Consider the following 60,710-nt stretch of genomic DNA (forward strand, 5'->3'; position numbering starts at 1 on the left):
TTCTGGTCTCACTTTACTATTGCAAACTTGCCCTTTTCCCCCTTCATTTACTCTGAAATTTGTTCATAAAAGACAAACATTTACCCCATGAGCACTACTAAATAGAAGTTGAAAGCAGGGGATTTCTTTTTCTCTCAGTAAAGTAGAAGAGCCTTAAACTGTTCCAGATGCTGAATAGCTAAGAAATGTCAACTAAAACATCTGGGTATTCTGCGAGCTGCAGCTGTTTCCTCTGTAGACTACATAATGTGTTGTTTCTTCCCTTCAAATGGTTTAGACCAAGAGAAAGGCCACAAAGGAGTTAGCAATAGCACACTCCCGGGATAAAATCCAAATTGCAGTTGGGTTCTTGTGCTGGCCTCAGTGGTCTCCCATTAGGTCCATAGCAGAAGAGTCTCCAGACACCAGTTCATTTCCATTTTTAATATATATGTTCTTCTTACATTCAGAAGCTTGCTAAGATTCCCTAAAGTAGTTTCTGAAACTCTGTTTTGTATCCATCCCATACGCTCTCCGTGCAGCTAAACATACAGAACATCATTGCGGCTTTTTACACAGCTGATCAGAATTACCTACATGCTCACCAGATGTGTATATCAAAAATCTTGTATTAAATGAAAAATATCTGTGAACAGGAGCAGAACTACATGACAGATAGGGACGATCAATTGCATTTTCGTTCTTTGTCTTACTGCATACACAGAGCTGTTCCAAATATGCTGGACCCAACAAACAAAAAGCCAACGCCTAACATTTCTGGAGTTGCAAGGAACTTAAAGAACATGCCAAGAACAACATCACACCACTAATATTATTTTAACTTATCTCTGAAGATCCTTGTGAAAGCAACTGTTTCATAAACACCAAACAAATTTAAAAAGTATCTATAACATCACGGCATGACTTTGTTGGAAAGAATTCGAAAAACAAATTTTAGGTACCAAGCACTACATTTTCACTTTTCTCCTTGAAAGGAGGAAGTCTGGGCAGGGTAAAATATTTTTTACAGTAATGAAGTGATCTTTGCTGCAAGATGAGCATTCTCCAAAGCCAAACAGTTCCGGCTGGCTCTGTGCTGCACTATTGTATGAAAGCCCACCACACAAATGAAGCAGGGCTACTGATATCCTGCAATGTGAGATACAAAAATGAACTGTGCTGGTCCTTGGCCCTGCCACATGTATGAACTGTGAAATAAAATAGGAACATAGTTAAATTAAGTGCAAAGCATTTTTCTCTATAAACATAGTTTATATGCCTTTCTTTATCCCACCACCATCTAATATAATTTAAAACAGTATTCCATCTATGATGCTGGCAAACTTAAGTCTAATTGTGGCAGCTGTCGACCTCTTAAAATAAAAATCTCCAATTAGTTAATTCCAAATGCAGGATTTTAATATACTTCTAATTTCCAACCATTATCATAAGACTGTAGAAACAGTCATTCCCTTCAAATCATGCTTTGCCATCAGCGCTTATCTACAGTCAGAACTCTTCCAAGATCCTTCCATGACAGAGTGTACTGTCAGAACTGGTAACAACATCGTAAAAAAGTTTTTGAATACTTAATAAAAGGTTGCCATGCCTCTGAGCAGATTTAGAGAATAAGTCAACAGGCAAGCCTTGTGTAGGCCAGGTAAGATCTTAGTCTTGCTATAGTCAGGAGTAAACACAACAGTCAGTGCCATTACGCTGCTATAGGCTTTTCCATACTGCTACTAGCAGTAGTGCTGCAATGGAGAAAAAGGTTAAACACATAGGGATTCATGTTTTAGAGTTTTGTTTTTAAAGGCAGGTTGCAAAAAGAAAGCTTACTTCTACCAATCCAAACCCCATATTACAGAGAAGATAAAGTGACACTGGAGCTTTCTTTTAGTCTATTGTTTCTTCAGTTGTCCAGTGTTTATAGTTACTGGGTTTGGTGGTTGTGTGTTTTTTTTTTTTTTAGAAAGTGTGATGCAAACACCATCCAGCATCAGAACTTCTTTTGAAAAAGCAAATAAAATATATAAACCAAATTTTTTTTTGCTTTTTTTTTTTTTTTTTTTTTTTTTGCTATTATCTAGTGTCTGCTTTCCTTCAAAGATGAAACTTTGGTGAATTGACATCATTCTGACATACTCGTGTTCCTGTTGCCATGAGAACACAAAGCCAAATAAGTCAAATATTCATCATGCATTTGGGTCCTTCATTCTTGTGAAGCAGAAGAGGAGCAGACGGGCAATGAGCAATTCAACTGAGGCACAAATGCTCCCCAGAGCCATTAACAACACCTCTCTTCTAGCCAGAGATACCACCAAGAAACCCAACTGCAAACAGTAGTGCTGATGTAAAATTTGTGCTGGCATCTTTATAGCCTGGTAAAGATTCTGTCAGTCTTAAAAGCAATTACTTCCACCTGATGAGTATTTTTACAATTTAAACTAGCTAAACCAAAAGAAGTTTAAATTGTTGCATTGTCTAGCTTTAGGTTATTGGGGATCAGCGCGTTTGTTGTGTATGGATAACAGATGTGAATTTACATAACATCTGCTAAAAACATTCAACGTGTATGTTTTTTCTTTCCCATCTTTCTCTCTGACACTGCACATTCAGTACACCCTAAATCAATTTCTTGCGATGTCAACATTATCAGTCTGTGAAAACTTGAAGTTTATAGGTATATGTTCCTATGATAGTGTAAATGAATATATATACATTAAGCATGAAAAAACCCTATCAGGTCACCCAGTCACTCCACAAGTCAATCAGAACTGTAGGACACTAATGTGTCAATTCAAAAAAGATGAAAATGAGAGAAACAGTCTTTAAATGTATAAAGAAAATCAAAAATAAATAAATCCATGAAAGGGACAGGAGATTCTTAACAACTGCAAAATTACAAACACGCTACTATTTTGTATAATAAATACACAGAAGATCATTGGTGGATAAAACTCAGTGTTTGAGAATAAGGAGCCTGATGCTGTGGAACACTGAGTACCCTGAGGGAACGTGGGGTCTTGTAATGTAAAAACCAGAAGGAGATCTTCAGCAAAACAGGTTTTCATATTGCCAGTCTACCAAGCAAAGTGGTCAAAAATGTTTTTTAGGAAAGAGGAGTATTAAGAGATTTTCTTGTAAAGCATGCTTTTTCTGAGTGATGCACAGTATGTGAAATCCAACCAGCATTCCCATTCAACTATGGGAAGCAAAAGCAGCAGCAGGGCCCCTAGCAGACCTCACCCACCCTGAAACTCCTCAGGTGGGACCCCTGCCCTCGCTCCATGCATGCCCAGCCCAGGCCCCTGCGTGCTGCTGTGGCTGTGCCTGGCTCTGGTCCGTGCCCAGAGCCCTGGCGGCACCTCGGGGCCGCACCGCAGTCCTGGCCCCATCCGCTGCTGCTCTTGACAGGACTTCTTGGGTGGCCCCGGGACCCGGCTCGGCACCGTGCCCTGCCACCCTACGGCACAGCCAGGACATCCCCGGCCCGTGTCAGTCCCCGCGGAGCTGTCGGGGCTGCCCGGGCTGCGCTCACCGAGAGCCGGCCGCAGGCTGCTGCTCAGGCGGGGCGGGCAGCGACAGCACAGGCGGCTTCCGAGCGCTGGACCAGAGCTGCTGGAGACCGGGCACCCCTTTCGCTCACACCTGGTTTTTAAAGACCCCGAAGGGGACGGACACCCCGCGGGACGGCCGCCCTGCTTTGGAGAGCTCACTCCTCCGCGCCCCGCTAACTTTTGATGAACTTGGCGGGGGCGGGCGGGGGCGGGCCCGGGGCGGGGGCAGCGGCAGCGGCAGGGAGCGGGGCCGGGGCCGGGTTGGGGCCGGTGCTCGGCGGGCTGCGGGCGCGATGGAGCCGCCCGAGGGCTGGGACCCGTACGGGCGGCCGGCCCGGAGGACGCAGTGGCTGGTGAGCGCCCTGGCTTACCACTACGGGCTGGACCGCGGCGTGGAGAACGAGATCGTGGTGCTGGCCACCGGGCTGGACCAGTACCTGCAGGAGATCTTCCACCACCTGGACTGCGCCGGCGAGGGCCGCATCCCCGGCGAGGATTTCCGCACGCTGTGCCAGGTGCTGGGGCTGGGCGAGGAGGCGGCGGCCGACCCCGAGGAGCGGCTGGCGCTGCGGGAGGGGCTGGCGGCCGAGCTCACCTTCCGCCAGTTCCACGCCCGCCTCTGCGGCTACTTCAGCACCCGGGCGGGCAGCGCCCCGCGCCGCGCCGTGCCCCGCCTGCCGCTGGGCCGGGAGAGCGAGCACATCGAGACCCAGATCCGGCTGCGCAGCCCCCGCCGCCGCCGCCGGGACGCGACCGGGACCGGGGCCGGGGCCGGGGCCGGGGCCGGGCAGGGCTCTGCGGGGCGGCGGGGAGGCGGCGGGGGCTCGGCGGAGCGGCGGCCGGCGGCGCCCTGCTCGCGGGAGTGCTACGAGGAGATCGTGGCGCTGGAGCAGGCCGAGGACCGCATCGCCAAGCTGGAGGAGGAGAACGGCAGCCTGCGGGAGCTGGTGGAGGACATGCGGGCCGCCCTGCAGAGCAGCGACGCCCGCTGCCTGGCCCTGCAGGTGAGTGCCCGGGGCCGCCCCCCAGCCCCCAAAGCCCTCCGGGCCCGGAGGGAGCGGGGCGAGGAGCCCGGGGCAGAGCTGCGCTGCTCCTCTTTGGCGTTAACCCGTGAGCCAAGTTAAGAGCCAAGGTGGCTCTTAACGTTTCTCCGGGACTCCTCAAGCAGAAGTGCTGTGCTTCACTGCTGTGCCAGGGGCTGCTTCTGGTACAGGTGGTCAGGGCATTGATTCAATGCCTTGATTTAATTGATCAGATGGTAATAGCGTTTAACTGATATTATTCATTCAGTGCATGTGGGGAAGCACTGGAAACCATCCTGCTCAAGCTGCAAAAGCCTTACAAGGCTTCAGTGTAACACCACTAAGTGTGTCACGCTGCTTTTTGCTGCTGCACATCAGTCAGGCAGTTACGTAGCAATCACACGCTGCTGGGGTTTCTCTCCAAAGAACAAACTTGTGGATACTTACCCACACACACACAGCACAGGTGGTTACTCACTCTTACACGCTTCGGAGCTTTACCTCAGAAACACTGGCAGGCGGTGTGTTTCCTTCTGAGTGCAGCTGGTAGAGCCCAGGGCAGGAGCCAGGTCTGTCACGGGCTGACAGGCCGTCCCTGGCTCCTCGGCAGGGCCTCTCTAGTTGTGTGGCCTCTTTCTGCTGTATTGGCTTGGGTGAAACAAGAATATACTTAACTGCAGTTAAACCACTCTGGCATGAAATAGCATGGACCAGGCAAAACACTGAAGGCTGTTTCCCAGTTGTTCTGGTGCCTCTAGTCAGGTTGGCTTTAACATAACACAGCACCCATGGAAATTTGCTCCACGTGTGCCATTGCCACTTGGTGTTAGCTGTCTGTCTTTACAATGCCAGCATGGCAGGTAAACGATACTTTTACCAATTTCAACTGGGATCACCAGTCAAAGACCCCAGAAAGAATGAGAAGGGGACAGAGGTCAGGGCTCCAGAACACCACCAGCTGCTCTCTGTCCTCTTCTACTGAACACAACTTTAAAAAATGTAATCAGAGGTATTTTTCAGAATACTATTTGCCTTTTGAGAACAGACTAAGATAATGATGTTACAGCTATACAGAAACTTGTGCAAGTAACAAATTTTCCTTTTGAACAATTCAGAAAAGTAAATTTATAGATACATATTTAAAAAACTCTTTTCAAGAGGTTTCTTTGTCTCTGTATTTTGCAAAGGTAACCAGTATATTAATTGCTGTTCAACCATATGTAATTAATAACCATAACAACAACAACACAATCCAACCATTCAATCTTGATTAAAATGTCATTTGTTTTAAAATACATTAATTTGTCCCTGCTTTATGCTCCCGTTCAATATAGGTAGGACTGCGGAAAAGCCATGCTAACCATAAGGAAGAAGGGACCTGTTTTATAGGGAGTAAGAGACAGTTAACACAGGACAACTCCCAGACCAAGTGCCTTCAGAGTGTCCTGAAAGAAGTGGAACTCATCCGGAGCTCCAGGGATGGGCAAATTGAAGAAGCCATTAGGTTCAACCAAGAACTGGAACGAGAGCTGAAGAGCTCTCAGGAAGCATTAGTTAATCTGGAAGACTGCAACCGTAACCTGAAGAGGGAACAAGCAGAAATGAGGAAGAAGGTTGAAGAGGCCAGACACGCAGTCCTTAACAGTCTGGGCAAAGTGAAGGAGCTAGAAGTGAAGGCTAACGAAGTGCCACACTTGCAAATATACATTCAGCAGCTAGAATCAGAACTGCAGCACTACAGGTAAGTTTGAGTCTGCCAAGTAACAGCTACCAAATCACGGTATGTCACCACATTTTAGCTTGAAGATCACTGGTTATAGCTTAATGAGTGTTCCCAAATACATCTTCTAAAGTACAGGTAGAGGAAAATTAGGAGCTACTTATCAGTCGTGTTGATAGGGATCCCAACTGGAACCTGCATGTTCAGTAGACGGCAGGCTAAAATAAGGGAGAACAGACAGCTGAAGTCACTCCTCAAACATGGGTAATAGGACTCAACGTAGTAATACTTCAAGAAAATCTCAACAGAAATTGCTAACGGTCCTTCAGAATCTGTTTCCAAAACACTTACTTTTGACTTTAACTAACCATGATAAATTCAGTCTTTTCCCATTAGTTAAGTCACACATACAGAAACAGCTGCTGCCAGGCAGCTGATGCTCTGTTTCTTATTGAAGTTGTTCAATTTGTCATATGAATTGGAGAAAAATGCACAAGGCCAGCTTCTGCTCAGCTGGCTTAAACTCTGCTGTGACGTTATCACTTGTTTACTCATTAGAATATGGAATGCTCCAGAAGAAAAGTTAAAACACTTCCATTAAGCCATGCAATAATGTAGTGGAAGTCTCTAGCATAAACTGTATCATCCAACTAGAAACCACTTTTGTGCAAGCATAAATAAACGTTTCCAAGGTTAAGAAAGTTGGCCACAAATTTAATGATACACTGGTTTTGTTGCTTTTTATCTCAAACTTGAAGCCATTGATGGAGTGCTAGGTAGGCAATTCTGCCCCAGTTTTCAAATTGACCTGTGGAATGAAATGTTGTTTAGATTTTTACTGACCCAAAGTAAAGCTAATATTTATATTTTTTTCAACGGTACTAAAAGTAGTGTTTTAATACATTGTCTATTCTGATCTCCTTGTCTCTTCCTAAACTGATACTTCCTCTGTTTGCTTATAAGAAGAATTCGTAGTGAGTTATTTGTAGCATCATGGCTATTGTACTGTTTTATGAAGTGAGGAAATTCTAAAAATAATCATTTTATCCGGTGTCTTTCTATAAGCATTGTGTATGTTAATATCTGTGTGGTTGCAGAAGATAAAAGCATTTCTTTAAAAGTCTATAGGATTTTAAAAACACCATCGAGGCACGTAATGTCCCGGATGGCTGTCATTTACAGGGATATCTGGATGAATGACACTACTACCCATGCTTCTGAGATTGCACTATTTATCTAGTTTATCAAGTTCTCCTTGGCGTGAGCAGAAAAGGCTTAAGATGAGCTCTTGTCCTGCAGAATTGCTTTTCCAAAGTATGATGAAACATTAAAAATCACTTTTGAACTGGTAAAAATAAACTAATTGAAGACAACAAGAAATGCCAGCTGGGCCTTGCAGAGCAGGAACTTTTACAGGTCACACCAAAACAAATAGAGGGAGTTAAAAACTGGAAATTTTAGGGGTTTGTCTTTTTTTTTTTCTTCCACATGCAAGACCCTTTAATGGTTCTTGATTCCATATCAGTAGCCATAAAGCATTCCCATCTCCCTGTCTATGTAATATGGCTCCTGACTTAAACAGCTTAAGGACAGAGCCACCTAATAATGACTGTGACTTGCATTCCTGGGATCATATTCCCCAGTGCGTGGAATTCTCTAATAAGAGCAGTGCAGGGATGCCCATGCAAGCAGAGAACCAGGTAAATGAAGCAGTGCAGAGCTCTGAGTTACTGCGATGGAAGAGCTTACCACTAGCTTGGCTGTCTCCACCCTCTGTAGCCATTGGCATCAAAGCTTGTCCCACTCACTGTACTTGCTCACAGGTGCGCTACAAAAGGTAGAATACTTCTGCTCATACAGAATCACATTCTCCTGTTGTGCAGCAGTCCAAAACCCACAAGCATAAGTTCAGGTGAGGTGCAAGGAAGCACATGTTGAGGGTAAGACAATGAGTTGGCCAAAACATAGAGATGGAGAAACAGCTGCTACATCCTGCAGGTTTCTCAGACTGTCAATGGACAAGTGGATTTGTTGTAATTTTATTCAAGTTACTACTCCAATGAGCGGTTTCTCCATTTCTATGTGCCACAAAAAGTTTGTAAGCATAAGAGCAGGATATCTAGGTTCGGCAAGAATTAATGCTGCAAGGCAGCAGCACAGAGAAATGCATGGGGATTTGAGTACTGCAAAAAGCACGTAAGGTTGCAGATTTGTCTCCTGAGAATTCACCTTAATTGGCTTGGTGTGGCCACTATTTTACTCCAGGCAAAGCCTAATTTCTTTCAGAGAGGATCATGTGCAGGAGTGAGACTTCTCTATGACTTTTATGTGCTACTCCTCTTTATACTTTCATATTTCTAAAGTGAAGAATAAAGTAATTCCTCCTTCGGGTTCAGATTTTCAAAGATCTATAAACATCTAAATCCCACTTCTAGAGTGGGATCTTACACTAATTCACTATCAGTGAAGCCTGGAGCCCCATCAACCCTAAATTATAATGCCTAATTCAGGAAACAACTTCAATCCTGAAACACTTTCTTGAATAGATGCAAACTTTAAAGTACCACCAAGTGTTTAAATGTTTTTCTGAATGTTTTTCTGAACTGCCCTTTCTGCCTACAGATCCATATTGCTGTAAATTTAATGCAAAAACTTACTATGAATCTGTTTGGTAAAAATTTGCTAACCTGAGTGACAAACTTTTGATTTGTACAGTTGCCTGTATCACTGTTTAAAATGATCCTATCGTGTTACAAGGTTCCTAAGCCAACCTAGTAGACCAAAGACTTTTCTTGCCTTAAGTTGCACAATGTATTCTTACAACACTCCATGCACACCTCAGGTTTTAGTCCACTGTTTCCTCCACCACTAGAAATTTTTACTAGCTTTTATTTTTAAATGCCTATCAATTTAATGAGTCAGTTAAAACAATTTAAAGGTAAATTTTGAGAAAATTCCTTACTGAAAAGCATCAGTTAAATTCATTTCAGAGGAAAAAAAAAAAGTCATAAGAAATTGTATTCTTTATCATTTGGTATTATGTCAAAAATGTGTAATTCAGAAGGCCAGTACACAGGAAAGTTTACAAAGTTAGGTGGGCCTCATTTCTTAAGCAGTGCTGTTCAGAGTTACTCTCATTTTGTACTGGCACACTTGATTCCATCTTCCTAGGTATAGGACATTTCATTAGTTATTACTGACGCTCAGCTCTTTCGGTTTTGCACTGCTTTCCCGGTTTCTCACGATGATGCTGAGACTAACCTCCAAACACTCATTCCCTCTCAGCCTGATGTCAGCTGCACACCTGCAAGTTAAATGCATAAATGAAGGTACTGACTAGAGCCCAGGACAGACTAGTTACCTTCACCTGATATATCCTCTTAATCAGAGAGCAAATCATTAACAGGTATTCCCTAATTTTTTTCCCAGTAAACTTTGTTCCTCCTCAAGGTGACACCATCTGTGTATTCGAATATAGTTTTATGATTTATAGATATTATTTATAGGAGTGTCACATATAAAAATGTTACTACAATAAAACTGTCACATCTACTACTCCTAGTTATCCATTCAGCCGTTTTCCCTGTCAGAGAAGGAAATGAGATTGGTTTGACATGAATTGTTCTTGCCAAATATAAGTCGTCTCTGTTTTCTACACTACATTGTAGGTGGCTTAAAAATTGATCACTTAATAAAGTTTACAGATTTTTTTTTTCAGTTAATAGCGTTAGGGGGAATAATGGAATTTAACAACCTTTTTCTTTAATCCCAATGTAGCACATAAAAGGAGAGGTCATTTAGAATTGAAACGGACTTCATAATGGAGATGTTCACAGAGGTTTTATGTTGCTCTGCTAGACAGCAGGACAGTAATTACATAGGTCAGAGAAAGGGGTCATAAAATACCAAAAATGCTTCCCATACATATGGTCTGTCTCCCAAATTACTTAATTATCCATCAGCATTTATATGTGTTAATGAGCAGGAATCCTTTTTACTTGGAATGCAAAGTTGCTTGTTTTATTCCCTCATTCTCTTAGCATTATGAAAATGAAGGCCTCCAGCATTATCTCCCCCATCTATTTCTCTGACAGTCAGCAATGGTAGTTTTTCTGAATAGTTATGCTATATGTTATCCTACAACAGCAGTAGTTCAAATTTTCTTCTCTTCTAGGAGACAGTGTCCTGCTCTTTTCAATAACTTCTCTGATTATCATTACTCTCTAAAGTGTAGCAAGATGGAGCAAACAGATCCAAATCAATAATCCAAGAAAAGGGGAGGAATATGGAAATGTTCCTACCCGATACAGAATCGGCTCTGTTAAGTGAAGAACGAAAAGCTCTAGGAAAGAAACAGTATCCACAAAAGAAGGTATATGTAGAAGTATATACAGTAGGTTATTTCCAATCTGAATGATAATGCACGTCTTATATTTAGGCATTCTAGAACTGTTCTTTTATTTAAAAATTAGACATTAAATAAAGAAAAACTGGACAACTTTTTGCTTGAGTAGTGTCATCAATGTCAACTACTTGCTGATTGTAAAGTGAATTGCACTTTGGAAATTTATCAGATGGCACAAAAATTGAATGGAGCCTGTGTGTGTATATATGCTGGACTACACAAAAGACTGCATAGATCCACAAACAATATGTACATCCTTGGACAAGAGCAGTGACGGCCAGGGAACAATGACTGATGACAGTCAATAAGAACAGTGACAGGAAACTGAACTCAAGAAGTTCAGAGACATTAAATAAACTTTTTTTTTTTTTTTTTATAGCCCTCATCTGTAAGAACACTTTAACAGATAGCTTTAGATGAACTTGTCATCTCATTTTATTTTCTGATTTTGCTTATATCTAATATTCTACTCAAGACTGTGAGAAGTTATAGATTACATAGAAGTCTGCCAACAAATACAGAATTTCAGAAGTTTTTCAAGAAGTTAAAAGTATCAGGCTATTATGTGCTCATCATCTGAACCTTAGGCCACTTGCATATCCCCAGTCATAGAAAAATCATAAGCCGAACAACCAAATCAGATTACTACTCTTTTGAAATACTTTAAAGGAAAATCTTATAATAGAAGGTATTGCTTTATATGGTAGAAAGAACTGTACGGAGCAATTTAAATATTTTAACTTTACACTGAAGAAAATGTGTAGCACCTGGTTCTATGGAAGTATTTGTTTTATTTCAAACTCAGTGGTTTTTGTTTGTGGTTGTTTTTTTGTTTGTTTGTTTTTTGTTTGTTTGTTTGTTTGTTTTTAACAATAATATTTGCTTCCCATTGTAATAGCAAAACCTTTACTTCAAATCCATGCAAATTAATGCAAGTGCACTTATCCACACAGAACTTTGTCTGCTAATTCTGACAGTTGAAATGTAGCCAGTTTTCTGGCCTTTTTCAGTGCTGGGATCATAGTTACAGTACATTTGTCCTTGGAAAACTTTCCCTGGTTTCTCACTAGATCCTCCCTTTCATCTGGCTTGCCTTATTTGCTGTGTTTGGAGTAATTCATTGTGAGCACAATAGCAGTGGCACATCTGTGGCCACTGTGCATTCACTCGGGTGGACATGCTTTCGCCATGTCCGAGGCTTCTCTGTAGCTCTGAGGAGCTACATATGTTGAACTCGCTGGAGCTGTCACTTGGCAACCCCCATTGTACGTCCCTTCCTAGAGACTGAGATGGTAAAGTGTGCCACAAGCCTTGCTGTAGTCAACAGTAACAACAAGGTAGTCCCTGCCAAAGGAATTTGGTCAGAAAACCAATGCCTTCTACTGCCCAAACATCCTAGGTGATGTTACGTATTAGCCATCTTGGGTTATGCTAGCAAAAATCAGTGATTAATTTCATACACTAAGACAACTCCTTAAATAAAAATAACTACTTTCCCATACGTACACCTTTCAAATCATTTTGTGAAAATGCACTCCCTTCCAGAGGCAGCGTGCACCTCTCTGAACGCACTGTTACTGCGCTCCCTCTTACTGCAGCAATCAAAAATAAGGAGAAACGCACCTAGACCATGAATGGCTCGGCTGCACCCCTCTGGATTGCTGGGGTCAGCTCCTGTCCTGCACCTTTCTATGCCAAACAGTGGCAGTGTGTCACCTTCTGCCACGAAGGCTTCTGCCTGGTGGCTGTCTGGCCAGTGACAGGACGTCACTGCCCTGTGCTGCTGTCGTGCTTACAGCCCTTAGAGTTGACCTCGATACAGTCTGGCTCACAGACACTGACACTTCAGATCCCACTGCGTACAGAGACAGGCACAAAAAACTCGATGCATCAGGGTTATTCTGGGACTGGAGTTCTCAGCTTGACAAGACTGGAATTTATGCATCTTTCTTGACCTAAAAGCAAGCTTGCATCAGTGTATGAGAGCCATGTAATAAGAACAATTATATATTACCAATAAAAATACACATTGCAGCCTCCTGTCACAAAGTGCTGCAGCTCATGAACCTCACTGGGGAGCGAGGAGGACTGTGGCACCTGCATAGTCGCTCACCTTGACTCTCACATGCATCCTAAGCAAATCTGACAAGTTTTTAAGCTGCTTTTATGCAAAAAGCATCTGCAGGAAAGGAAACTGGCCCAAGCATTTCAGTTGTTCCCCATCTCCCTAAGTTCTGTGTGAGTGGGTTGCCCTGTGCTGTGCTTTGCTCATACACTAATGTGGCCAGACCTGCTGAACTCAGCGGGGGCGTTCCTTTGCTTATAGGACTAATGAGATCATAAGGAGGCAACACAGTTTTTATGGATTGAAATTCTACCAAACCTTCCTAAATGATGCTTTAAGGAGCCAGCAGTGTTTAAAAAATCAGATTTTTCTTCAGGTTCTTAATCCTCAGTTTTGTAAGATATCATAACGCTATATATTAAAGTAATATATAAATAAATATAAATATAAATAAATAAATAAATAAAGCTATATATTAAAGTGTTAAACCTGGGTCTGCTAAGTTCATCTCCCTGGACATCAAAATATTGAAACAAAAATACCAGGGTCTAGATCCTGAGAGGACCAGAGCATTGGCAAGTACTTCAGGCAGGCCCTTAAACACGTGTGTAGTATAAAGTATTCAACGGCTCCACTAAGCCCTTTCAGAGCCTAAACTGAAACAAACAAGCCAACCGTATCTCAAGTGGTTTTCGTGCATGTCAGTTCTGCCATCAACTCACATAAACTACTCTGAAAATCAAACCAGGCTGTTATCTATACTCAGAAACAAGCAGGGAGTTCTGCATTCCTTTACGCCTTTTACTCCACTGGAGGTAAAAAAAAAAATAATTCCTTCCCTTTTAATTTTCCTCACAAAACCTGAAAATTACTTCATGAAAATGAGGAGAGGAGGAATTCTACTAAACTAGTAAGAACCAATTGTTTACTCTTAGTTCCTCATCTCTCTGTCAGGATACACAGTAGGGTAGTTTGTAAATAGATGCTGATCACCCAAGTTTTCAAACAAATTAAATGGATTTGTTCAGCTAAAATAGTCTGTTCCTGAAATACAGAGGGATCTGCAGGGGAGGACGCATTATCTCTTGAATAGATCCCCAAAATGACAATGATGTGACAAGATATGAAGTAATCCCAGAACAGTTCAAGGGAGATTTGCACATTGTAGCTAAAAGTCCTTTTTAGTTTATGTGCCAGGAAAAATCATGGAATCATGAAACTGGAAATGCCAGAGGGAAAAGCCCACTTGAACCTCGCCTTTGATTCGTAAGGAGGACGTTCTGCTTCAGCAGCTTCTGTCAATGGCTGCTGGGGTTAGCCACCAGGGAATGAAATTACCCTAGCCTCTCCATAGGCTCACGTGCAACCATTCTGCTTCAATCATTAACTTAAGTTCTCAAAAATCACCTGTATGTAATGTAAATATTAAGTTATCTAGACACCCAGGGAAGTATCTAGAAAGCAAAACTAGTTGACTCCATGTCTTCATTGAGAACGTGCCATAACAAAAACCCACAGCCCAGCTAAGTTCTTAAACCCCATCCTTGGGATAGGAAAGGCAAAAGCAAAGGACCTGGAATACCACTGCGTTGCTTAGCACACTTCAGCGGTACTCGCATAGAGGTGGACACTCATTCTGTGTATAAGTCTGCCCAGACTCTAAGCACACTGGGGGGTGAGCTAACATGTCACTGATGTTAGGAAATACAATATAGGCAATTTCTATATTTTCAATGACAGAATACCATTATTTAGCACCACTGCAAATATTTACTGAGTGCCATGTTCTGTTTGCCTGTCTTCTCATCGTAGTCAGAACTTGTGTTGAATCACTGGCCATAGTTAGCCTATACCATTCTCTTCATTCTCTTGTACGTTTTTTCAACTTTATCAGCACCTTGTCTGCATATCATACAAAGCGATTAAAATCTAGACTGATATTTGCCTTTCTAGTGGCTGGCTGAGGGTCTTCTCTTTGCGATATTTGCCAGATTTACCAGGTATTCTGCATCTTAGCTGCTCAGAACTGTGGCCACTGAACAACCTAAAGAAAAGTGCTGCCCTCAAATTAGAAGAAAAAAAAAAAAAGCTAGAAGTGAATGTTCTGTGCTGTAATTAAAACTTTGACTAAGCAGTCTCTGCATCTAGTCTTAAAGTTTTACATTCTGAAATAACTCCTAACTGAAAAAACAGGAGAAAAAAAAAAAAAAAAAAAAAAAAAAAGGAAATTTCTAACTTGCATTTGAAGGGGAAGAGGGAAAGATGTGGATGAGGCTGATCAACTGGTCAAAGTATTTGATTCAGTCCATTATAGACAGAAAATATTTCCCCAGTTCCAGATGTGTAATTAGCTGCGTGCTCAACTCAGGCAACCTGGAAGGCGTGAGATAGATTAAGAACATAGCTTCCAATTTTATTCACAAAGATAATTCTGTATCTACGGGAAAAGGCACTTGAATACTTTTATATAGCCTTCCGTATTGCTCCTCCGAAAAGCTGAAAAATTTGATAAAAATGAATAGATACGTGCGTCCTTATAGGATCACAAAGTTTTGGATCAACTTCAAAGACATGAAAACTTAAAGCAAGGAGCAAAATTTGTTCATTATTGCAGGTATCCGCATGGCAGGATACTGACTGTATTCTGTCCACAAATGCCATTTCATTCAGTACCCTCACAGGAACATTATAAAAAAAATAGGTCAGAAAATAAATGTCAAATGTAAGCTTTGAGCATGACACATCTTTAGAAATATACTTCTGTAAAACAAGTAACTTCAGCCTTCATAGCATAGTCCTTAAATCTCCTTGAAAAAAAAAAAAACACAGCGTAAGGGCTGTGACTGGCTGTTGCAGTCCCTCCTTGTTTGTGGAAAAAAAGCCCTCCAAAGGGTGCCTGAGTTTCTAGTGCTAATTGCCGTCACATTACACACCATCCATTTCAAGAGAAGAGGTGCCAAGTGTTGGGAATCAGCTTACATCAGAAAGACCCCAAAGCTGTCAATAAATCCACAGAACAAAATCGGGCCCTGTGCTCTGCTTTGTGAGAAGTCTCTTCCCCGCATAGTGTTTCAGTGCAGGTCCACGATGTCACATTAATCATAACCCTAAAAAGCTGGTATGCACAGCACATCTGCTCCGCTTTTATTCTCCGTACTTGACCCCAGCACATGTCCTTGGCATTAGTTCACGTAACATCAAAGTATCTGGTACTGCGTATGGTGAGCTCAGCCAAGTCAAAAGCACAACTTGGTCAGGTTTAAGCTGGGCTGGGAATGCAGCATCTCCACGCTGCTGAAGCTCTAGGTCTAGAGCAGCACTCTGCTTCGCTGAAATTCAAACAATCAAGACAAAGCCAATGCTTATGAAAACCGCAGAACAGTAGGTTCTGTTATCCCTGTGTGTCAGCAAATATCCAAGGTGGGGTTTCCAGCAGGACACATGCAGCTGGGGGTACGTCCATACTTTGGGGCACAGCAGTGTGTTGACTCCCAGTGAGTCTTCTCTGGAGCAGAGGACAATGTGGCATCAGCACATCCAAACACCAGCTCTCTTGAATTAATTCAAGTGATTTTTACACCACAGAACATCGCAACACCCTTAAAACCATAAGTCTGATAGATGGTCTCTGCTGCAGAACCAAGGGGAAATGAGGGGGCTGTTTGCAGTGGTTTAATTTAGTGACAGATCTGGCATGCGTGAGGTAAACAGATGGACTGCTCTGACAGCAAGTGCTCCGAGTTAATTCAGACCCTGGTTGTGATGAGATTGGCTCTGCAGTAAGGGAAGTCTTCTGGCTGTGAAATATTGCCACCACTAGAGGAATATTCATGGGTGAATGCACTGGCTTTGAACAAAAGACCTTTCAGGGTAGCCAGAGTGTTGATATCTTTCAGAAAAGTTATGATTGATCTCCATACAACAGAGTTATCCTGGGGACATCAGTCTTGTACTTGCTACTTTTTGTCCCTTGTCAAAACAAGCAGTTTCTGCAGCATGGTGTCCTTCATAGTGGTTCTGCAGTATTTTCTCTTGTTCTCTCCCCTTTTGTTACCTCCTTGCTTTGCTCTGATTTTTTTTTCAGTTTCCAAGTGATGTTTTCAAATGCATAAAGTAGGAAACTTTAAAAAGTACATAAATGTAAAGCTTTTTAGATATACAGTATGCAGTACGTGAGTTATTCAATGGGCAACTATATGATGCTTTGGTTAGAAAGGTCCCTCATTTGATGTTCTGTAAGAGCAATCGTGGCTTCCAGCTATCTACCACAGAACCTGTGGGGCACTTCGTTAGTCAGTCATATAACATTAACACACAACAGAGAACCCTCCTAGCCCATCAGGAGCTCACAGCTCACAGCCTGGGAGCCCCACGCATGTCTCATTCAGTAGTTCTCTGCCTACCCCCTTGATCTCACCCCTCAAGGTTAAAGAAATAAAGCACTCAGCCTTCTCTAGTAATAAATAAGCTGAGGGACATGAGAGAGCTCCTGACTTCCCAGGTCCAGGTGCAAACACCAGTTACATTCCTGGTCCATAACACAGGCATGACTACAGAGGGTAAAATATTTCTTCCCTCTCTGTGCTTGTGCCAGAAACCTGGCAGGTCAGATGAAAACAGTCTGTGGCATGCTGGGGCTGATGCTCAGCAAGGTGCCTGAGAAAGCACAGGCACTTGAATGTGTCATGCTGATGTGCACCCGCTGCTTGCTCTAAATGTGGCTTCCAGAAGGGAGGAGGAACCATGTCTCACATTGCTTTTCAAGTTTTCTTCACTAGTTGTCAGAACAGGCAAGGAGTTCTGCTGCTCCGTCAACACTCAGGCATCTACACCAAATCTCAGCAGAGAGAATCTCTCCATCTCCCCTTTCTTCCTCAGCCCTAAAATCTGGCAGTGGCCAAGAACATCCTGTGCTACAACACCATACAAATGATAATAGAATAATAATAGAAAATCACAGCCTTGATCTCAACCTGAACGTCAGCAAAAGGGATGCAAAGCTGTCGCTTCAGTGCCTAAACATGGAGTATGGTGGTTCCCTAGTGTCTCTGGCAGACCCAAAGGCCAATCTGTGGAAAAAAAAACACAGTATATTTGAGAATACTTTGCTGTGCTCATGGCTCATGGCTGGAAGTTGTTTTCCTGTTCTCAGATGTCCCAGTGGTCTTAATGAGAAGAGTAATAATAGCGTGTTTTGTTTTCTGTTCTATTGGATTCTCATTCGATTTAAAACAGGTAGATCAAGGTAATGAGAATAATTACTTTTGTTTATGTTTAAGGTGTAAAATGCTGAATTATTAATTTAGTATATATAATAAGCACCAATGTCTAGAAGCTGTACAAAATAACTTTTATATCCATCAATATATGCCAAAGAACAAGTAAATTTCATAACTAAATTAAAAGAAATGCTAACTCAAAAAATACTTGCTGTCCACCCATTAAGGCTTGAAGTGCAAAAGCGCAGTCCTAGTCTTAACTGCATTATGTAGAATCCTTCTGCAGTTGCCTTCACAGATCAACAAAAACCGTGAAGCGAGTTGGCTAGCTCTGGACTGGGACAGAGCTGCTCCAGTTCAAACAACACAGAATCAGAATTAGAGCTTGCCAGTGGATTTTGGTTTTTATGGTCTAGGATCTGAATTCACATCAAATAATCATGATTTAAGATCTGAATCCTGAAAGCTTGGAGGCATTTAGGTGTGTACCCTCCATAAATCAGAGAAATGGTCAATCCCTAAGGCTTGGCACTTGTTGTGAAGTAATAAAAGTCATTTATATTTAAAATAGATTGTTGCAGTTCTCCAGCCTTATCAGTTAAGGCTGTGGTTTTGAAAACAGCATAGTCTTGCATCAAACAAGCATTTTCTTTTAGTTAAGATACAGGTTGCTTATAATCTACACTGTTATTAGTCATAATAAATTAATAATAATGACCTCTTATACCAAATGAAGTTCTTTTTAGGACAGAAGATTATTAATGCTGGAAAGGGAAATGATTATTTTTTCTGCTTCCAAGCAAAGTGCATCTGTGGCAGCCTCCCTTGGGCTACCTAAATCAATGGTGCTGTTTTAGGAGCAAGCGTGACGCACAATACAGAAGTCACTGGGAAGCAATTGCTGCTTTGCTGCTCCACGTACTCAATTTCAATTTGTAATTTCAATTTGTAATTTCAATTCTATTAATCTGCGTTTACCAGTCAGTACATACAGCAAACACAGAAAATAACCCTGAACACAGCAATGACTCCACAGCACACAGCAGAGCTCACAAAAGGCCCCCAGAACCCTCCAGTTTATCTAGTCAGTCCCTGAAGGCAGAGCTGAACTGACAATTTCTTTCCTTCGTGTGGCTCTGTAAAGAAAAGGCCATGGTGAGCAGGAGCGGAGGGAAGAAAGAGCAGTTTTGCTCATTACCGTGAAAAAGGAGCTGTCAAAGTGTCACCTTCTTTCATCCTTCCTCCCTCGCCAGCCTCTTTTTGACCCAGGGAATGGAAGCCTAAATCAAACAGTCAGGATGAATGATGGAACTGCACGGTCTGTACTAAACAAAAAGGGAGGCTGTTGAGGGTGGTAAAAAGGGGGCCCATCCGAAGGCAGCAGACAACACTCAGCTGTTTGTTTCCTCCATTTCATTATGACAGAGGCTGATGCTGAAACAGCCGTGGTGGGAAGCTAGGCCCCCTTCGTTCTGTATCCATAAACAGTGTCTGTAAGGTTCCCGCATGCATAAAATGAACTGTAAGGCATGGATATTTATTTTGTGGTCAAAGGGAACAGGATTAGTAGGAGGATCGGTGTAACAAAGACCTATTCTATCAGTCAGGCTTCAGAAAGGGTCAGAGTGCTGGTTTGCAATAAAATTTTAATACCGGCAATACAAATGGCTAATTTTACTGAGATTCTGCATTGCAGGGAGAATAGTGTCACGGCTCACAGCAGGCAAGATGAATGTGAACTGGGAGAGCGGCTGAAACACAGAAAGAATGCTAGGTACTGTATTGCTTTTAAAATCGAGTCTTTGAATTATCCATCAGTTCAACATGCAGATGGCCTAATTCACTGTCACAGCTTTATTATGTTGGTGAAGTTAAACCAAAGCTTCAGAATGTTTGTTTAGTGTTTTAACCAACCTCAAAATAAGCACGCCTTTCCAAAGACAAGAATCTTCACAGGACTCAGAGCACATGCTTCTTTGTTGTGCTACATAAATTACAGACATTTTCCATCACTTCATAAACAAAACTGTAAAAACAGGATCTGGCCCAGAATATAGTTACATGGTTTAGCCTGCATATCCTTAAAGAACGTTCTTCCCCACCTCTCAACCAAACAAATGCATACTGCATACATCACTAATATATGTAGTGAGTGATACGCATTATACATTTTTTATTTTAAAAATAGTAAAATGCATTAAAAGAAAGGGTGTCCTGTTATATGTTAACAAACATGATATCTCAAGATATTTGTCTCTTATTAAAAATGCTGCAGAAGATACCATAGTTCAGAGGCAAGTCTGAATTCATCTCTGGAATTGAAAGCAGTGAGGTTCCACCTCAGTAACTTGATTCATCTCTTCAATGAAAAGCACACTTCAGTCACAAAGCTTGGATTCAGATCAGAATATCCGCTGAGGGGGAGCTGGAAACAGAAGTTCTGTTTCTTCCCAATTCTAATCATGACTGGTAGTCTGCCTTGGTTTAGTTCTTGAAAACATTTTTTGCATAGTCTGTATTTTAGTTGGAAAGACATGCTGCTTTATATCACATGGTAAGGAAAGCTACAATAATGTGGTTATCATTTGATTTTTATAGAAAAGAGCAATGAAACAAATAAAAATGACTGAATTATTCATGATGTTAAAAAGAAGGACCAGCTGAAGACAAGTTGAATGATCTTAGGATATTGAGCGACTGGATGATAAAATGGCAGGTGACACTTGCCATGTTTATAAAAACTGAGGCACTTTAGGAAAAAAACAGTTCCAGCTTCACAGATACAGTGACGGACTCTGAGTTCATTATAACCATTCAGGAATATCTTTCACTCTAGGAGCGTATCAGTTCAGTTGCTGAGTTGCATTGAGGACAGCAAATACAATATTAAAATTTATTAGGAAAGGAATAGGGAACAAAAATATTACGCAAGCTCATAAAAACACCAGCAGACAGAATTATGACCCTTGCATCTAAAAAAGATGCACAGAAAAGGCAACAAGTACAAAAAAGGGCATGGAAACTATTTTGTCCAACTGCAAATTTCAGCCTGAAAAAGAAATAGCTGAGAAACGCGATGAAGGTCTGTAAAATTTTCATCAAGGAGGTGAGTAGGGGACAATTGTTCAGTCTCTCCCAGTGCCAGAACTATGGGCCGTCATATGAAAGCAGGAGGTAGATTCAAAGCAAACTACAAAAAAGTGGTTCTTGCCTGGCAGGTGAAGCAGGTGTGGAATTCCTTGACACTTAATTTGACGAAAGGTTGCATGGATTAAAATAGTAACTAAAATATTGATTTTTAAAATTCTTCACAAGTATTAAATAGAAAGATGACATCTCTACATGAGTCACCAAGCAAGTCCACACACATACTACAGCATAACAATGCAACAGAGTATGTGATTTTTAGGGGAAAACTATGTGGAAATATTCTCTTTGAACTTTTAATACACATAAAATGATAAAACATAGTTTGATTTTAAGGGTGTCTCTAACATCACCCTGTATTCATCTGGAGGAATTCCAGGTTATTGCTCTACAAATCATGCATACCTCACACATCTGCAATTTAAGAGGGCGTAATCTCTAAGCTTAGCCTCGACTCACCCTTCAGACCATAGTTTTGGAAGAATCATTGAAATTCTTTCCTTTCCATCAGTTTCTCAAAAAAAAAAAAAAAATATATATATATATATATATATATAATGACCGCAGTTATAGGCAGCTATTACCCACATTATTTAATGGTTCTAAAGTTTCCTTTATGTTGAAAAAGATGAACAGCAGATTTACAGATGCTGTTCAATTACTTGTGCAACTGAATGCGAGGTGGTTCCAAGTATATTTCTGAAGTAGTGTTGCTACCAAATATCACTGATACCTGGAGATTACCAGGATTAAAATGAACTACTGCTCTGATAAGAACTTCTGAGTTACAGTAATAAATATTAGCTATAATTTTGGAAAAATCTGTCCCCTTTATTTCAGTATGTTAGCCAGACTCTGACTTTCAGCTTTAGTTGAAATTTTCCTGTTAACAATCTATCTTGGGATGTCTTGCACAGTCCTCATAAGTACCTGTCTGTGGAACATAATGAATAGGATATAGGATTAGATAGCTGAAGAGTCCCACCAAAATCTATTATGACAAAACCCAGCAGAAGTCCCTGCCTCCAGGTCATGCTTTCACACTCCAGACTCGGCTTGACGGATGCCTATTGTCCAGTCTCAAATCACTTAATTCATTTCCATTCAAATCGTAGAAGTTCCCCACTGAGCTGGAAACCAGCATACACTATTCAATGGAGTTGTCAGGTTTTGTGTAGGAGACAACCATACCAATATTGCAAAGCTCCTCTTTATCCGTTCATGCACACAGCAAAATTTAATCCGAAAATCTAGGCTTAGAGTTTCTGACATGCTGGCACAGCAAATATTTTCCTGCATGTAGCCAAATAATTGGAAAGGATCGTTTGTAGGAGTGTCAGTCCACTGATCATCATCATAGTCTAAGAGCTGAGGGCAAGCAGAGCATTTTCAAAATACTGTATCTTTATCAGAAATAGAATATGTGCTTGGAAAATAGGGAAATATGTTTATTTGGCCTTTGTGCTGTTTGCAGCTGTCCTATTAGCATGTTGGTATTGCTATGCTGACATTTTCTCACTTATTCCTGGTTGCTTATTATGCACATACGTATGTGTTGGCAATGATTCTCTTCAGTAATTTAAAGGCCTTTGCAGTACCTTACACTCACCGTGCACATGCGAGTGTATCACCTGTACCTGCCCATAACTGCATGTCTGACTTGGTTTCTCGCATGCTACCACAGTCAAGGGGACAAAATGGTGATCTACAGGTCTGAAAGAGGGATTATTTCAGGACTATCTGGACTAGAAATGAGAAATAGAAGAAATACAACATTATAACTAATTGAAAAAGGAACAAAGAGGTTCTAAAATGCATTAATGGGGAATCCTCTCCCCCTTAAGAGCTCCTACAAGGATATAAGAACAGGCTGACTACACAAATGGAAGAGGATCAGATAGCTGTCCCATAAAATGCAAAGCTGAATGAGATTACCTGATACAAATTATTAAATACATGGCACACCTTCAGACCACCTGATAATTCACTTCTGTCTTTAATATTCTTTAGTGAAGAACTAATTCCAAACTGAGACTAATATCGCTGCTTAGGAACACAATGAATTTAATTTTAAATAGTACTGCTCTAATACCATTAGGCTTTTGTTAAACATATACTGGGACCACTCGAACTGTACCATTGAACTTATTTCAGCCATTGAAATAATTCACATCACCAGAATAGTAACTATTACATTGTACACAGATAAGAAAGAAACTTTGCATAATAGATCTTATTACTTTGTTCTGTACAAAGGTGGCCAAGGATATTTGCATATTTTGAAATCAGATTATAATGTTTGTTATTTCAGAGATCTGTTATTATAGAGGACACTGTATCTGTTAGACTAGAAGATATGAAAACACAGGCCATACACAGTAAAGGATGCAGTTCTATTTGCAGTGTGACAAAGTGATAATTAAATTAATACAAGAAATACCTCATCTAAGATCTGTTCCTGTCAGTTTATGCCTTGGGGAAGGCTGCGTGCCATGAATTCTGGAGAACTCCCAGCATGAATTTCAAAATAGACATTTTTTAAAGTGAGTAATACTTTAGAAGAATTCCAAGGATAATTCATCAATTTTGCTGAACTGTAGTTTTCCCCTTTTGGTAACTTAATTCTTAAAAATTAAAAATATGTCACAGAGATGCAAATCTATTATCCACAGTTTAGAGTTCTTGTATGCTTAGAGAACTTTATCCCATTGTTATAGGTGCTGTGCTGACAAATACATATAAATACATAACATCATACACTGCTTTCCTAAAATATTTTAATAGGTTTTATATCTAATGTTAAAATTGAGTTCTAGAGCAATTTTCAGATGGCCACAGACCCATAGGTAAAGAAAAAGCATTCAATTAAACTAACCTAAACTTGGATTCCAGTGTTGTTGCTCAGGAAATGAAGCCATGCACTAGATGAGACTGGACTGATGGCAGTTTGAGATCTGTATTGGCATTACACTCAAAGTTTCTGTTCTGTTTTTATACAGCTTGTAGAAGAATTAAGTCAAATATATCATCTCAAAATGATGTTACTCTGATTTCAGCATTTCTTACATAGGATTAGAGAATCTCTTAAAGAATATCAGGCATCATTTGGAGAGGTGCTAATCATCCTCAGAGCCTGCTGGTACTTGCAGTCCAGTGACTGCCAAGAGAACAGGCACCTCTCAGCTGCCTGTGGCAAACGCATTAGCCACACGAGGTGAGGCAATCCAAACACATCCACGGAAGACCCAGCCACTAGAGACAGGATGATCTTTATGCTTACTATTTACAGATTAAGAAAACAAACAAAATCTTTAGGAGGTTTTTAAAGCATAGAAAGCGAGTATCTTTCAAGCTGGCCTCTCATGAATGCGTTAAGATTTGTGAGCTTATGTTTTTTTCTGTAATAATGTCACGAGATGACAGATTGGTAACAGGAAGAGCACCGAACAGTGCAGCACCATAGCTACAGCTCGAAATCCAATTTTCCTAATAGAAACTGACAAAACCTACCAACTAATCCCACCCTTGGGGGGGGTGGGGGGAGAAGAAAAGAAACAACACTGTTCTGCAAGCAAGATACCATGTGCTCAGATGCAGTCTTTAAAATTCAATTGGAGCTTGGAAACAGTAAATGGGATTTCTTCCTTAAGTCTTCTGTGAGACCTCTGGAGCCTTCCCACCCACTGTACATAAGCGCAGTTGGGTTTTATTGTGCCTTGAGCAGTGGAAGCGGTCTGTCTGCTCAGCATGAGTTGCTGTCACCTGTCTGCCCTCTGTTGTGAAGTACCATGAAGTTTAAGAACAATAAATTCTTGTTAAGCTTACATTTTATCCAGCTTTCTGTAACTTGTTATTGTATTAGACGGTGATGTAACATCATGACTACTACTTAAGTCAGGCTCCAGGAGGCTTAAATGGAGCCACTAATATCATTTTATGATAGGAAATTTGGATTCGATGTTATGAAGCTCCCAATTGGTGGGCTTATCTCTGTTTAAGAAGGTATGGAATTCAGACTACCATTTTTATTCAGTAGCAGCTGAAAATCTCAGTGCTAGCTGGGCCCTTAAATCAATTTTAGAAACAACCTCTGCTTCGGGACACTTCCATAGTTCCATTCAGTCCCTCACACAACTATTTTTTGCTTCATAAACAAGCCATAGGAAACAGGCCAAGAGGAATATCACATCATTCTGGGCTTCTCTATGAACATCACACCATTTTTTCCTACACAAGCTTGTGTCTGCTTCACATGCATTATGGTGGGCAGAGCAACAAGGACACCTTGGGTGCCCAAATACTCTGAATGCACAAGTTTAGGGAGCAGTTCTGTCACGTTACAGGGGTGTCTCTGGTTTTAGAATTGTACAGTCCTCAGTCCTTCCACAACTTGTGCTACAATTTTTTGCATATAGCTCATATAAAATACAGGAAAATTATGTTTCTTTGAAGCGGCAGCCCTAGAAGAAAGGAGATAAAGCCTTACTTGATCTCTCAGGTTTTGAGCCAAAAGAGTACAACAGCAGAATTCAATTACAATTTTCTACACACCGAGACATCACTGATGCTAGCACGATTCAGTCATGTAAATCCTGTCCACACCAGTAGCACACATCCCTCAGACTGTGATTTGCTGGAACAGCCTCATTATTCCAGGAGCAACAGCATCATTGCAGGCTCTGTGCCAGTACTGACACCAAATACAGTTAGCTCCAGCAGTAAGAGACCCCAGATTTGTAGATCTGATGGAGTGGCTCCACTGAGTTGCCGTGTGAGTACTGGAAGGGTAAGATGCACTGAACAATATTCCAGTTGTCTCCATCTAATAAACAGCACAACATGCGCAAAGCAGACATGTTGAACAAGCAGCTCTTGTTTTACCAGCAGCTATCAGAGCCCTACATCTAAGTGTCATTAGCAACAGGAAAGTTGTAACAAAATCAAGTGGAATATTAATGTCAAATTGCACGTGACAAGCAAACAAAAACAACTATTTCCTAGATTCTTGCACAGTGTAGTTTGGAAAATACACTAATGGAAACACCTCCACGGATTCAAAGTGGACTTCATTAAAAGGCTGCATGCAAGAAACTCTTTGGAAACAACGGCAGGCATTGAAGTCCTGCCATAAGTGACGATGTTGCTAAAACCTCTGCTACCCAGTAACGATACACGCTGAAGTAACCTTTGATCCAGCATGGCCTTTCTAAGAAAGGAAGTAAACGATGGTCTTAAGGGATCCCGGGAACTTGTATACATGCCTTCATGGCTTTCCTACTGCTCTGAACCCAGAAAGCCCAATTCTCATTATTCTGAGGAGTGTATTTAAATAACACTTTTTAAGACAGCTGCCAGGAATCTCACCTCAAGATATTTCCTGTCATCACCAGTACAAGCACCCAAAGGCTGCTTCAGGCAGGCATGCACGATGTGATTTTGAAGTCACCTGAGCTAGATCTGCATGTGATATATCCGTTCTGTCTGTTATTAATGATGTATTTCAGTTTTAACTACAGAACCGAGAATGAAGGGCTTCGCTTCTCACTTTTAAACAAATGCTTCTGCTAGAAAATGAAATTTATGTACAAGTTTTTGGAGGGATGTTTTTTCCCACCTCCCCCCTCCAGCCTAGACCTTTCATCTAATCTGGAGCCAATCACTTCTCAAACAAGCATTAATGGTGGCCCTTACATCTGAAACTAAGGTCATTTCTATTCCCAGTAGGATGTGGGCCTGCAAACAAGCTGTATTTATCCTAAATATCCCAGTTCTGGCCAGGATTAATGCAAATCAGTGAACCCTTGCTAATGCAAACCAGACTTCTGCATACTCGTGAGCTGCTGTCGTTAATCCTTCAAGGACATAAATGTACAGCTGGCTTAGTTTACTGCTAGCATCTTTTTCTTTAATGACCCTCCAGATATATGACATTTATGTACTCATGCCCTATTTCAAAGAATTTATAACCAAAAGTCCAGGCAGAGCATGTTAAATTCTGCCATTAGCTGTTATTGCCAGCCTAATCACCAGAGAGTATAAAAATTTGCTGGTAGAGGATTATTAGCATCTCTGTTACTGAACAACATGGTACACTACACAGCAACAAATCACCATATAATGAAAGACTGTTGCAAGTTCCTTCAAGAAATAAGTACAATCAAGATAATTTTAATAACTATAAGTCATATATATATATGAGGGTTTGGAGGGAGAGGAAGTATCTACTTAAAAGATTCAGGATGACTGACACAAGTGTGGTACTTGGCACTGTATTGATTTTCCCCTATTTAGTTTTTTAAAGCATCTACAGAGAACAAAACCAAGAAAAATCTGCATTCACTGCAGAGATACACTACAGAAAAACAGTAGTAGATCTGAACACAAATGGTATCTTTAGGTTCTGTGTGAAGTGTACAGACAAACTCTGGTCTGTTCAATAGCTTTAACTCCAACGCATAAATAAAAACAGCAGGCTTTGTTGTGGCACTGAGCTGAGAGAAACATGAAAACACTGCAGCATATCAGGCCTGTTTCTGCTCTGATTTCAATGAGACTGTTTCAGATCTACAAAGCCTCTTTCACTCAGTCAAACAGAAACTTTAAGGAGTGTAATGCCATGCCTGAAATGCTTCATGAAGTTCTGGTATGTAGGTAGGACAGCTTTAATATTTAAAATAGCAGCATTGCCAGCTAAATGGCATGGATAAAAGGCTGGGGTTTGTGTCTGGTTTTTGTTTTGTTTTGGGGAGGTGTTAAATTCTTTTGGATTGTGAAAATTTTGAACTTTATGTCATATAGATCTTGAAACATGATGCTTTTAGTTACTAAAAATCTGTCAATAAAACTCAGGAACATATTCTGCTTTCATTTTTAGCCATTTGTGTGTTGTTATTACGTATTAAATTAGCACTGAATATTTTATCCCTAATGTTCTCATTTACAAACACCACACTGTGAAGGCCAAACCTAACTTTTAAGGTGGAGAGCTACAGAAAATCTTCCCTATCCCTTTTCAGTGCTTGCAGCAAATGTTAGAACAACTTCTCCAAGACATTTGAACTCTATGGGAGTTTGAGGATGGATCAGGAAGGAACTTTGATGTGAAATCTATAGATGATTTTCTTTATCAAATATTTCTACGTGTCAAAATTCATCCTAACCTGTCTTCCTTCTCATAATACAGCCACGAATCGCAGGATACAAAATTATATTGTAGGATATGAAAAAGCTGAGGGGAAAAAATTAGGTCTCATATTGGATGCAAGAGAGATGGATCAGCATTAGGATTGTGGGATCCCTTCCAAGGCTAAGGCATATGAGAAATTTCCGAAAGAGTTGCCCAAGGCAATAAAGTAGAAAATATGGTATAAAAACCTGGCTCCAGAAGTTTAAATATTAGTCATCTACTAAGAACTAAAGTGAAAGGCTAACCATATTTTTTTTGTAAATACCAAGGATTTTTATTTTACTATAACCCTGTGATGTTAAATTTAATCATTGTTTTTACAGTAAGATAATACAAGTGGTATCACCTACGGTTTCAAACAACTGCATTTATTTTAAGTCTTCCTTCTAGTGCTGTGTTACAGCTTCTAAAAACTCTTTCCTGTTTTTCATACAGATTTCCCTCTTTTCCTGTGTAAATCTATTGAGGAAACTCTATGAAAACAAAAGGAAGTATCTGCTTCCAAATACCTGTAAGACTGTCCAAATTAATCGTCTTTGCCCACTACGGGGCTCTTGTTGCAAGTAGGGGCTGCCTGTGCTGCGAGTAGCACCGCGTCCCACGGAGGTAACTGGCAGTCCAGTCTACGTGAACAGCCCCCGTCTAGCTGCTGCAGCAGGGCACTGCAGGCAGGAGAATCCAATAAAAGGGAAAACCTTGCACTTAACTACTGTTGTCTTAAAAAAAAAAAAAAAAAATGAAGCCAAAGCCTTTTGTTAAAATAATCTGGAGTAACATTGACTGGGAAAACATGAATCGTGGTTACCCAACCTTCCTACGAAGAATTTTCCTAGCAACACATTCCATCTGGCCCCTCTCCTTCACCTCATTTATTAGCTCTCCTGCTTGAGAACTGCAGTGCTGCACTAAGGTCTGTGACGTCCACTTCCAACCAGACATTTTTCAATAGTAAGACAGTAGCACTGCATGATTAGAGATCCTAACTAAATAATGCACCTTTTAAATACCCTAATGTTAGCAAGTTCTGTAATACCTTAAGTATGCAGCAGCTGAAATTGAATCACTGTCAGAATCATTTTTGCATCACTTCAATTATCTTTAATGTAGCTCTGATTTGCTTTAGACATCTATCTTTCCAGACTGCAGAGCTAGAAAATCCAAAACAAAAGTAGAAATTATATTTCAACCTAATTTAGTGTGTTTCTGGTTTCTGAAAGTCTTCTAGGCTCCACAGAACCTGATGATATTTGTGACTTAAGCACTGCAGTTCTGGTGGATGTATGCGTATTGCAAAGAGAAGCAGAGCAGCAGGCACTGCGAAAGGATGAAAGGTGGATTTGTTTCAACTTTTCATACCCTTTTTAAATAATCTATACACAACTTCCAGCTCAGCTCTTATTTCGATCAAGTTTTCTATTTGTTCATTTATAATGTAGCTGAAAAAACAGGGAGGAAAAAATCAGTTATTTTAAGTTACTAATAAAATCTACCTGATCCTTTCTCCCCAAAAAGGAAGTCCTTTTATCATTTACATTATAAATAATTCTACTCAAGGGCTCCTGTCAGGATTTCATTGGGCTGTTGTCCTAATAAAAAGGGAACACATCTCACCTGGGTAGCTCTGAAGGGTCTACATGCAATTTTAGAATATTATCACAATCATATGATATCAGTGCTGGATGAGGTACAAGAACACTAGGTTTTGCTCTTGCTAATAAAAACATTATTAATCTAGTCTTTATCCCAGTAGGGTGTACTGATTTCAAACAGATTGGGTCATGATTTCCTTACACTGACACAATCTAAACACAAGTAACATTGTTTACATCATGTGGCACCAGTCCTGTGGTCTGAAAACAGTCACTTTTTATAAACCCACACACACGAGGAGAGTATCAGAAAACCAGCCTTAACAGTGTAATGACATTTCAAGAAGTGAGAAACCTTGAAGATCCAGCCAATAACCTATACATTTCAAGCAACACTGTCTGCTTCTAGGGACTCAACCAATGCTAATATGACCATGATCACATTTTCAGTCCCCATCTTTGCTGTCTTGTCACACACCCAAGTTACACCTCTTAAGCATCTTTTAATGTATGCTTATTCCATAGCCTATTTGTTTAACCATTTTAGCTCACAGTACCATGAAATTCCACATTTTGCCTACTGAAGTCATCCATAAAGCCTAGAATTTTGACATACACTCATATTAACCTATCTTACATATATGACATCTATTTTTTTCCTGAAAGAGACAAAAAAGTTCACCATACTTTTTTTCCTCCATTAAATATTTGTAGTAATTTATGTTGAATTTCTGATAAACTGATAGAAGAGAGCTTTTCCTGGAGGAGTACTAAGCATTGCCTATGCCCCATATGAATCCCAATACTATGTTATTGAACAGCTGAACAGTATGGAAATTAATGCCTTATAACCATATCACAGAAACTGCAGAACAGCTTGTAAAGCAAAAGCTTGAGGAATACTTGTCTAACTAATAACCTCAACCTGGTCAGGTCAATTGTTTGAAAATGGCAATAATGAAATTTTAGCAAAACGTTTACAGAAACATAACTAATTATGTAAGGATTGCAAATGATACCGTGAAATTAAACTGTAACTTTAGTTTGTTTTGTGTCAATGAGACTACATATTTGGTTGAAATTACACAACCGCTCAAGTGCTTTGCAGTTGTGGGAATAGGTATCATGTAAATATAAATTTAGATGACCTTTAAGTAGACTTGACAATAAATACAATACAAGCGTACTTGGCCTGAGGTTCCTCAGATGAAGAAATGCATCTATCAGTTGAGGTTATGCTGGGATAAGCAGAGATCCACCCATGGATAATGCAGCCAAGCCAGAGTGCTAAACATGCAAAGTCAGAAATCAGTTCTTACACAGAGGGAGCAGCTGTGTATGGTTATGTTGCATTTCTGTCATTGGTATTTCTGTTTCCTAATCACATTTCTTATACAGCTATATAACCAATAAAAGACTACATAGAAGCTGATATATTTGTTGTCAGAACGTGTCTAATAGTGCAGGAATAACAGGCAATCTTTTCAGATCTCTCTGAACTGGCAAATAACTTACAAACATTTAGGAAGGAAAGTAATTATTTGGAGATTACTGTAAAGGCAGTGTTATTTTTTGCAAATCACCTACCCAAACATGAAAGCTCAAAGGAAGCAATGAGCATGCTGCTTTCAGGAAACTTAAAACTGTTTCAAAAAAAAAAGCATCAGAATAGCAGGCACAGAGCTCAAATACGAAGGAGCTTGGATAATTAAACAGTATCTAGTAAAGAAATAGCCCTCTCTAAAGATCTAAGGATGTTTTGAAAACATTAGTGGGATAGAAAACACAACGTGGTGAGGTAATTGTTATTCTTGTTTCCTGATACAGGATCTGAGAAACATGGAAGCTGTGACTTCCCCACGGTCACAGCAGAAAGTTGCTGGCACCAAAGCTTCATGCTCAGGTCTCAGGCCAGCTGCTCCCTTTGCTCTCCGGGCTCAGCATTCACCGCAGGACAGCTCCTGTTTGTGGGGCACCTGCAGGGACCAAACGACTACACAGGACAGCATGTAATTTCCCCGTGAGAGCTTAAGTATCTGAGATACAACACTGATGGTCGCTGCTCCTCCTGTTAATGTACATTAACATGATGTTTTCCTAAATGCTTATTAAGAATTAGTCAGCAATAACTTGCAGCCAGCTTAAGGCACATCTTCCTTTTCTGCCTCTCCAAACCCACGAGGCTGTAAGTCTACAAAGCTCTGAGATAAGAACCAAAGGAACTTACGTGCCAGTAAATACAGATCTTCAGAGTTTCTACCACTTTAGGTGGTACAGTCTTGCATGCATCAAACAGAAGTGAAAAACAATGTTTTATCAAATGTTTTAAGCTCTAAAAGCTGAACTCAGTAGGATCTCCACCCTACTGATAAGGACTCCCTGACTCTTCTTAGGAAGAAGACTTTTCTTTATCTAGCAGACACTAAAAGGATCACAGGATATTTGATCTTTACTGACATACACTGTAGCACTTGGGAGATAAGAGAAGGATTCTTTGGGATTAAATAGTACATGTCTATGTGATGGAATATGTGAGGTCTTTTTTGTTGTTGTTATACAAGCAATGGCAGAAGATAATTATCTACAGCACACAGCTCTCCTGCTCTTGTTTATCTGCCTTATATCAAGTATCTTTCTTATATCTGTCAGTGTGTTAGAATTTTGTCATATTTTAGTTACTATTGTTGGTTGTAGGCTTTCAAGAACCTGTAAAATATGAGTCAGGACACCAAGAGAGAGAAAAAGAATTCTGAAAATTAAGGGTTGCAGATGAGGAAGGAAGAACAGACTTAGCAGAACACATCCACAACTCATCTACGTGCAGTTATGTAACTGCCTTTTGTTTTTACATGCCTCCACTGCTTTTTGTATGGGCTGGACTGAAAGGAGATATCAGAAGAGTCCAGCAAGAGGTTTTACCAAGGGGACTGTCTGTCTGACTAGAAGCAAAGAGGACTGTAAATCTTGCATGAGAACTTGTTCTCAGACAGGCTTCAGCCTCATTTCAGACCAATACTTCCTGGTTACAAAGAAGTAAATTTACTTGCACTGCTTCCTTCTCTGAAATGGAGTTGTAACAGACTGCCAGGAAAGCATCTTCAGCAAACTCTAGGCAGAATAATCTATGTCCTATGAACCTAGCTGAGAGTATGGTTGAAGGATGTTGACCTGAGGAAGGGCAACCCATAAGATGCAATATCTATTAAAGGATGAAGCCTGGCTCAGATTCAAGTGCTGAAGTGACAGCCAGCAGGATGGATCCACACCCATGGGCAATACCATCTGGCCCTCTTTTCTGCGTGAGGACCAACTGCAGAAGTCTTCTTAATGCACCTGCACATAGCCTGGTGCTCCTAAGTCCTAATGTACCCTCTCTACTGAGTCTTGTGGGTTTGGGGAGTAATTCTAACACTGCCAGCATAACACAAACTACAGTTATACTAAATTAATTGCTCCAGTACAAAAGGAAAGGAAACTCAGAGCTGCATGCAAGATAAGAAAAATGGAGTAATGGATCTATGACCTCCATTTCCATGCCTAGTTGGAAAGCTGAATCCAGGTTTTCACTCAGATTTCCAAGTTTTGGGGAGGCTTTAGCAAATAGCTATTGTTGTAATGGTTCAATCAAGAACAAGTGATACTTGAGTTTTTCCAGCTTTAATTAAACTTGTGTTGTGTGCATCCAAGCTCCTGAAATTCAGATATTTACACTGTCTCGCTAGCAGGGTGTGGCAATAGAGATCTTTATTCCAGTGGATCAACGTCTGGAAATCATTTCCTTTATTTTGTCACAAAAGAATTCCTTAAGGGGGCAGCAGTATCTGAATGACATAATTCCAAAGTGATGAATGTTTCTCCTGGATAATTCAGTAACGATTAACCATAAAATACCTCACGCAGAACAAGAAAGCCATATTCATCTTTATATATATATACTCAGAACTACCAGTGGCCTGAAATGCTACCCTGAAAACAAATGACTAGTTCCTCATCACAGTATAAGATAATAGACAAATATTACCATAGAAGTCTTCAGGTAATTTTAGGTGCTCACTCTGACATATAAATGTTCACAGTACCCACTACTTTAGAGCAAAACACATGAATTATAGCTTCAGTGATTCCATATTTCAAATACAGTTTGCATACCCCATAGTCTTAAATTTCACTGACAAAAAAATCAGGATCCAATTATTATCTGTGCGTACTAACACAGTAATTACGTGTAAAAAGCCTAAAGTAATTTGCCTAGTATTACACAGGGTCTCCAGCAGAGGCAGGAATAGAATCAGCTTCAAAGGAGCATTAATTGCTGTAACAATGGCACTAACCATTCTGTTCCTGCCTGTCTCACCTGACTTGCTACTTACACCTCTGCAATAGGAGAGAAAGCAACCTCCTGTCAGAAGTTTCCTTCTTTTCACAGTTGTTGTCCATCCATAGAAGTCATTTATCCCCTGCCTTGAATGAGCCAAGGGTCACGTAGGAAAAGCAGACACTGATTTTATAAATAATCATAACGTAATGGATGTGCTCCTGGGGTTAAGGCAACCTTCTGACATCTTGTAAACCAAGAGCTTTCCAAGAGGAAAAAAAAAAAAAAAACACACCACACACACACAAGCAAAATAACAGATCTGCTTAAAACACAAGACTGTGTCAGATAGCACCACCATGGGCTACCTGACATCTGTGTTTTCCACCACCAGGGTCAGATTCTCCACATTCTCTGCATAGATTTCTTCTCTAGGATAACCGAACAGCTGACAGCACAGTAAATTACCATCCTCCAGGTGGACCTGCAGTCAGGGAGGAGAAGCTAAATTGTGGATGCTTATCCCAAACATTTACTGATAGGAGAGTAGTGGCGAGACTTCAAGAACTTGAATACCATACCAAACTTTATCAGGGAGCATGCCTGACCCTTAAGCACCGTTTTCTACACATATCATTTTCTGTGCCTTTCTATCTCTACCTATCTCCTTCATGGAGAAGTAGCTGTTGTAATTTCACTTTTATATTATCTTCACCTTAATCACTGTGCCTGTTCAAGGAGTAATTCAACTGCATATATCTTTCAGCAGTAAAACCTGATTGAAAGGTCTCTCCCCAGCCTGCTCACTCCTGTCACAGCCCTGCATTTTTGTACCTCCTGAAAGACACAGCTCTTAGGATGTTGATCCAAATTTTAAACTTGTCTCCAAAAGTCAGAGGAAGGAGATACTTTAATACACCTTATTTCAGGAATCCAGTTCATAGCAGCACAAGCACTTGCACAACTCATGAGCATTATGATAAGGAATGAGAATATGGAGAATGGGAGCAAGGTGTTAGGGGTACAAGACTGAAAGAAAGGGAGATGATTTTTTTTTCTGAATTTATCTTGGGCTACTCCATCAGGCCTATGCAGCTTCTATGGTCTTCCCTGCATCAAAGCCACCACCCCCTGTGCCAGCAGCTTTAGCAGAGAGAGCAGCAGGAGTGCAAAAGGGACAATCTTCCTGATCTCATTCTTGGCAGATAATGACATCTTGCTTAAGGTAAACTAAAGTAAACACAAATGTTGGCAAAGTTTATATATTTCTTCGTGGCTATGGGCTGGAACACTTTCAGTACTTTAGAGTTCTTAAGAACAGTCACTGCTCCAGACAAGGGAGGTATGAGGCCTTTTAGGAATGTCTTTAATTCTGTTGTTCTTGCTTACCTGAAACCTGAAAGATCAGCATAAGAAATGTTTGGATTGGGAGAAATTCAACTCAAATGGCATAGGACAACAATATGCAACTGAAGAACTTGGCATCTGGATCTTTGAGAACCCAAAGTGTCAGGAAACACCCACGTACCACCCAGAAAATCTAGTTTTCTAATGTGATCTCAGATTGTAAGTAGTGGAATAGCAAGAGAACAACTGACAAATGAACAATAAAAGACCTGTACTAAGAGCAGCTGATTTCCAAAAAACAGCTTCCCTCAAACAGTCTGAGCTTACACAAGTTGCTCTTTGGAATGGGACAGTACAGACAACAAAAGATATGTTTCTTTTCAATAATTCCATTATGTCTGCACAAAAGTTTGATTTGTCTCAAAAATGCTTGAAATCATCACAGGAAGAGCTGCATGACAGCAAGGAATAACTCTGTTACCCTCTGCTAGTGGCAGATTTGCCTGGTTATATGCACTGTGCAGAAGATGGAAACATTCAGTGATAAAACACATTGCCATCAGTGAGATGATTTTTCCTAGAGGACAGTGATTTTGGCAAGAAATTTAAAGTCATCAGCTGATAACAGGAAACCTCTCCAAACTGTAGCCAGCATTACAGAGGCTCTTAAGTTACAATTTTGTTCTTATTTCAGCAGAAATCAGGGATATTTAGTTATCTTTATTATTTATAACAAATTCATACTTGTAAAGTTTTATGTTTAATGCCTTACAGACCAAGCATTTTAAAACCTAAACTGTTCATAGAAAGTTCTTTCAATACGATTTCTGTTGAAGAGAGATCCACAGCTTAAAGTGCCAACCAAAAACAGATGTATTCAGTAAGCCTACAGACACTTCAATACACTGTGAAAACAGATTTAACCCACATGATGTATGAGAAGTCATAAATAAATCAAAATATGCATACCCCATGAGCTCTGCAGTTCCCTGTCGGTGACGAGCCAGAATTGAAACCGTTCCAGGTTCCCTAACTCTGTACTATTTTTACCCAAACTGTCAAAGATAAAACCACACCTGATTTTAGATGAAAAGACCAGTCATCCACTTTAAAAATGAAGTATAGCTTAGCTTGGCTAACTATACTTTAGGCCATGTACATACCTTGTTGACACAGTTGCCTGATCTGCTCTAAATAAGCCTGTAAAAAGGACTAGTTAAAGACCTATAAACATGAAGCTAAATAATTCCTCAGAGTTATTTTATGATTAGTCAGGAATTATAGAAGTTAAAGACTTGTTCATCCCCAGAAGCAGGTGGTTTTTGCTGCAGTTTGAAGTTTCCATAACAATAACAGGAGTACCAATTAAAAGCCAATTAGTCACGGACGTTACGTTAAGGTCCAGTACTTTCCAACTCTCCACTCTTGATTTTCCCTCTCTGGAGCTGCCCATTATTCTCAGCACAAAGGCTTGAAAATGCATGTGGGCTGCTGGCCTGTCACCACGGAAACCTCGCCACACCGCACCGCGCACAGATGCTTCCCAGGCATCTTCCGAACTACTTCCCCTCTGATCTTTGCCCTAAGCAAACGTGCTGTTTATTCACTCCTCTCATTTATGAAGACTCATTATATGTTGTATGAATACTAATGAGAAAAGAATTAAATCTATGGTTAAGAATGAGTGGAGATTCCCCTTCTAAGAACCTCCCGTGACAGTGAAGGCATGACAGTTGGCATGTTTCATTATGCTCGTCTTTAAATCCTGAAGTTTCTGCCAGTTCAAAATTAGGAGTCTGGATTGGGCACTAAATTTTGCTGAACAATAAAAAGCTCCCAGATAGGAAAAAATGACCTAGTGGTTAAAGGACTTGATGAGAAATCAGGAGATCAGGGTGTTTCAGTGTTCCACCACCAAAAAGCATCACTATGCCTCCATTCATGCCTCCACCACCTCACTTTGGGATGATGAATTGCTGGGTACTCCAGCAATGAGAACTGAGAAGCATGAAGCAACCTTCTGTTCTGGTTGGTTTCCATCTGCTTTTAAGTCAAAACCAAAATTGTTAGAATCCAGCCAGAGAAATTTACTGTCTTCTTGAAACATTCTCCAAAGTTAATGTGGGATCCTATGTCCATGCAAAATTGTTTATATATATATACATGTATGTATGTATATATAGACACACACACAACCTTTATTCCAATAGACAGCAAAGATTCACTACTATTGTCCATTTACTCAGCTAACTCTTCTGTGCCCAGTCTCAGATGAGAACCTTCTTTGATCCAGCTCATATTCAGTTTCTACTTATAAATGAACGGCATGCTTCCCCTTTATGTGAGCAGTAACAGCAACTCCCCCTCCAAAGCATACCAAAACTACAAATTTCCAGTGTATTTATTTCCAACAGATCCTTGACATTAAGTATTGTAGCTCTGCAAACAAAGTCTCTTTGGTGTTGGGTGCGTGTATTTGCTTGCTTTTAAAAACATCCATATTTACTCATCTTGCTGCTTGCATTTTTCCTTCATTTTTATCTGGCACAGAAGAGCTCTGGAATTCCAGCTTGTCTGGCCATATGTTCCTTCATGTATGTTTAAAATATGTCCCATTTTCAGATACCTTGAAATAATTGTACTTGCTATGTTTGGTTCTAGAAATCAAGGTTTAATTTGTGCCCTTTAGTGCATAAGGGATTATAATTTCACTGTATTCCTGTTGGAGAAACCAAGGCATAATGTGATTTGATGCAAATGGCAGAGCCTGTGCCAGCACTAAGATCTTAGTTCTGGAGCACCTGGGTCTGAAAACTCTTGCTCAAGATTTCTCCCCCCCCCCCAGTTTCCCAGATGAATATCTCTAGAGAGGAATGATATGGCTGTCTTTAATCATATATTGAGTGGGAAGACCTAACAAAACACACTATCTAAATGACCCCCTTAATTTCCCCACAATCAAAGAGCGCTGATGACTTCCTCTCAGGAAAATTACTATAGAATGAATAATCACAGTTTGTGCTTTGGACCTGATCAACTAATTTTAAGTTCTCTTATAAGACCTACAGAGAGGTAAAAGCACTCTTTAGGCCTGTTCTGAATCTTGTCCAAGTGGATACAGTCTATTATTTTAAGTCCTGCCAGAGTGCACTGAATTTTATGGGAAGGACTTAAAATTTTATTTTATTTTTTTAAACTGAGCTTCTCAATGTTATTTGGACTGCAAGAAACAGGTTGCCAGGTGTAAGACATTAATACCACCATCAACAGATCAAATTAAACATTACAGCACTAACCCACTGTTAATAGAGAAGATTTTAATGATACTTGAATATTCTCAGTCTTTTTATGGGTTGAAACCTTAACCAACTTTGAAACTACAGTTAGAATTCAATGAAATCTAAGTATTGCTATAATATGCAACCTAACTCTAGAAATCTCTAAAATCCACGCAGGTGTAACTTACGCCATTGCTCAAGTTTAAAAGAACAATCCACCAAATACTGGATAGACATCAGAAACTGTAAACAAATCCTACTGAGTATAAGGACCCAAATTAGTTTTCTTTAAAAATGAAGAACAGTACCGCATTTCAGAAAAATAAGATGTGATATCCTTGTTAAAGGAAATACTCCATTCCACAGTACTGTCCAGAACACTGAAGCACAGCAAAACTCTGCAGAGATCTCAGGAGCTTCCGTTTTGAATGCCCAAGCTTGCTGTGTAAGGTAGCTTTGGAGGCCACCATATGATTCCGCCAGAACTAATGCAAGCTAAATGAAGCCAGGCTTAATGCCAGAGCTGCTATTTCCTTTGACTGAACAGGAAATCCAACTGTTGCTAAGTAATGGCACAAACTGTAAACAAAATACATCATTAATTTTCATGCAGTCAGTGCTACCTGAGGCAGTAAAGAGCAGTGATGATTCCTATGCAAGGTTTGCCTCACTTTGTGTCCCTACAGATTTTTAAAACACTGACATTTAAAAAAATAAATCATGATCAATCGTATTCACTTAGTGCACATATACTTTCAGAAACACCAAGGAAACTAATATTGGTGTGGTTCTTCAGGAACTGAGAGCAGCTGTGTTAGATTAAACAAAAGCTCTTAGCAATACCTATCTCGAACTTGGCACCAGCTCTTCTATTACTACATCTAAAGTCCCCTTTCTAGCAGTAGTTGAATTTACTGGCAGGAAGCATTTAGAAGATTTGTACAAAATGGTATTATGCAACTTGTTTCAGTAAAATCAATTTCCCAAGTGTTTTAACTCTCATTTTATGTTGATGAATATTTACTGTGTTAAGTGCAACAAATACTCATCAAACCAAAACTAATCTTAGGAAGAGTTCAGAAGGAGATTAATTTACTGTAAAGCCCCTGAAATTGGTTTGCTTTCTTCTGCATGTAGATTCTTTGTGAACTATATGATGGCTCCTACAGGGAAAACAATATAATCATGCTATTATACGGTCTAAGTGGGAAAATATCCTGATGTAACTACTGAAAGTAAACAAGAAAGCAAAGGAAAAACCCTCTGTATGAAGTACACTAGTACTTCACATACAGCATACATGTGAAAAGTACAAGATCTTGTAATGGACTGAATCCTGTTCATTTAGCTCCATACCTGAGGTTGCTTATTCCTAGCTCTGAAAATAGTTGATATAAATTTTACATATGGGGACGGATACTCCAATTTTCCATTTATCCAATGTGAGTTTTTTTTTTTTAATTACAAGTGTCTGATTTTATAAAACCTTCATAGCTCTAATTTCCCTAACATTTTATGGAATAAAGTTACATATATACAGTGAAAAAATGAATGCTAAAAATTAATTCACTGTTATACTTAATGAAACTGAGATACAATATTTTTTATTTTTTTTTTTTTTACTGTTTTATATGTAAAAATAATTTCCTTTGTCTCCTATATTGCAAACTGTTTTGTCTAAAATACCAATGCTGTCTTCCAGTATATTTATAAGAAAGCACAGGTAGGAAAGCCAAACTGAACCAAACCAAATGTCCTGCAATGAGAAGAGAGAAATTCACATGTACTTCACATTATGGTCATCTCACATTCCATTTCCATTCTTTCCAAAACAGGATATTTTATTTTATTTTTTTTTAGAAAATAAATTGAATCTATGTGAGTACACTTGTTAAACTTTGCTTCATGTACAGCAAAATTCTCCATTTTACTACACAGAATGTTCTTTAACTCTTAGATGCCTGGGTCATCTTCTTGATTGGATAAAAACATTTAAAACTCAACTACATGAAAGTACAGTCTAGATTATTCCTCCAATACACGTTACTTCAAATTTCATCACAAGTACTGCCCCAATGCTCTCCATTTAGGTAACTATCAATTCCTCAGTCTGAACAATCATTGTCCTTCACATTGAATTAAATTACTTTTTTAAAAAATAGTTTTGATGGACAAGTTTAAGGACTTGAATTCATCAGATATTTTTTTTTAATCCAAAAATAATTCTACTCATCTCTAATGTAGCTGATATCAAAGCATTTTGCAATCTTTCTTTTTTAATCTGAGTACCACATCTTGAAAATTGTTTCCTTTAAGAAATGGAGAATACTATATTCCTCTCAAGAAAAAAAAATACGCAATTTCAAATGAGATCGTTAGTAATTCAGAAGCACAGTGCTCACCAGTTTGCAGTTGCAAGACTCCATTCACATATCATTCTTTTTGACTTTCCAGTAAAAACAGGACTTGGGAAACTTAGACCTAAACCACCTAAAAGACATCTCCCTGATGTCTTTTGTTATAAATAACCGAGCAGAGAATTCAAAGACAGAAGTACTGAATACTAATCTTTGTTTTTGAATTAACTACATAATCTTGGTAAAAGGTCTTGATTTGGTCTTGAAAACAAAGTAATTCTGAAACCTTGGTCTCACTGAAATAAACAGAGCCAAGTTTCCTATCTCTCTCTGTGAACACAGACCATAAGCTTTGTATTTTTACATCTGTAAAATAAGAGGTGTACTTAAATGCCTCATAAGGGCAGTATGAAAACCAGTAAGTCAATATGTATGTGGCGTTTGAAGCTGTGAAACACAACACCGCTGGCTATTAGGGCCGTCCTCTTCTTGCATCCTAGAACATGACAAACCATGTAAAGGGGCCACAAAAAGTCTTTAATACTGTTCTTTAGACTAAACTGAAGCTTGGTTCAATGCTGAACCAGGCAAGTAGCCTGATACTTGTAAATCTGAACACTGCCCTAGGTGACAGGATGCAGGACATGCTACCCTAGCTATAGCTGTGTCCATGGTAAGAAGTTAGCACGCACTCCAACACTGTCAGCTGAAAACAGAGAGACTCCGAGAGACATGGCCAGACTACACCATTTCCACATATATTGTCCAGATGTCTTTGAGATGAACTAAAAGCTAGTAATATTTAGTTCTTATTACTTAACTCTAAGAAGAAAATCTACCTTCCTTTGATTCTCAGCAAAACCAATGAAAGGCAGCCCTTGGCAGTTTGATTTCACAGGCACAGAAGGTAAATGACCCTGTTCTTTTGTGGCACGCCTAAACAATTTCTATTATATGCTACACCATGCACATTCATCTTTTTTGTTTCCTTTCAAATCTGGTTCAAGTCCACTTTATTTTACCTTTCTTTTCCAGATCAGGATTTGTGAAGTTTCAGCTTCCCTCAGGGAGCAGCCCAGAGCAGAAGGATGCAGCAGCTTCAGCAGATGGAAGATATTGCTCATCCGTTGTGCAGCAAGATCGAAGATCTCCCACTGGCGGAGCTGGGATTTCTGAAAACGGTATTAAGCCTAGTATCCAAATATTATATTTCCTCACTGATTTGTAAGATCCTCAGCAGAAAAATAATATAGATATTAGTCCACCAAAGCTGCTAATATATATCTTAATACATCTTGAAACCCTAGATATAAATAAGGGGTTAAAATCTCAGTTTTTTACTTCTTCTTCCCCACATGAATTTTGTTTCATACAAGATTGAATATGTCACTTAGAGCTAAGGTTTAGAACAACTGTGGATTTTTGTTGTTTGTTTTATATTCACCATACCAAAACCTTTTTCCTGTCTTAAGAATACAAAGTTTTTGTTGTTGTCATTTGTTTAATACAAAACTCATAAGTTCAGCTGAAGTCATTTCCAAAGAAACCATTTGCAGTTGATATTCTGTACAATGACAATCTTTGGAAACATTCTGGCTGCTTCACAGCTCTGAAGAGATCCAACCTGCTTTGCACATGGAGCCCTAACCACTGGCATAGCATCACTCACTTCTGATTTCTCATGGGACTGCATGAAGCATTCTTTGAAATTCTTCTAAAGTCACAGAGTTTGCCTGGACTAGCTCTAATTTAAAATGACCTAGACTACAATTTACTGGTACTAGAGCTTTCAAAGCAATGACAACTTTTGGTGGATCATTTAGCTGCTTTAACGATGAGAGGCATTACAATAGTTATCTTAGAAGCCAAACACCTTCTCTCCCTTTGGTTTTCTTGACCATTCTTGAGCGACTGCTAAGTATGTTCAGTAAAACTGACTTACCTTCAATGAATTTTTGAGATCTCATTCAAAGGAGACCAAAAAAGTTACCTGACATTAACTGTAAGTAACAACACATCTTTACTACAGACTAGAGAACTGTATATACTGACATAAAATTTGATTTTGTGTATTTATTGAACAGAGCTGACAAACAGATGCTCAGGAATGAAAAAAATAATGATATTCAAATATAGTTTACTTTGCAGCATGTTCTGCATTTGGTTAGACTTACAAAATTGAGCTACTTTCACAAATACGTTATTCAATCAAGCACTTTTGCCAGCTCAAAGACAGATCCCATGTCTAATCTATGTTACCCATATTTCAAGTTCAAACAGCTTTTTAGCACAAATTACTCAAACATATTAACTGTGGGGAGTTTTTTCAATCTTAAAATGGGAAGAAGCGTTCCATCAAATGCAAATAGAAAAAAGGATTAGTTACACAGAAAAGAAAAGAAACTGCAAAATTGAATGACTGCAAAACTGTGTGCACATTTGGGATAAACCTAGATAAGCTATATATATAAATCTAGGTACAAATTTATTTATAAAATCTTTAGGTAAAAATTAATAAATATTAATTCTTTAGAGCAGAAGAGTCATTGCATCAAAGGAATATTGTAAATTATTCTGCATTAGCCAGATGACCTCTTACTTAGCACATGAGGAGATGTGAGGTTTACAGTAGACAGGTAAAACTAAGCATGAGATACCTCTAGGTCTAATAATACAGTTCTATGTAAAAACCAGCATCCCTTCAAAGCACAGTAAGTGAATGAATCAGAGAGTATTAAAATTAAATTTCTGAACTCTGAATGCATGTTTGGCTGGTTCAGTGACTACACAAAAAGCCCTAACACAGTACAGGAGTTTCTTATTCCTGTTGAAAAGTGTATATTCAATTGCATACATGAAGAACAATTGTGCTAATAATACGTTGTTCCTTCACACTTATCCTTGCATTTGACTAAGTTAAACGAAAATAAAGAAAACAGCTCTACATTAACTGCAAGAAGGTGCTGAGATGTTCAAGGTTCTTTATAAAAAATAAATAAATAAATAAATAAAAATAAAAATAAAAAAAATTACCTTTCCTGAGACTACCCTGCCCTAGATTCAGAGCCCCCTTTCCACAGGTGATGTTTCACTGGGGAGTTTAAAACCTCACCTGGTGCTTTCTGGGTCTCACTGGTTTCAATCAGCGCAGCTGCAGCACATCAGGGTGGCTGTTTGGGTGCTGAGTGGCTGTTGATTTCTCGAGCAGATGACCAGCTGTTCCGCTCTGTGGAGGGCCAGGCTGCCTCTGATGAAGAGGAGGAGAAGTGGGCAGGAGACCAGCAATCCCAGGCGGCCCAGGTGAAGAAAATACTGACCAAGCTCCCTTGCTGTGGCAGCGGGTATGTTTCTGAAACAAATGCTACCTGAGCCCTTTGAGAATATTTCTTCATGACCTGAGGGCATCATGACTTCTGTGTAATATAAGCTGTAATTCTACCTGGCAACATCAGCAGGCCCAGCCTTTACAGAAGGTGGGAAGCAATGGCTTAAATACCCACACTTAATCCTAATCAGCATCAGCTGGGACACCAAATTATTATCTCTGCTGACAAAAGTTTGGTGGGAAAGCAGGCTTTGTTTTATTTTTTAACATAAACATTATGAGTGATATGAACTTTTTTTTTCTTCACATAGATGTGACGAAAAACTGCAGAAGAAGTTGATGTCCTACTTGGAGATCACTGATGCTGATGGCTCTGAGACAGCCCCTGCAGAGCTGGAGGAGAGAATCACACAGCTGACAGAGCAGCTGGAGCTTAAGGGAAATGAAGTGAAAAAACTGGAAACAAACATGGAAGAGGTAACAGGTGCCAAGCATAGTGTGAAGGAGTTATTTATGCAACTTGAAGTGGCTACAGCTACATCCATATGCATTTATGTGTATTTTTGTTCGGGCCTTCCCATGTTCTGTTGCTGGTATTTCTCACTGTGCCATGAATGTGTTAGCAAAACCACACCACACTTTCCTGTAACACCTGCATTGCCAGTGTGGCTCCTGCCTGAACCTTTGTTTATTTGGAGGATGAGATGTGCACCAGCTGCAGTCAAACCCAGGCTCTTGAAACACCACCCTTTATTTTAATGGCTGAGGGCATTCACTGATGCCATGTTTGGGATTGGTACTATTGCTGACCAAAGAGCTGCCACACACGCTAACTCTAGGGTTGTAACGTACAACTTTGGTTCCTCAGCTCTGGATGGCACGCTCCTCAGGTCCTAAGACCTCCAGCCCCTGCAACAACTCTTTGAGAAATCCCCCCAGTTGCTCATCATTTTGCAGTCCTTAAGAGGAAATCATCTGGTTTACTTTGGTTGGTTCTGAGGATTAAACCAAGATATTTTTAATGAAAAAAATAGTGCTCAGGTTTAGCAGCATGCTCATCTTTGCTTCAGCAGGGGTTAAAACTACAGTAGTTAAAAGTCTCAGTGCAGTATCCTAGTAGTCTTGTGTGATATTACCGCTTAAATACTGCAAACGTCATCCATTGATGGCCATAGATCTAAATGCTGCCAATCTTTCTACAAAACAAGATAGAGTGCCAACTGACTGCAAGGTGAATTTAAAATCAGAAGGATGAATCCTTTTGAGCCTGATAGAAATTTATTCTTATCCTCCCTTACTTTTATTTACCTACTATTTATATTGCATGTGCAGTGTTTGGTATTTCACAGACAAGTAGCAAGTGATTCCTTTCAAAAGGGTGACTGTTTTCGTAATCAACACCAAACAAGTTGAAAGATTGAGAAATTTACTCTTTCTCTAACTTGTAAATAAGTCTATTGGTTTAATAAACTACCAAGAATACTTTCTCTGATGACCTGACAAATGTACTTTATACGTTACCCTTTATACTTCTGTCTGGACTTGCTCAGTGCTGAAAGATGAGACGTCAACAAAGCTAACAAGTAACAAACCCAGCAGGCAAGTGAAAAGCAACAGTCTCAAATACTGATTTACTGATTGATTTCATCTAAGACTGTAAAACCAGGGGATAAAACAGCTGTGAAATTTTTCATGTCTTGAAAGTTCTGCTTTCCAAAAACTGAACATTTAAAAATACTTTCTACTGAAGAGAGGAGGAGGAAGATGTCAGGACTGGGGGATAAAAGATGGAGAAAGCATGAGCAAATTCTTAAAACAAAGCAAGATGCTGCCAAGTGTAGTGTTGCAAAGAAATGATTATCGTTTTCTATAAAAACTCACATACAAACTCTCAGCTTAATTAAAGACAACTACTTCATGACCTGTCACACAGGGTCAGATGAAAAGTTCATCCTAATATCACGCGCTTGATGACAACAAGCAGCTGTTACTCAGAGAAAAGGAATGAGAAGCAGTCCAGAGAACTTTCCTCTTGGTACTACTCACCTGGTTTCCAATAAAAGACGGGTAGATACATCTTGAACTGGACATTGCATAGAGACTATCGCCTTTAATGGTCAGCACTGGAGCTATTTAACATGGGTTTAACATGAGTTTCCCATTCCTTTAGTTAGCAATGTTTTGGTATCTCAGGGCAAGAACTCCCACAAACTGGTTACAAAGGAACAGGTTTTGAGGATTTGCTTTTGTTTGCTTTAAATCTGTTGCCTGATCATCCACTGTCACTCAGTTCTTTTGCTTGGGACAAAAGTTTACAGGCTCTTACTCCAGAAATACTGCCTCACTTATAGTCACTCTGCTTCAGCTCTCTTGGTATAGAAACAGTTACTTCTGTTATTCTGCTTTATTCTTTATTCTAAAATACTTTTCAAGCTCTGTTACTCTTTTTGAATGAGAAGAGCTGAAAATGTACTTAGAATTCAAATGTAAACTCATCATGGTGTAATTGTAATTTCTGTTTTGTCCCCAGTTCCTTTTCTAGTAGAGTCTAGCAAGTATTGTTTTGATCTCTGCTGACCATGGAGCTATTTCCCAGAGATTACAGCTCTCCTAGATCCGATCTCCTTGTTGAGCTGCAGTCATAATCACTGCATAGATATGACGTGTCCTTTTCTGACATACCTTATTTTGCATTAGCAACACTGAATTTCATCTGCTCTATTATTGCCCAGTTATTCAGTCTTGTGCAATCCAGTTATAATTCTTCACAGGCAGGTCTAATTTTGATTACCCCCCCCCAAAATTGTATTGACAGCAAACTTCAACATTTTGACATTCACCCTTTCTAAAAATCATTTCTGAAAATGATGACTAGGTCTTAATCCAGACCCTAAGGATTATCTCCCTTCCCTGTGAAAGCTCACCCTTCAGTGCTGCCTGCCTGCCTATCAGTCACGCTGTGCTCTGCCCCCCTCTTTTAACCAGCTGTAGGTCCAGGATCTGCAGGATCTGCACTACTGTCCTGTGGCAGTTACATTTTATGAGTCTTTGTCTCTGCATCTTACCAAAGCTTTATGCACATTCAAAATACATTCTGTCAGCTGAATTAACACTCTCCATACATAATCAGAGATGCTCTCAAAGAAATTGAATAGATTCTTCACTAAGTTCGTCCATGTGTTCACCAAGTCCTTTCTCCATTACAATTTCTATCAATTTGCCTGACAGCATTGCTGGAACTCCTCGGGTGCTTTGGTGTTCCTCAGAACATCTCTGCGGCATCTGTTACAAACTGGTGCTACGTTTGCCACCCTCCATTCCTCTGAGGGTGAATTGATCTAAGACAATTTGCACAGCACGGTTCAGCACTCAGTGCCAGAGTCCTGATACTGTTTTCTTCCTGTTCTGAAAAAGTTTCTCAGCGTCACTGCTTGTAAACAAGACTCTAAAATGAGCTCCTCCTTCACTTCTGTAGAAAACACAATGGAGTGTTTTTCTCTTACATCCTTAAGGGACTTTTATACTAATTACTTTGATACTAATTATTCATTGTCCTAGATGTTTTTGTGCACTTTACTCCAGAGCCCAGATTTTCCCCTTGGCATCCCCCCTGTTATAAGAGGGCTGTCTATCAGCAACTCCCTTACTCTCAATACTAATGTGTGGGAAGGCAGTGTTTCCATTTCACAGATCCCAAATCAGGCTATGCTGAGGGACTGGGCAGAGCTAAGAACATAGTCCACTCCTCTGAGCCCTGTGGCCTGACTACTGACCATCCCTCCTCATTATCCATGTTTTAAAAATAGGTCATGCTTAACTATTGTCATTAGCTTATTTGCAAATGTTAAGGTACGAACAGGTGCTAGATGTAACCAGTCTCAGGAAATCCATCTGGGAGAATGCTTTAATGCTACGCTGAGACACTGCCTTAAAGCACAGTCAGATGAGAAGAATAGGAAAAAAAAAAAAAGAAAGATCTTCCATGTTCATACATATAAATGTATGTAAATATGAAGGTATCCAGAAGCTAGCATCCTTCCATATGACAGGGACTATTATAGTACAGCTGCTGTGGGAAGCGGTTTGCTACTTGTCGTAGCCTAGGAAATACAAACAAAAAGAGATTTGTAGGAGCAGTCAAAATGAAGAAGAAAAGAGGCAGCAGCAGCAACAAATGCTACAGCCAGATACCGCCAGGGGTGCTCTCAGCTAAGCATATTGCCTGTGCTCTCCGTAAAAACTGAGCAGCTGGTCATGACAGCAGCCAGCGATGGGGAACTCAAGTGGCACGCACACTGAAGAGCCAAGTTAGTGCCTCTATTCACGCCTGTGTAGGAGACCTGCTGCTCAGCCTGCAGCCTTTCAGGAGCAGCCAGCAGAGGACAGAGGAGGCTCTGTGCAGCTTTGCGATGTCGGTGGCTCTGCCAACATGACCGAAGCAGCAGCTAAAAGCAGCAGCCGTGTGACATTGTGGGCACAGGGGCAGGGTGCAGGACTGGGATAGATGGGCACCGGTTATGAATTTCCGTGAGCATCTGTCTAACTGCATGTTGGGAAAGTCCATTTTAGACATAAAAGTAATGACCTTTTTTCCTCTGTTATTTGGTCTGACACTGCTTCAGCTGTGCAGGGGAGCAGAAGTGCTGCCTGTGTTCCGTACATCTCTCTGGTGGGTGGCATTTACGATGCGGAGGCATTCTGCAGTGTAACAGAGGCGACCCCATGGTTAATTATCTGCAGACCTCACGCAGCCCCTGGAGCAGTTGTTTGCCTCAGCTGGACTGCTGCCACAGTGGTGCTAACAAAGGTGGCTCCACATACAGGAAAACATTACCTTATTCATCTAAAAGGAGCGTTCAGGCAGGGATGCTGAAATCACTGGCAGATGGAGCAGATTCAGTGGTCCACGCTTTTGTAGCTGTTGGACAGCTCAGAGGAGCCAGAAAGCCTCACAGAGCAAAGCTCAAGGAGAGTTAATGTAATGACAATTTCCATATGGTGGGGGAATTAATACATACTTTTAGCTCTGTCAGAAACTAAAACAACCTTCTAGAAGGTTCAATGTGGATCAAGGTTTATTTTCTTTTTCCACTCTGACATTTCTGTTTTAAGGAACTGAAACTACTTCCCATACACATGTATTAAAAATGCATTAGGATACAGATTTCCAAAAATAAAATCTGTTAAATACCACATATACTAAGGACTGCAGTTCTCTAGTTCAGCTCTCTCTAAAACTAAATAAGACTGCAATAAAGATAAAAGAAAACAACAAAAAGGGCCCAACAGACCCAGTGAAATTGTCATCTACCAGACATAATTTTGGTTTTCAGTGTAATACAAATAAATATATTTACATTCTGTTTGCAACAAGAAATTACAAAAAAGGATAACATTTCAGAATGCTGGGCACAGAATGAGAAATGAAGTTTATTAATAAAATGGAAATCTGTCAGTGCTCACGAAGATCCAAAATTAATATGTATACATATATATATATATATGCGATACATTTTCCAGAGGATGCTTTTCATGCTCTTTTTAGCTACTTAGTCATGCATCAGCAACAGGCCTGGGTCTGTGACAAGCAAAGACACTTTTGCAAATGGTGTGGCAGCTTTCTAGTACAGCATCAGTCACTTAAGCATAGTATGGAAACAAAAGCAACATTTCACATCCTTAACATTCTTCCACAGGTAGGTCTAAGAAAACCAAGTGGGTCAGTTCAGCTTCAGAAGTATGAGGAGATCGCTCCTGCCTAGAATTTCTGTAGTCTTCAGATCTTGGTGAATCTGGGCCTTTTTGTGCTTAGCTGCAAACCAGTGCTTCAGCAAGCAAGCAGGCCAGTATTGGGCAGAACCAGAATCTTACAGATCATTCTGTAAAACTTAAAAAGAAAACAAACAAACAAAAAAACAGCTTAGAAGAAATAGCTAATTACCTTCTTGTTTCAGCAAATACACGGATGATTGATATGTAGAGCTGCAAGACAAAAATACGGTAACATTGCTGAGGACACACAGTTCTGTATAGAACAGTTATGTTCTATAGAGGAATACAGGGGTGCAATGGGTTAGAAAAGTAGAGAGGACTGCTAGTACTTAACATTTCTGAACGATCTGCTTGTACCCAGTGTTGAGTGAACTGCCATTATGTGTGAGCGTGAAGCATGCACTTCCTGGCAACTATTGATTCTTTGCTTTATATAGTACGTTAAAGAAATGTACTTTTCAAGATAATCTTCTGGAGGGAACTGACATTTACCAGATAGAGAGGAAAACTGAGCTTTGCAATTGTTCAACAAGAAAGTGAAAAGCTCCAGTGCTCTTAATGCCCTGTGTCATTACCCAGATGAAAGGCCCGTTGCTGACTGAACTGCAGCAAAAGGTGGAGGAGACCGAAATGCTGAAGATGGAGCTACAGATGTTGGAGACTGAGAGAGTTAGGCTGTCGCTGGTGGAAGAAAAGCTCATGGATGTTTTGCAGCTTCTTCAACAGCTTCGAGACTTGGTATGACAAAGCAGTGACTTAGGACTGTTTTTGACAGTGTCCTTTCCAAACCCCAAATGGTGTTTATACATTCGTTCAGTGCAAAGTCCTTTACACCAAGAAACATTTTTACGTGTGTTTGCCCTTGGAACTGCCCAGCAATAGCAGAAAACTTTCAAGTCCCCATGGATAACTTTACAAAAGAAGTCTAGAGATCTCCTTGGATCTAGATCTTGAAGGTCTCGTTATCTTCCAAATAAAAAGTTGGAGGAAACAAGGAAAACAAAAGTGCTAGTAATCAGAAAGATTCTAGAAGATTATTTTTCCTTCTTGAAGACACCTTTTGCTGTCAAATTGTACTCAAATTGCAAATTGATTTTATGTCAATTTACTGAATTTTAGATGTAGGCAGTGTTCTTCATGTGCTGCTTCACATCATAGTTTGTATGCTCATGTCATACAAATCCAAGAGTAGCTGAGCTACAACATGACATTTTCATGAAGACTTCGAATAAGGCTCTCTTTATATTTATTTATTGCAAAGCCCTGTAAGCGAGCCTTTCCCCAGAAAATGAATTATCTACTCATGGTCACAGAACTCAAAGCTGGCACTTCCAATTTCAGGTGCACACAGCTGGTGCTGCTGCAGGGGGTCGGGGTGGAGAGGTTCCCCATGTGGTACCTCTCCAGTTCCTGTTCCCTGCCATGGTACCACTTGTTTTCACAGCCCAGCGATCCAGCCTCTCCCCCCCTTCTCACAGAGGCCACAGGGCGGTGCTGGGAACGCACCCTGGCACGGCACGGGGCGATGGCAGCACGACCTCCCTCACGGCAGCAGAGGGGCTGCAGCGGGGCACAGAGGCCAGGCTATGCAGTCAGAGAGGTGGGGAAATGCAGCAGCGACACAGTGCTCTTCAGTATGGTACACGAAGTATAATATAGAAGTAGGCCGAAAACAGCTGCCCAGGCAGGAATTGGGCTAAAATTTAGAGTTAACGCTGCAGTCTCTTATTTCAGTAAGATGATAAAGTCTCACACACTTTAAGGTACCATTTTTCAAGTCGAAGATGTAGAAAACTACGGGGCGCACCTCCCATCACAGGCAGCACCAGGAGGGCTGACATGGCCATGATACCAGGACACGGAGCCGAGGCTCAGGCCCTGCCTTTTGTACAGCGCCTGCAGTCAGCAGCAGCTGCCGGAGGCACCCTGCCCTTGCAAGGCACTGCCTCCCAGTACCTGCCAAGCTCAAAGCCCCAGGCTGAGCCCACAGTCAGCGTTTCGCAGATGGACAAGAGTCCGGCTTCTCCTTGTGCAAACAGAAAGAGGGGTGCAACAAAATAATAAGGATAAAAAAGCTGGGAACCTTTAACGGCATCCTGCAGTAGCATTGAGTCAGTATTAAAAGCAAAATACCCTTCCTATAGGGGAATATACCCTAAATAAGGTATTTTTCTGTGAGAAGCTTCTTACCCAATTAATAATCCAAACATGGATTTACAAGAGCTGATACAATAACATCCCAGAAGTACACGGCCAGTATAGCAGTCCTTTAGAAAACAAGGTTAAATCTCCTGCTTGGGGACTGATAATGGAACAGGGTGGCCAAAAGACAGGCTAATTGGGTAATCTGCAGGACATGCTGGACGCTGGGAGCCAGGCTGCACTGCTGGGAGCTGATTTCTCCGGTAATGACTCAGGATTCTCCTCAATTTTCAGCTAAGCTTTGCCTAATCTGTGTGAGATGAGAATGCTTCCTCAGATGCTCACTTTGCTCTGTTTGAAGTGTGCTCATGTTCCACTGATGACTCGAGGGAACAAGTGCAATATCTGCTAATTTGGTAACTTGTTTTAGCACTTGATGTGGAAATTCTGCTTTCACATCGGAAGTCTGACACATGCATCAATAATGATCAGTGCAGGATTAAGCTGGGAAAGACTCTGACTGGCAGCAAGCGTAACAAACTTTTGTGTCAAGATTTCAGCATGTCATTCCCTGGTCAGTCACACTATCACACATCGTCTCTGCTCAGGAGACAGTCCCTCACCCCAAGTGCCGTGTCTCCGTGATGGTAGCACGTAATGCCAAGCACTGCTGGAAACGCCACAGAACGCTGCCAGCCTCCATAGCACAGACACAGGCAGCGACGCTGTCACGAACAAGGGAATTCCCAGCATTCCCAGCAGAGTTTAGCAAGGATCCCCTAAATCCCTAACGGGATATACTTCAGGCAAGAGAAAGCCTGTTCAACCGTAACTGTGGTTTTAAGTGTCATTTCACCAGTGTATTCACCTTCATGTTAGAAATACCCCAAGTATGTCATTTGCAACAGAATCTACTGCAAAGCAATGGCTGTCCAAAGGCAAAAGCACTTTGTCAGGACTATGAAAACCTCACAAGGTGTTGCAGAGGTCATTCATAAACCCAGCCCACCACAAACTGCTTTCCACTGTGCCCCCCCAGGGGCAGGGGAGCAGGAGGCGGGCGAGAGGCAGCAGTGAACAAGGCAGCGCTGCTGAGCTGCTGCCTGGTGCCTCGGCTGCTTCCCAGCGGCCTCCACCCATTTCCCCTTCTGCAAGTTATAACCAGAACATCCTCTCCCTACAGATACAGGGCCTCGAAGTGCTAATTAAACTGATTGCACGACCATCTCCCAGAAAGCATGCATTAGTGTCTAGACGGCAAATTAAGAGTGTTTGTTTTCCAGAGGCGTTATGGAACATCCCCACAGATCTCTGATATAAAACTCCCACTGAAACAGACCATCCAAACCCAAAGCAGTTTTACAGCCCTCTCTGGATGGTATTTATTACATCTAAATATATAGCTAAGAGTGGGCCTGCTGCATGGTATATACAATCTCTTCTAATTTGGCTGCACCTAAAATGGAACCCAATGGACCCCAGATGGGTCTGAGAAGCCCCCTCCTGAGGTAACACCACAAAATGTGCCCATTTATCTTTCAGCACAGGCTTAGCAGAGACCTGAACAAGCTTTCATCATGCTTGCCCTACTTATACTTCTTGCCATCTAGATTTGTTTAGGCACAAGCTTTGGAAAACTTTATTTTCCACTGAGTAACTACAGGTTCTCTTGTTACAGACACACTGAGCAACTGGGACCCTCTACAAACTGCTGTTATTTGAGCAGAATCTATGTTAAAAAATTGAAAATAAAGCCACATCAGCCAATATAGGGTCTTGGGTTACCAGGATTGGGTTTTGTTTTCTTTCTGTTTTCAAATGCAAATACATTGTGCATAGATTTTGTTTGCATACATTTAAACTGGTGAAGAACATACCTGTGCCATAATATTGTTTTATTTTTTGAAGAACATATCTAAACGAGCCTTGGGGAAAATCCTGCTGAGCACTTTGGAATCCTGCCGTGACCCCCAGCACGGTAAGAAAGGAAATCATATATTAAGACCAAGAATCATGAAAAGCTAAAGGGAAAAAGACTAGATAATGAACAAACTAGTAGGAAAAATATTTCAAATACTGGGGGACAGGATGGAGAGAAAGAAGTACTATACAAGATTACCAATAGAAAGTGATGCTTTCTAGCCTGCAACACTTCAGAAATAAAAACATCCAGGGCTTCTTTAGCTAGATTTTAATTAGAATTTGGCCTTAGGGGGACGATTCAGTACCCTACTTTTGTCTGTAGGGCTTCATTGATACAAAAACATGTCACTGAGAATACAAGCCACCTATTTATCAAGTTACTGTCATGGTGTATGTTGTATTCCTCTTCTGCAACACAAACAATATTTCTGTAAAGGAACTTGTTCAACCTTGCACTCTTCTAATAATAACCTTTCACATTCCCCTTATGAAAATTAAACTTGCAATCTCCTCTCCCTTGACAATGGTCCAGTGTGCCAGAGCTGCCTCTGTAGGAACCAAAGAGGGATCACAGCCTGGAGGTTTAGATTTGATTACTTTGTTCCTATTAGCAGAGCATTTGTACTTACCTTCAAGAAATGAACATCCTGTACCAGGCCAAGAACAGGGCTTATAGGTGCTTTTAATAGCAGACCACATTCAAATACAAGATTATAGAAGAGCAGATGTGGCCTGAGGGCTTGGTTTTGGAGAATATTAATAACAGTGATTTAGAAAGAATAACATTCAAACCATTCTGGTTTTTCCTGTTCCAAAGCCTTGTTGTTATTAGTGTGCAGCAACTGAGGGCACAGGCAGCCCAAAGCTACGCTGTGCTGTTCCAGCATGGCTGCAAAGCAAGGGAAAAGAGGGCAAAGAAAGAGGGCACCTTTATTGGCTCCAAGACACCATCACAGAGAGAAACTATGCCTGACCTATGGGTCAGATACTTTCTTGTCAAAAACAAGAGAAAAGGAGCCTGTTAGAATACACATGATGCCAGGCAGTGCTAGTACTTATACTGTGGAGAACACTGACTCCAAGTGATGCTGCTGAAACAAATTACCTCCTGCAGTAACCACAACACACCTCAGCTTCCTAAAACATCACCAAGGAGTTAAATAGTAAAGTAGCTTTGTAAACTGCCTGACCATTCTGCATCACCATTGTCATAAACTGTTCATCTTCTCTGCTTTTAATTTGCTGGCTGTGCACTTGATGTGATCTAAGCAGCTTTCTTAAGTCTTTGTAATCAATCATTTTCTTCCTGTTTGACAAAACTAAGCAAGGGAATGGTTGAATTAGCAACTTTTTGTTGTGATATGAAGTAATCTTTGGTACACATGTATGTGAGAACTCAATAGGTAGTGAATGAAGCAAAAGAAACAGTAAGGAAAACAGGCCTTGTACCCAGTTCTACTCTCATTTTTACAGGAAAATAAATTCATTATTTGTTCTCAACATTTAGGCATTTTATGTTAATTACTTGCAATGGCACCTATGGAGAAGAGAGCTCATGTTATGATTGTTAAACTGCAAATTTCTGTCTTTGTTCGAATTATAACATCTGCAATTTTTCTATTAAAAGGAAAAGCCCACCTATTTGAAGTCCTAGATACTCTCTACCAGGAGCTGACAGCCTGTGAACTCTTACAAAGCCAGCCCCTGGAGAAGGCGCAGAGTTGCCAGTCCTTGTCCAACCCACTGGTCATCTCATGCTGAGCGGCACTGCCAGCTGCAGCCTGCACGACGAGCTGAACGCCGGCCCTCATTCACTCACCACGGGATGGATGACTGAGACTTGTCCACTTCAAAGGAGCTCAGTAATGGAGAAGAGCAATAGAATAATTAAGCCAGGCTGTCAAAGGTATGCTGCTTCCAGGAGGGGCGCCAGTTCCTCAGCTGACAGCAGCCCGCCCTGACGTGCACAAGCTTTCAGGTTACGTGAGCATTACGCAGCAATGCCCATCTGACAGCAGCCTAACCATCCTTGCACGGCCCTGGGACTGTACTGGTTAGCCAAATAAAAAGAATCCCAAATACTCCGACCTGACCTGTGTAGATTTACAGCCCCGGTTACATGCTGCCTGAGCACAATTTCTAGCTTTTGTGATAGCTCTGTTCAAAAGCAAAAGGCAGCCTATGTATTCACTGGCAAGTAAACTGCTTCTCTAACATACAGGTAACAAAGTGAGTGCATTATAAACATAGGCACGGCTCTATGCCAGTAGTGAAAGCTTTAAGGACTCATGTATAAAATGTATGTGCGTGCGTCTGTATATGTGATTCAATTATTCATCTTATTTAAAGATAGATTTGTTATTGCTCTGCTGAATTTTATATTTGCAATTATAGAGATGCCTTAGAAATCTGCAAGAGCCTTTGCCAATTATAGGTTTGGATTTTATATTAAAATTTACATTTTACTTCTTGGAAAAGGTACAATGCAACCTTCCTCCCAGGGAAGGACTGACAAATTCACTTTGCAACAGTGAATTTGCCATTGCCATTGCCATTTGCCATTTGCCATTTGCCATTGCTGCATTAGCAAACGCCATGTGCAGTACCTGACTTCTCTCACTGGCTTTCCCTCAGCGCAACTGGACACAAAGCTGGGCCCCACTTGCAAACACATTGAAGTAAAACACTGGGCCTAATCATGGTGCCACGTAACATCTTAATCAGCAACAAAATAATTCCTGGAGGCAAAAATAAAAAACCACGGGCTGCTTCCCAGATGCTTTCACTGTTTCATTCAACTATCAAACACAGAAACTGAAGGAGCAGAGTTCTAAAATCATCCAGATGGATTTATGTTATTAAAAAGATGCACTGGGGAGCTTTTAAGAATGTGAAATGATTTGCCAGCAATGAAATAAGACCAGACAATTCAGAACTGTGCATGTATGATTTTGTTCCGTGAAAATGGATTTCTTACTAGAAAAAGATCCTTACTACAATCCAATCTGGGGAGGAAGAGGATTTCTATTCCCTTTTATTCAGAAAATGTTATATATGTTTTACATGCCTCCATCCAAAATTGCACTACATGACTTAGCATCTGGAAACTCAAAAGTCTATAATATATATTTTCATTTCATTTTAGAGGGGGAATAAAGATGTTTTGCAAGCAGTGGAACAGACTCTAGTCAACAGAGTTTTACCCAGGATTTTTTCTGGTTTAATACAAGATTAAAAAATAGATATATATTTTTAATGTAGATTTTTCATATAGATAAGTTAGACATGACAGACAGATTTAGTGCAATATTCACTCTGTAAGAAAGAAAACGTATACTAATACTAAGTACAATACTAACATAATACTAAGCATAAGATACTATTACTTAGTTTATACCAGACTTATGCTACAAAAACCATACACTAAATGTGCAACAAATAAAGGTTAAAATGAGAGCGCAGTTCCCTGCTGGAGTTCATTTTCTCCCAAATCAAGAACAAGTATCTGCCTTTGTGCAGCTCTCTTGGACTTTTCCAGGAACATATAAAGAGAGAAAATGTCAGCAAATCATTAAATAAGCATGATCTATGTGTATATTTGGCAGTAGGGGCACCTCAGGAATAGGTTTGTAATGCAAGTACATGCTGATGATGGCTACCTTCATGTACTGCAGGATTCTTTCAACACTCAAATCAATATTACTGCATCCACTCCAGATACACACATACATGTCAGCTCGTATTATATACACTTATGTATGCCTTAATAGAGCTATGCTAACTGTATATTTTTAGTATCTTTTTCATCACTGAATTTCTACTTCTAATATATTTCTGGAAATCTAAACTTAAGTAGAGTGCCATGCTAATGACAAAGCAGGGGAGGAGCAATGGAATCTGAGGGAGCAGTGCCCAGCTTACCCAAGCTGCAGTTGAGCTGCATTTGGAAACTGGAACATGTCACTGGCAACCTGAGCTGCTGTTAAGGGAGAAGCAAACAGCTGAGGTAAAAGGAAGCTTTTGTGAATAAATAAATATTTAACTGATATAAGGAAAAAAAAAAAAAAAAAAGCCCATACCTTGTTAAATTAGTTAGTTACTAACATTTGTATTTCTTTACAAAATGGCTATATCAGAATGATTTTTGATACATCAGCATATCCTGATTAATCTTTTGAATTGGATTGGTGTTTTTTTTGTGTGTGTGTTTTGTTTTGCTTTGTTTTGGCGTAACTGAAGAGAATGTTTCAGTGTGGCAGCAATCCAGGTGCATCCAAAAAAAGATGTTTATTTTAACTTCAAAGAGCAATTAATGTGAAGGAAGTCAGACTTGCAGTATTTGTGTGAGAAAAATGGATCTTCAGGACGGATCAAGAGGCAGCCTTCAGTCAAATCCTTGCTGGAAATCAGAGGCAGAGCAAGGCATTGTACTTTGAAAGACCTCCTTTGTTTTATACTGTAGCCTCAGTGTAGCTGTGGCTGATAAATATTTAATATGAAGCTGTATAAAGTGACTTTAAATCAATGTAATTGAGAAATTTCTAGCTCTGCCTCAAAAGCAGGTAGGCTTCAACAGTTTGATCTATTATTTGGAACCCATTCAAATGAGACTGCAGAGTAATCTTGGGAAGCAAAGCCAAATCCCTCTGTTTTCTGTAGACCTAGTTCCTTCAGTCTAGTGACTACAGTGGATTTCAGCTACTTGTTATTAAATAAATAGATAAACCTTGCCTTTTTGAGTATTGGAATTTTTCCCAAATAAGCAGCTAACAGAAACACCCGACCAAGTCTCCTTAATAGCTTCACTGTATTTCAAACAATAACGGAGAAGCAGTTATTACCCCCAGTGTTGACTGCATTAAAAAACTCCTCCTTTGACTAGTCCTCACAGTAACATACCATGCAATTGCCCACCAAGCACAAACTTGGTGTTAGATTTGCACAAAGCAGTATTTCATGTTACAGGGAACACATTTTGTAAAACAAACTTCCCTGTATGGCAAAAACTGAAGAGAGAACAGCGCACACTGAGCCCTCCATTCAAAGGGTCCAACCACAAACCCAGCACCCCACATCTCTGCAAACACTTTTTTTCATTGTATGCTTACCACAAAGTAAGAAATGACCCTTTGCTTCCATGTTGACGTATCAGTAAAGTAAAAGATCACAGGGAGAGTGCATGTGCTGTAAACACAGCAAGTGTGATTGCCCTCCTAAAACTGCTTAAGAAGCCCAAGCCCATCGGAGCGTGCCTTCCCAGTGCTTCTTCGGCCAGTCAGCAAATCATGTCGCAGGAGCACATGTGCCAAGTTACCAGATGAGAGCAGAGCCCTGCTGTACCGTTCTGGTGGGGGTCACTTAGGTCTTGTCTGCAGAAGAGAAGCACACTGCTTTGATTTTCAGTTAAAAAGCCCATGGGCATCTACAAAAGGGATAAAGAAACTTAATTATGCTGGTTTCAAGGCATTGTGGTTGAACTCTGGCCTTACACCATGCTTGAGATCTTATCCTCTCCCCAGCATGCTCATTCCAAATTCTAGAAGGTTTTTTCTTTTTTGCTTTATTTTATTTTAATGTATTTTATTTTTAACACCAGATAATAATTCTGTTCTTACAGGAAGGACAGTTTGTTTCCTCCCAGTTATATCTGCTGGGACTCCCTAATTAAGTCACCCCAAAGGAAAAGTTACTCTTTGTCACCTTTCCATATGGCCTTTCTTTCTATTCCTTCTTCACCACTATCTGCGGAGCAGTAAACCCTCAGGTGCCCAGATTTGTACTTTAACACAGGTGTGCAGTCTTTCCTTCGGAGAGCTGCCAGCAGAGCTCTCAGCACTCCCAACCCTCGCTCCTGCGAGTCTCCGGGCAGGTGCTGCTCACACGGCAGCAGGACTGGGCCCTCTGCCCTGCTCACACGTCCCCCAGGCCTGGTGGGTTAGTTCTCACCGACTCTGCTCACGTAGCATGTTTGCACTTCATTAGCCTTAGCAGAGCTCCACAAACTGTGATCGGCCTCACTTTCTTAGCAGCTACCATCATGTATCTGGTACAATTTATGCTGAAAATGAAACTTGGCGCTAAGAACGAAGCTGGGGTATTTCCTCCACTGATCTCCACAGTGTTCCCACAAAACAACCCTTCTGATCTGACTCCTTCTTAAAATACTGTCTTCTCCCAGTGCCCTTCTCATTTACAGTTTGGCACAACGCTACCTGAGAGAACCTGAGGGTCTGCAACACTCCTAGCACAAGCAGAGTTTCCTCTTCACATTATTATTATATTTTTTATTTTTTACTTTATACAAGGTATTAACTATTAGTGTACAAAATTCCACCTGATATATAAAGGTTGTTCAATAA

The 60,710-nt window shown here is 40.4% G+C and overlaps 1 protein-coding gene across 1 annotated transcript; it reads left to right on the forward strand.

The window, feature by feature from the left end:
* Positions 1 to 3,832: 3,832 nt before the first annotated feature.
* Positions 3,833 to 56,112, forward strand: EFCC1 (EF-hand and coiled-coil domain containing 1; the record flags this gene model as incomplete). Its single annotated transcript, XM_084292805.1, has 8 exons — positions 3,833 to 4,543; positions 5,896 to 6,302; positions 42,225 to 42,370; positions 44,398 to 44,530; positions 44,826 to 44,991; positions 50,866 to 51,024; positions 54,337 to 54,406; positions 55,979 to 56,112. The coding sequence occupies 8 exons, from the start codon at positions 3,833 to 3,835 to the stop codon at positions 56,110 to 56,112; spliced, it is 1,926 nt and encodes a 641-aa protein (XP_084148931.1).
* Between the last annotated feature and the right edge of the window lie 4,598 nt (positions 56,113 to 60,710).

This window comes from Netta rufina, assembly GCF_964035555.1.
Source record: "Netta rufina genome assembly, chromosome: 10".
Lineage (NCBI taxonomy): Eukaryota > Metazoa > Chordata > Aves > Anseriformes > Anatidae > Netta > Netta rufina.